Consider the following 72089-nt stretch of genomic DNA (forward strand, 5'->3'; position numbering starts at 1 on the left):
ACATAGGTAATCATTTAGTCATGAAACCAGAGACAAAGAACAACCTAAAAGGGGAGGGAGGTAAACACACAAGAGCCCTCAAATGACATTGATTTGAATGGATGGGACCAAGAAGGCAACTAAATAAACAAAATTCAAACAAAGAACACATGTCCAATAACAAAGGATAGACCATTCCATTGATTACCTGTAAGGTATGTGCTTATGAGTTTGCATATCCTTGTACATCTTAGCTAACTCATAATCAATAATCTACACCTACATGAGGATAAACATGGCAGCATGTCATCTCCTTGTTCTTATAAAAAGTCATGTAAATTCTATAAAGAAGTTGCCATTCTCTCAGCTCGCAGTTCAAACAACCAAAAGCCTACTCAAATATAGGTCAGCGAGTTCTTTTATCCAATGTTCTTTTTCTCCCCTATATACTAAGTATATCATAAATTATCCGTTCGCTCATGTGACGGAAAAAGCTATTTTGAATCTCATTAGTCATGCATTATCTTCAAATGAGAAGCGTGTTAGTTGTTGCACAATCAACTTTCCTTTCCTCCGAAATTAGTCCCCCTGAGCATCACATATTTGCACGAAAAAAACATAATCTAACAAAACTCAAATCTGCGAAAATCAAATTTAACAACATACAACGGTAGATTTAACAACTTATGGTCAAATTCAAAAGCATCTATAATTGTAGCTTGTTAGAAAAATATTTAACGAAAAAGTTCAACAAAATTAGTAAATCTTACAAAAATTCATATAAACCTACGCAATAATCTCTTTTAGAGCTAGAAAAAGCTTCACATGATTTCGAATTAGAGATTAACACAGATTAGAAGAATCAAAACTTGTAAATAACGATAAATTAAACCTAAAACATAGTCTCGACATCAAAAAAAATAATGTATAGCGAAAGATTACAAAGATTCAGCTGAAATTATCCAATTAAATCACAAACAAATATGAACACATACAATTTTTCAAACAACTAGAGAAAAATTAAGCTAAAGTTAGCAATTCGCAAGTTTAAGAATGAGTAATTGAACTTTGAAATTAATATTAACAAAAAAAAAAGCAATCGATCTTACCAAAATTTCGAATCGAAGGAGAAACGGATATCGATTTGAAAGTGAGTGGAGTTGTAACGCCCCGACTCCTAAGCATCGTTAATTCATTAATTAGCTCTTATTTAGCAGCGGAAGACTTAACTTAGTCGGTGCGTTACTGCCGTAATTTCCTTTTAGAAAAATACAAGGCAACATAAGTTCGTTAAAGAACGTAACTTTATAAATATTAAACTTTATAACTAACTTAGAAATGCGTAAATAACTAGGTGAAACATAATTAAGTTTCATAAACTAATGTTCTCAAGCTTAGAATACATATTAATAAGGTCTGCATAATTTAAGTAGTAATTATTCCTCACTGCTACGCCATTTCGTCATCCCCGTCATTACCTAAAACAGAAAACAAAACGTCATGAGCCGAAGCCCAGTAACATACTACTCTAACATCGTAAATTCATTTCAATTCATTTTAGTTGCAAACAGGGAGGAGAGAGAATAGAGTAAAAACATTTCATAAACATTTATGTAAACATAAATTCATTGTTATCTTCATATCATAATCATCATCATAATTATCTTATTGGTATCTTGGCGAGTATAACATACAGGGACGTCTCCCATCATCATCATCGTCATAATCATAGGGCATTAGCCACCAGGGACAACGTCCCTAACCAGAAGGTGGCTTAAAGCCATGCATAGTGCGGTGCCACCAGGGACAATTGCCCCTAACCAGAAGGTGGCGTTTCCGCCATAGAATAGAACGGTACGTGCACGACCAACATAACATCGTACTGCCAAGAACATCTTTCACTTTTGTTTATCATGTTCCATTTCTTTTTTTTTTTTTTTTTATATATACATTATACTTCACAATCATCATGAAATCATATTCTTTAATCTTTCGAAAGTCATCATTACGTAACGTCATAAAATATCATGTTCATAAAAAGTATTTCATATCCCGCAATCCATAAAAGCATACATTTAACATAAACATTATAAATATCAACATAAAATAGATATTTAGAAAGGGAATGCGGGTGTTAGCAGTAGACGTTACCTCAAATCCTGCTTAGTAACTTTGATAGTTGGGGGAGGCTTGTAATATCCCTTTTTCCTTAATCTAACCAATAATTGATAACGAGACGATTAATATCGTAACATTCCTCATATGTTATTATTATAGTTATAAGGTTGACTCGTTAACCATAATAATTGCGAAAATATGTTTATTCACTTATTTACTAAACTTTATAAGTACTGTCTTATTACTTAAATAATTATTACTATTATTATTACATTGCATTAGCTTTTATAAAAACTTGTCATATTTAAATATTAATAAATTAAGGTTAATAATAGGGACTTAACAAATTAAAGGATAAGACTACTTAGTATTATATTTGCTAAACTTGTTTCACCCAACTTGCCATTAATTAGGCTAAGTCATATTACTTAGATTTTACCTTTAACATTGTAGTAACTAGTAACTAGTTGTAATTTTACGTACTACTTCCAATAATATTAACATTTCATAAACTGACGTGAATTGTTTTTAGTAAAATATGGTTAGGTACATTAGGCCCAAAATCACTAATCAAGTTCAATTATTAAACAATATTAATAATTATCTTAATCCTTAAGACTTATCTCCTATATATTTTTTTATATGTTTGCCTACATTACTTATTGAGAAATTACATGAAGTCATATTATATCATAACCCTTCATTTAAAATAATCGCTTTATTTCGTACATCTAACTCACATTAGAACTTATTTTGATTATCAGTAAAGTATGCTTACCCATGATTTAGTGGATATGTATGAGTTACGAGTTTTCGTATGTATGTAAATTAAGTCAAATTTTATAGTAATTAATTTATCTTGTTCACATGACAATAATTTAGATCAAGTTTTATGACTAACGTTAGAGTTGAAGAATTAGAATAGTAATATATATATAGGTTGATTACTTTTAACAAGTTTGTACATGGATTTATGATATAATAGATTAGACCTTAGGATGTATTAGTTTATCTAGATTACATCTTAATATGTTTGTCATATTTTAGGCCCATATATCAGTAATCAGGCTCATATATTAAATGAGCCCACAAATCATCATTAAACTAGTAAGCAGAATTATATCAAGAGAAATGAAAGGAAACGAACCTTGCGGCAGAGGACGTGCGACAGCAGGGCTTCGCCGGAAATTGAGAATGCAGCGGCGAGTTTGAAGGTGTCAGGGTGGTTCGCCGGATTTCGTCGGAGTGACGAAGGTGGGCCGTTTCCGATGGAGGTTCGTGCAGGTGGGTCGCGGAGACGGAGAGAGAAATGGTGCTGCGAGAGAAAAAAGGTGCTGGTGGGTGGCGAGGGGTTGTTGCGGTGTGGTTACACCGTGGCTGCTTCGCCGGAATGTGCTGGCGGTGGCAGCAACGACAAGAAAGGGAAGGTACAGCGTGAGGTGAGCGAGAGTGGGTCGGTGGTGCTGCGCAGGTGAGGATTGGTGGTGTCGTCGTGGCGGTGGTTCAGTGGTGTTCGGTGGTTTGGCTGGGTAGTGGCGGCAGACGTGGGTGGCGAAGTGGTGGTGCGGTGGTGGTTGCCCAAAAACAGAGGAGGAAGCAAGCAGTGGGTTAATTTTTTTTTTTTTTTGTATTAGTTTTGGCTTAATATTAACTCCAAAATTTCTGATTTTCGGTTTTGTTTTGTGTTAGCAAAACTTGGGAATCAATCGGTATTTATAGAACTTGTTGGAGGTTGCCATTGCCTTGCTGTTCAGTTTATAATTCAAAGCTTATGAACTTTGGTCAAGTTACATTAATGGAGGAAGATTGAGAATTCAAACTTTGAGGCTTCTTCCAAATTTTGTGAGATATTGTAGAAAATTTTATTGACTAATGAAGAAGATTTCTGACATGGGTGTTGAAATGTAATGGTGAATATTTGATTTCATGTGTGAACATGAAGATATGTCGAGAAAGAAGGAAATTGGAGGAGGAAGAAGATAGGCTAGAGTGTTAGACTCATAGGGACATTTTTGTAATTTCTATTTTTACTTAAGTATAAGTACTTGTTTTATTGTCCACAAGTTAGATTAAATAAAGGAAACTTAAAATAGCTTATTGTATATTTTAATATTTATAATTCTTGTTTTTGTTAGTTTGAAAATATTTAATTCATAATTAATCCGACAATTAATATTACTTAGGTACGGGATATTACATCCTCACCCCCTTAGAAAAAGTTTCGTCCTCGAAACTTAGTAAAAATAAGGTCATGCAGTGCATATCAAAAATCATTATGAAAGTAAAACATATTCATACTGTAGATAACATATGCAGATCAGACATGATAAACATACATAATAATCTAAGCAAATAGATGAGGGTATTTCGCTTTTATTTGGTCTTCAACTTCCCAAGTTGCTTCAGTCGACGAATGGTTGGCCCATAAAACTTTTACCATGGGAATTACTTTGTTTCTGAGCTGCTTTTCCTTACGGTCAAGAATTTCAATCGGTTTTTCTTCGTAAGTCAAGTCGTTCCTCAGTTGTAAAGGCTCATGCCTAATCACATGGCTTGGATCAGGTATGTACTTTCTTAACATCGATATATGGAAGACATTATGCACCTTATCTAGGTCTGTCGGTAGTGCCAGTCGATAAGCCACGTCATTCACTCGCTCGAGAATCTCATATGGACCGATATATTGGACTAAGCTTACCAGATTGACCAAATCGCATGACACCTTTAGTGGGTGAGACTTTCAGAAAAACATGATCACCTACTATGAACTCTAGTGGTCTCCTTCGTCGGTCTGCATAACTCTTTTGTCGATTCTGCGCAGTCTTGATCCTGGTCTGAATTAATCGTACTTTTTCTGTCGTTTCTTGTATCAAGTCGGGTCCGTCATTCGAGCTTCGCAATATCACTCCAACAAAGGGGTGTTCTACATCTTCTTCCATAGAGTGCTTCATAAGGGGCCATTTTGATGCTAGCTTGGTAGCTGTTATTGTAAGAAAATTCTACCAGTGGCAAGTACTTCTCCCAACTTCCTTGAAAATCTAACATGCATGCTCTTAACATATCTTCAGGGTCTGTATCGTCCGTTCCGTCTGACCATCAGTTGCTGGGTGGAAGGCTGTACTGAAGTCGAGTCTAGTGCCAAGAGCTTTTTGCAATTCTTTCCAAAACTTTGCCTGGAATCTTGAGTCTCGATCAGATACGATTGAACTCGGAACTCCATGTAGCCTGACAATCGTATTCATATACAGTTCAGCTAGCTTGTCTAAGCTCCAATTATTTCTTATAGCCAAGAAATGCGCAGATTTCGTCAATCTATCCACAATCACCCAGATAGAGTTCATGCCTCGAGTTGACGGTGGTAGTCCCATTATGAAATCCATCGAGATCGAATCCCACTTCCAAGTAGGGATACTCAAAGGTTGTAGGAGCCCTGCAGGTCTCTGGTGCTCTATCTTAACCTTTTGACAAGTCAAGCATCTTGCCACAAATTCAGCAACTTCTTGCTTCATGTTGCTCCACCAGAATGTCTGTTTCAAATCTTTGTATAACTTGTTTCCTCCGGGTGGATTGAGAAAGGACTATTATGAGCTTCTTCTAAAATCCTCTTCTTTAATGTCTCCTTATTGGGGACACATAACCTTCCTTGAAATCTCAAAGTACCATCCTCTTGGATCACAAATCCTGGCGACTTCCTCTTTTCACATCATTCTTTATTTTCTCTAACTCTGGGTCTCATTGTGCCTCCTTTATGTCTCCAACAAGTTGGCCTCAACTCCAATGCATTCAAGTATGCACCTTCTTTTCTCTGAATGATCTCTACTTTCATTTTCCAAAGATCATCTTTATAGCTTTTGGTAGGGTCAGGTTGTGTTTAGGTGAGCTTTTCGACTTAGGGCATCAGCTACAACATTTGCTTTTCCAGGATGATATTGAATGTCAAGGTCGTAGTCTTTTAGGAGTTCTAGCCACCTACGTTGTCTTAAGTTCAACTCTTTTTGGGTAAAGATGTATTTGAGGCTTTTATGGTCGGTAAAGATTTTGCACGGAACACCATACAAATAGTGTCGCCAGATTTTCAGGGCAAATACGACAGCGGCTAGTTCAAGATCATGGGTTGGGTAATTTTGTTCATGCGGTTTGAGTTGTCGAGAAGCATATGCTATAACCTTCTCGTTTTGCATCAGCACGCATCCTAATCCATGCTTGGAGGCATCACTATACACTACAAAGCCATCTGTACCAGAAGGAAGGGTTAGAATTGGGGCAGAGGTAAGGCGTTTCTTTAACTCCTGAAAAGCTTCTTCACATTCATCGCTCCATTCAAACTTGACCGACTTCTTCACCAATCGCGTTATAGGCATAGCTATCTTTGAGAAGTCTTGGACGAATCTTCGGTAGTATCCAGCTAAACCCATAAAACTTCGAATTTCGGGGACATTGGTGGGTCTAGGCCACTCCATTATGGCTTTTATTTTCTGGGATCAACGGAGACTCCATTCTCGAAATGATGTGCCCTAGAAAGGCAACTTCTTTCAACCAAAATCACATTTCTTCAGCTTCGCATACAACTTTCTTTCTCTTAGTATTTCCAACACCTTTCTCAAGTGTTCTTCGTGCTCACTTGAGTTTCTTGAAAATACCAAGATATCATCGATGAATACAACAACGAATTTATCAAGGTAGGGCTTGAAAACTCGGTTCATCAGTCCATGAAAACGGCTGGGGCATTGGTTAACCCAAAGGGCATCACCGTGAATTCATAATGGCCGTATCGAGTTCTGAAGGCGGTTTTTGAGATATCTTCTGGCTTAATGCGAAGTTGATGATATCCAGACCTCAAATCTATCTTGGAGAAAATGGTTGCACCTCGCAGCTGATCGAAAAGATCGTCGATGCGGGGTAAGGGATATCTATTTTTGATGGTAATCTTATTTAACTCTCGATAATCGATGCACAACCTCATACTTCCATCTTTCTTCTTTACAAACAAGACTGGTGCACCCCAGGGTGAAACACTGGGTCGGATGTACCCTTTCTCGAGCAATTCATCTAGTTGCTTCTTCAATTCTTGCAATTCAGCTGGTGCCATTCTATATGGTGCCTTCGAGATAGGGGCAGCTCCCGGAATAAGGTCGATGCTAAAGTCTATTTCTCTTTGCGGAGGCATACCAGGTATGTCTTCTGGAAATACGTCAGGGTACTTTTTACTATAGGGATGTCGGACAAAGAGATTCAGGTTTTGTAGGTCTATTACATTGCAAAGGTATCCGTAACAACCCTTCGCAAGTAGTTTGAATACTTTTGAGGTTGAGATAATACGGGTTTGCTTTTCTTCTTCGATAAGACACCTTGCACCATCAGGTCTTCTAAGGGTTATCTCATGGTTAAGGCAATTAATGTCGGCTTGGTACTTGGATAACCAATCCATTCCCAATATCACATCAAAGTCGGTTAATTCAAATTGAACTAGGTCAACTAGGAACTCATAGCCTCCTATAAGGATAGGGCAGTTTCTATACATGACATCACATGAGATAGATTCACCATTTGGGATGGAAACTGACATGGCAGAGAATTTAGGGCATGGTTTTGCATTCAAAGTTCTAGAAAATGCAGTAGATATAAATGAATGTGAAGCTCCAGAATCAAAAAGAACACAACCGGGTATAGAGTGGACAGGAAAAGTACCAGTGATGACGGTATCATCAGCTTCAGCTTCTTCTCTTTGCATCATGAACACTCTCCCAGCTTGTGGAGGTCCTCTCGGAGGATTACGATTGTTGTTCGCATTGCCGCTATAAGTGGAGTTCTGTCCATTCCCTTGATTCCTTGTGAAGCCATGGTTGTTCACGTTGTGGCCTCGTTGTTCTTGAACAGGACAATCTTTCACTATATGGCCTTGTTTACCACATCGATAACATTGGTCGTGCCTTTACGACAGTCCCTTGCCCAATGGCCTTGCTTGTTACACTTGTTGCACCGAGGAACTTGTCTTTGATTACGATTTCCTCCAGTACCAGTATTCAACTTCTTGTGAAAATGTTGCTTGATTGGCCTTCTTGAGGTTTTCCTTTCCTCTTACCATTCTCAAACACCTCCTTTCTAAGTTTCGTCTTGCGTTCGACATTGATGGCCCTATCATACAATTCCTGATAGGATTTGCTCATATGTGCTGCTAGTTTCTCCTGAAGGTCAACGTTTAGACCTCCTTCGAAACGATTCATTCGTTGGCGATCAGTGGAAACCAAGTCTGGAGCGAATCGAGCAAGTTCATTGAATTTCACCGCGTATTCCAAGACTGTCATATTCCTCTGTTTCAAATGAATAAACTCCGACTCCATTTGGAGTTGCAATGACTGAGGATAAAACTGGTTGCGCATGGCCTCCTTTAGATGTTCCCATCCGAATCCAGGTGCTGTTGCATTTCCTTGGCAGTTTTCCACCAAAGATCGCTTGTCCTTTCAGATAAAAGACTGCAAAGTTAACTTTCCACTTATCGGGGCACTGGGTGATCGAACAATTTTTCCATGCCGTTGAGCCATTCTTCAAACTCAGTGGGGTCTGGCTTTCCATCATAAGTTGGGGGTTATGAGCCGAGAACCTCTTGAACATGTTTGAGCACTCTTCTTGTTCAGTCCTAGGCCTTTGTCGATTTCCTTGTAAAAGCTCCATCATCATCAGCCTCATTAAATCCATTCGGTTATCACTAGCATCTCCGGTGGCATCTCCAAAAACAGGGTCGCTACGCAATGCGTCAATCCTTGCCCTCATTTCTTCGAGCGTGACCTCGGATTCGTGGTTTGCATTTCCCCCATTAATAGGGTCACTTTCACTTGAGGCCATTTCTAACACATAAAAATTTTACGTTTATAAATACTCATACTCGTTCAATAGCGTTAAAGTATGTAAAAGTTTCCCATTCCCGTCCTATACTCACACTCATATTCATTTGATTTCCTTATTTATCTACAACCATTTTATTTTTATTTATTTATTTATTATTCTTATGTTAGCTAAAGTAATTATCCTAAACCATTTTAGTTCTTATTGAAATACGTAAACCTATGAGGTTTTACTTAAGGTTTCGGAACCGTTGGCTCTGATACCATTCTGTAACGCCCCGACTTCTAAGCATCGTTAATTCATTAATTAACTCTTACTTAGCAGCGGAAGACTTAACTTAGTCGGTGCGTTACTGCCGTACTTTCCTTTTGGAAAATACAAGGCAACATAAGTTCGTTAAAGAACGTAACTTTATAAATATTAAACTTCATAACTAACTTGAAATGCTAAATAACTAGGTGAACATAATTAAGGTTCATAAACTAATGTTCTCAAGCTTAGAATACATATTAATAAGAGTCTGCATAATTTAAGTAGTAATTATTCCTCACTGCTACGCCATTCCGTCATCCCCGTCATTACCTAAAACGAAAAACAAAACGTCATGAGCCGAGGCCCAGTAACATACTACTCTAACATCGTAAATTCATTTCAATTCATTTTAGTTGCAAACAGGGAGGAGAGAGAATAGAGTAAAAACATTTCATAAACATTTTATGTAAACATAAATTCATTATTATCTTCATATCATAATCATCATCATAATTATCTTATTGGTAATTGGCGAGTATAACATACAGGGACGTCTCCCATCATTCATCATCATCATAATCATAGGGCAATAGCCACCAGGGACAAGTCCCTAACCAGAAGGTGGCATAAAGCCATGCATAGTGCGGTGCCACCAGGGACAATTGCCCTAACCAGAAGGTGGCGTTTCCGCCATAGAATAGAACGGTACGTGCACGACCAACATAACATCGTACTGCCAAGAACCATCTTTCACTTTTGTTTATCATGTTCCATTTCTTTTTTTATAACATTATACTTCACAATCATCATGAAATCATATTCTTTAATCTTTCGAAATCATCATAATGTAACGTCATGAAATATCATGTTCATAAAAAGTATTTCATATCCCGCAATCCATAAAAGCATACATTTAACATAAACATTATAAATATCAACATAAAACGATATTTAGAAAGGGAATGCGGGTGTTAGCAGTAGACGTTACCTCAAATCCTGCTTAGTAACTTTGATAGTCGGGGGAGGCTTGTAATATCCCTTTTTCCTTAATCTAACCAATAATTGATAACGAGACGATTAATATCGTAACATTCCTCATATGTTATTATTATAGTTATAAGGTTGACTCGTTAACCATAATAATTGCGAATATGTATATTCACTTATTTCTAAACTTTATAAGTACTGTCTTATTACTTAAATAATTATTATATTATTATTACTATTGCATTAGCTTTTATAAAAACTTGTCATATTTAAATATTAATAAATTAAGGTTAATAATAGACTTAAAATAAAGGATAAGACTACTTAGTATTATATTTGCTAAACTTGTTTCACCCAACTTGCCATTAATTAAGCTAAGTCATATTACTTAGATTTTACCTTTAACATTGTAGTAAACTAGTAACTAGTTGTAATTTTACGTACTACTTCCAATAATATTAACATTTCATAAACTACGTGAATTGTTTTTAGTAAAATATGGTTAGGTACATTAGGCCCAAAATCACTAATCAAGTTAATTATTAAACAATATTAATAATTATCTTAATCCTTAAGACTTATCTCCTATATATTTTTTTATATGTCTTTGCCTACATTACTTATTGAGAAATTACATGAAGTCATATTATTATCATAACCTCCTTCATTTAAAATAATCGTTTTATTTTCGTACATCTAACTCACATTAGAACTTATTTTGATTATCAGTAAAGTATGCTTACCCATGATTTAGTGGATATGTATGAGTTACGAGTTTCCGTATGTATGTAAATTAAGTCAAATTTTATAGTAATTAATTTATCTTGTTCACATGACAATAATTTAGATCAAGTTTTTATGGACTAACGTTAGAGTTGAAGAATTAGAATAGTAATATATATATAGGTTGATTACTTTTAACAAGTTTGTACATGGATTTATGATATAATAGTTAGACCTTAGGATGCATTAGTTTATCTAGATTACATCTTAATATGTTTGTCATATTTTAGGCCCATATATCAGTAATCAGGCTCATATATTAAATGAGCCCACAAATCATCATTAAACTAGTAAAGCAGAATTATATCAAGAGAGAAATGAAAGGAAACAGAACCTTGCGGCAGAGGACGTGCGACAGCAGGGCTTCGCCGGAAATTGAGAATGCAGCGGCGAGTTTGAAGGTGTCAGGGTGGTTCGCCGGATTTCGTCGGAGTGACGAAGGTGGGCCGTTTCCGATGGAGGTTCGTGCAGGTGGGTCGCGGAGACGGAGAGAGAAAATGGTGCTGCGAGAGAAAAAAGGTGGCTGGGTGGCGGAGGGGTTGTTGCGGTGTGGTTACACCGTGGCTGCTTCGCCGGAAATGTGCTGCGGTGGCAGCAACGACAGAGAAAGGGAAGGTACAGCGTGAGGTGAGCGAGAGTGGGTCGTGGTGGTGCTGCGCAGGTGAGGATTGGTGGTGTCGTCGTGGCGGTGGTTCAGTGGTGTTCGGTGGTTTGGCTGGGTAGTGGCGGCAGACGTGGGTGGCGAAGTGGTGGTGCGGTGGTGGTTGCCCAAAAACAGAGGAGGAAGCAAGCAGTGGGTTAATTTTTTTTTTTTTTGTATTAGTTTTGGCTTAATATTAACTCCAAAATTTCTGATTTTCGGTTTTGTTTTGTGTTAGCAAAACTTGGGAATCAATCGGTATTTATAGAACTTGTTGGAGGTTGCCATTGCCTTGCTGTTCAGTTTATAATTCAAAGCTTATGAACTTTGGTCAAGTTACATTAATGGAGGAAGATTGAGAATTCAAACTTTGAGGCTTCTTCCAAATTTTGTGAGATATTGTAGAAAATTTTATTGACTAATGAAGAAGATTTTCTGACATGGGTGTTGAAATGTAATGGTGAATATTTGATTTCATGTGAACATGAAGATATGTCGAGAAAGAAGGAAATTGGAGGGAGGAAGAAGATAGGCTAGAGTGTTAGACTCATAGGGACATTTTTGTAATTTCTATTTTTACTTAAGTATAAGTACTTGTTTTATTGTCCACAAGTTAGATTAAATAAAGGAAACTTAAAATAGCTTATTGTATATTTTAATATTTATAATTCTTGTTTTTGTTAGTTTGAAAATATTTAATTCATAATTAATCCGACAATTAATATTACTTAGGTACGGGATATTACAGGAGTAGCTGCGAAGAATTGATTGAATGATGGTCACAAAGTTGCGTTTGACAGGGAGGAGAGAGAGAGAAAGTAGCGTTTAACAGAGGAGGAGTAATCGCGCTTGAGAAAAGAAAGTTCTGGAGCACGCCTCGTGGTTAAATCATAGCCCTTTAGTATTTTCTTTTAAAAGCATGCGAGTTTTAACGGTATAGATCCTCTGTTTTCAGTTTTCAGCTTAAGGATGGTTTTCACAAGATCTTATTCATATATATATATATATAGAAATGAGATCTTGTGAAAACATCCATAAAGCTGAAAACTGAAAACAGAAGATCTAGGCCATTGAATAACTTAATTAGATGATCCTGCAGTTGGGAATTATTGTGTGTAGCTACTGTCATGCACAAGACCACAACCCAACTTTTGCAATTTCCTTTCTCTCTTCGGACCACAAATTCATCATACAACAATGGAGAATCTCCATTTTCTCTCTTCTCTCACTATTTGATTTTTAGGAACTTAAGCAAATTCATGGTAGGTATGCATAATTCAAAGGCAAAATCTGCCATTAGTTTCACTGTTTTCTGCCATTTTTCTTGTGAGAATTCTTGAGGATGGAATTTGAGAAATTCAAATCAAGAATTTGAAATTGAACAAATAAAGATTCTGAGAAACGAATTTATTCAACTTAATTTGTTGGAATCAATTAAGATAAGATCGAACTACAAGAATCAACTAAGATGCGAAAAATCTGAGAGAAATTTCGAGAAAAAATGTGAGAAAATTCGAGAAAAAGGTGCGAGAAATTTCGAGTAATTTTGAGAAAGAAGAAATTCAATTGAAACGAATTGATTTAATGGAAAGACGAAGATGAATCGAGAAATAAGAATTCCGAGAAAGTAGAGAAATTTCAAGCAGAGTTCTGAGAAAAAATGATCCAAGAAATTTCAGGAAAAAAAATCAAGAAAAATGAGAACTTCAATTTGAAGCGAAGAAGATCCAGGATTGAACTTGGTTGCTCTGTACCATGTGATTTTTTAGAGAAACAGAAAGATTGAAGAAGTTAATTACTCAACAGCTTTTTAATGCAATCTTCACCCATGTTCATGTTGCTTGTATCATGTTCATGGAAGATACCTAGACTTAACCAAAGATGAATCAACTGATTTTTCATCGTTGAACTACCCTTAGGAAGGATTGCACAGTACTCGAAACATTGTTTCACAATGTAAGAAGGTAAATTATTGAAGCTTTAAAACGAAGACTCAATATGATAACCTTGTGGTAATTCTTGTATTGCTTTTGAGTTTTTGAGTTTTCGTATCTTGATTATGGTTTTGTGAGGTAAATATGGGTACTTTGTGTTGATATGGAACTTCAAATTAGGGTTTTCGTGATTTCCTTCTATGTCGCCATTGGAGCTTCAACGCTCAACTTCGAAGTAGATTTCTGTTTGTTTGATGAACTTTTTTTCAATTTTGATAATTGGTAAAAGTTACCCTTAAAATATATAATAGTTATCCTAAAAATCTTAAAAGTTACCCTAAAAATGATAATAGTTACTCTTAATATATTAATAAATAAAGTTACCTTTAAAGTGGTAAAAGTTATCCTAAAAATGGTAAAAGTTACCCTAAAAGTGGTAATAGTTACTCTTATAATAAATAAAGTTGTCCTTGAAATATATAGAACTACCCTTGTCCCTTAATATAATAAAGTTACCCCAAAACTGGAAAAAGTTACCCTAAAAGTGTTAAAAGTTACTCTAAAGGGGTTAAAAGTTACCCTTGTTTTCAGTTTTCAGATTAAAAGGTGTTTTCAGCGGATCCTACCCTTATATATATATATATATATATATATATATATATAATTTCTCATTTACAAATTAAATTATATCCATACCTATTAAAAAGTGAGAAATATTGTTACTGTAGTAATAGCAAAATGACCATTTTGCCCCGTCAACTTAATAAAATTACTTGGCTGCCATAATTGTTGTTTTGCCCACAGGCCACACCTTTCTCTTTCCCCGGTTTTCCTGTCAACCTTCGATCTTCATTCTTCATTCTTCACCCTCCTCCATAACCTTTATAGTTATTTCCACCCCTTTTTTCCTCATCGTTCATTACCTTCCTCCCTCCTATCAGAAAATTTGAGGAGAGAGAATTCTTGACTTCGCATGGTTGTTCACACAAATTCAATTCGAGGTTCATTAAAGCAGAACGAAGCTCAAGATTTCTATCTGTAATTCGCTCGTCGATCTGTGCGTTAGGGTTTCCAATTCGCCTAAAATTCTTAATTGTTTGTTGTTTAAAATTTTCAATTTCATGGATTTAGGGTTTTGCTTTTGTATTAGATTTTCGCTGATTTTTAGCTCAATTTATGCTTTGATTTTGTTGTAGTAGTAGTTTGTTTGATTATTCGATTGATTGTATCTTGTATCCCTATACTACACATTAACAGATTTTCGCTCTTCTTCTTTATTTCGTAGTTCTCCCCTCCCCCCTCTAACTACTTTTATTCAATTAATAGATGTCCCTTCAATCTCTCTCTACTCTCCTCTTCATTTTCGCCATCATGTGTTGATTATCTGGCTGCTGTTCGTACTAGATAAATTTGCGATTTACGATGCTATAAATTTGCTATTTCTAGAATATGTAGCTTGCTTTGCTGAGTTGCAGTCTATAATTTTTTTGACAATTGGTCTCCAATTTTGCTACATTCGTTATTATCACTTTACTGATGGATTACAATTGGGTCGTATTTATGATTACGTTTATAGTTGTAATGATTCATGATATGAGGTTGTTGTTTAGAGGTCCTGCTTTATGATTTGATACTTGAAAAGGAGTAATAAATAGGAACAATTTAAATCTATAGTGTAAAATATTATCAATATATGTTCTACTTCTGTTTCTTTTCATTAATTTTAGATGCTATTGTTGATTTATAATCTGTTTGATTAATCTAACTGCATTGTGAGGATCTAATCTGTTTGAATTTATTTATTTTTCGGTGAGAAGGAAATTTATTTGTTGACTAAATAGACTGATCTATACTTCTTATTTTTTTTCTTTAAAAATGTTGTGTTTTTGTTAGATTTTACTTATGTTTAAATTGTTTTGAATCAAAGTAGGAATGTAGTTTAACCCAATTTATCACAAAATCACCCAATAAGAAACAAAAACAAGCAATGAAAGATTGAAAATGTGCTTCAAAGTGATCTCGAGGCTCAATGATGGATAAGAATGCACTGCAGGTACAAAAGTTCCTCAATTGTGAATTGATATGACTCCATATTCGAATATTGCTTATAATCAAACCTCTAGGATGAGAATTTTCATATTTCATGGTTTTGGTTGAATGTCTCTAATAGGAATAAACCCTGATCCATTTTCATTTAGATCTTGAACTCCTCTGTTGGATTTCCCTTCATTTTCTCTTATAGGAATAGACCCCAATCTTCTTTCATTTAGATCTTAAACTTCGCTGTTGGATTTTCCTATTTTCTTGTATGTTTGGAACTTCAGTGTTGCACTTCTCTGTTGGAATTTGGTCATTTAGGCTTTCAACGGGAGGTTAATATTCTTGAACTTTTGGTTGTTTCTTGTTAAATGGTTGCACTTCTTCTTCTGGATGTAGTCTTACTATTCCAATATCAAAATCTTCTTATTCCTCCAAATCATCATTTACATTCTCTAAAAAATTGCCAGTTTCGTCAAAAATCATATGTACGGTTTTCTCGACATGCATTGTTTTCTTGTTGTAGACTTTATAAGCTTTACTATCTAAAGCACAACAAAGGAATATAGTTGCATCACTTCTTTCATCAAACTTGCCTTAGTTCCTTTTACCATTATTATGCATAAGCTAAGTTCGCTAAACATTTACAACCATATGCTCTAAAAATAATATATATTTGGTTTTTCTTCCTTTAAGCTGTTCATAGGGAGTTTTATTAGTGATAGGTCTAATCAATGATCGGATTGATGATGTAACAAGTTTTATTGACAGCTTCTGCCCAAAAGTTCTTTGGGAGTTTTCTTATTATAAGTAGGGTTGTTTAGAGGGCGGTCTAGATTGCATCAAATCGTAACCCAAATTGTTTTTTCGCAGTCCAGGTTGGTTTGCGATTTTAAAATAATGAGTTCGTTTGTGATTTCAAGCAAACGACGGTTTGTGGTTTTGGTTGGGTATAAATTTTCGTAAATCAAAATAGCATTGTAAATCGCAAATTTATATGATTTTATTTTTACAAAAATGTTTATCTATTACGGTTCAGGGTGCCGTGAGGCCTGCATGCCTCTTTTTTTTTCCTGCTCTCCTTTGTTTATTTTTTTTTTTAACAAAATCCAATAGGAGCTTATGAATTCTGAAGTCTTTTATATTTGGACTCTTTGTATTAATTATCTAGTTTTACAGAATTAAGTTTTGGTTTATCAACAACTTTATACCAAATTTTCTTTTTACTCTTAGATTACAAAACTCATGTCGCGTAGGAAAATATGGTTAAACCACACTGCACCAAACCGTTTTGCGTGGTCCCGTTTGGATTGGTTTAGGAAAAAGTGCAGTGTGGTTTTGGTCGGAAAAATAACAAGCCATATATTTATGATTTGCTTTGGTTTACATCCCAAATCGCACCATCCCAACTGACCAACAGTCCTAGCTATAAGCATTGTTCTTGTGATCTCTTCAAGTGTCCTATTTTTCCTCTCCACAACACCATTATGTGTTGTTCTAGAGCAAATATATGATTCATACCATGTTCCCTATAAAACTCATCAAACTTGGAATTCTTAAATTCCTTTCTATGGTTAAATCTTAAATGAACAAGTTGATAACCCATGTACATCTACAGTAATCGTCAACTATGACCAAGCGTAAGCGTATTTTTATTTCGTCGATGTGGGATAAGCGTCTATTTTACTACCTCATTGTAAATTTTTAAAAACGTTTTTGAAGTCGCCAACAAGTCTTTCAAATAAGACTCATAAACCTAATTGGATATTGGGAAATTATAGGGACAAATTAGGAACTTATCCAATGTAGATTTTTCCGTCCTAACTCGATGGCCAATGAACTAAAAATTTCCGAGGTGAGGGTACGAACACGGTCAGGAACCATGTCACCCATTAATTGGCCTCTAATTAATATTGATTCATGTCAATCTTTTTGCAATAGAATAACCAAATATATTTTTATTCACCGTAAAAATATTTAGTCTAGGTTGGTTCAGGAAACACAGAAAGACTATTTTTTAGTGATATGTTGTTTAGCAATCAAGTTAAGTTATAGAGAACCTAAGAGGTTGTCCAAATAATCTGATTAGAATAGTTTTTTAGGTCTTTAATTAGCAAAAATAACATGTAGAGTGATGAAAACATTAAATCATATAAGCATGCATATGTGAAAAATAAATAAAAAAGAAATGAAAGGGTTAGAATGTACAAATGAATGATTTTTATATTAAAGATCTACATTAGGAAAGAAATAGTTAGTACTATCAATATAAAAATAAAGGATTTATTTAAGGACTCTCAGAATTATACTGTAGCTTGGGTTTAAGTGATTGACAACATTATGGACGAGCAATCGTGAAGCCATAAGATCAATATGAATGGCTAAGTGTATATATATATATGTGTTTTTATATTTGAAAAGCAGGGAAGTATGAGTTTTGTAAGTGTTCATAAAGTGTATATCGTAATGTAGAGACCGTGTGGAAAAAAGCCATGGGAAATCAAAACCTATTTATAGGAAAATAGATTATGCGTGTCACATAGAGAGTGCGCCAAGCACTTGTCACTATGTGACAAACAATTACACGTGTCAGGTGCACATTGCTACGAATCAGCTACGTAAACATGGTACACACTTTTAAAATGATATAAAAGAAAAATGTGTGTCACGCAGGGGAGATGAGTGTGCCAAGCGCATGACTCTGTGTGACGCACAGTGCCATGTGTCAAGTGCAAATTGATACACCTGAGCTAGTTGGACGATGGTGCGCCAGGTACACTGCCTTGTTTTTTCACACGTTTTGACGGGTTTTTTTTTTATAAAACGCGTTTTAATGATTGTTTAAAAATTTTAAGTCTCGCAATCCTACTTTATATATAAAAATACCTCTGAAAATATTTATTTATTGAAATAAATAATTAATTTATCATGAATAATTAATTTTTGGACTTTTCGAAAGGATTGGGCTTAAAATTATATTTTTAGGCTCAATATAAAATCAATTATCAGGAATACTTATTTAGGCTTTAAAACAGGACTTTAACACTTTAAATATAGTACTCTGTTGGCTTTTCGGATTGCTCTCCCCTTGAGTCGGACGAATTAAGACCGTGATATGTTTCATTATTGGATCCTTAAATAGGGAGATATGATTATGTGTCTACACCAATACATTAGAGTATCATTCATACTTTGGACTCTCATGGGGCCACACAAATCCATATGGATGAGTTCCAATTGCTTTGTGGTGCTCCCAAACTTTTATACTTCTAAAGGAAGCTTTAACATGGTTATCTCTTACACATGCATTATACACTTTATCACAATGAAACTTGTTTGAAGGGAGACCTAGTACAAGTTCCTTAGATCTAAGTTTATTAAGCAAAAGTGAAGCTAGCATGACCAAAACATTTATGCCAAAGTAAAGGACCATCTTCAATAACACTAACACAAGTAAGGTTGTTCCTAGTAACTGCATTGAATTCGCAATGTACATGTTCCCTTTACGTTTCCCTTCACGAATAACCTTACCCAGGTTGTTGTTATTGATGTGACAATGCTCATTATAATTAGTAAAACATATAGGGTTTTTCTTATCACGAAATTGGGAAATACTAATCAAGTTGTGCTTTGAGCCATCAGCAAGAAGAACATTATCAATTGAATAGGAACTTATCTTACCAACCTTATCAATGCCAGTTATATCACCTTTCTTACTATAACCAAAAGTCACAATCCCTCCTGAATAGGCTGCTAGTGAGAGGAATTTTGATCTATCTCCTTTCATGTGGTTGGAACAACCACTTCGAGGTATCATGCATTATTCCCTATTACTAACACATGCAAATGCAACCTATTGTTAGCTGCAAGAACCCAGGTTTCCTTGGGTTCCCATTCAAGTGCACTATGTCCCCATAGAGAGAACACAATGCTACTTGGAAGATTTGCATATGTTTTCTGTTTGCCACTTTTCTTTTTATATTTAAAGCCTAGACCTTCAATTTGTTCTGTCTAGCATCTATAGTCCACTTAGGAACTTCCCATTGTCCAAAATTTCTACCCTTTTTAGCTTGAGCAAGTTCTATTGTCCATTTTTTGTTTTCAACCCTAAGTTTATCTTTGTGAGATTTAAGTTTATCATACTTAGATAACTTGAGAAAACCTTCTTTGGAATTGCTAGAATTCATATCAAGATTGATCAACTTAGAAAGGCTAAGTTCCATATTGATTTAGTTGATCTCATTTTTCAATATTTCAATAATTTCTTTTAAAGACATATTTTTATCAAAAATCCCAAAGAAACAATTTTGAACATCAGTTCTTATAGTGTTCAACCCATAAACATGTTCCTTACAGATTTTGGGGACTCTTTCGCATTCAAATTTCTCGTTACTCAAAAAGCCCTTTTTTCATGTAAATTTACAACTAGGTCATCAATTTCTATGTTGAAAGAGAGTTTAGGTTTCTATGAATTATACATACCTCATCATCGAGTTCCTTAGGGAATTTTTCCTGATCATTTTAGTTATCATGCTTGCATATCCATCATTTGAGTCTCCAACAATTACATATCCGATTTGAATAAAGTTCAGACATGATTAGAACTGGACTCCAATTTAACCTCTTTAATTCAGTTGGCTACTATTTAAGATTCTTACTTAGACACAAACTTAGTGCACTTGAAACTCCTAAGTTCCACTTGAAACTCGACTTCTAATATAGTTAGACTCCAAATTCCAATATACTTACAAAAACCTTAGAAAATTAAACTCTAATATTCTAGACTTTTGTACTCTTTACGATGCTCCTTCTCTGGAACTTTTGATTTGTCCCTTTGGAACTTGGCATTGCTAAGCTCTAGTTCTGCTCTAGAACTCTGCTTAGATCATCTGTTGTTCTATCAAGTAATTCTTGCTGTAGAACTCCTAAATATTCTATGATTCCTTGTTTAGATAGTCCTTGACCATTCTTCACTTGGAACTCCATTTATTTGTGCTTGGAAAGCTTATTACTACAAATATTCCTTCCAGCAGCAACTGAGACTTTAAGAACCTATAAAACATCATAGAGAGTCAAAGTTTTATTTGACAAGTTTGTTTATGCGCAAGTCATCATCATAACTTATAGATCAATAATTTAATTGTCTACATAGTAATAAATTCCCTTTACAAACAAGATTTTCGTCATGTCTCACAAAAGACAAGAAGAAAATAGGCTCGCAGTGAGAAACAAGGAAAAAACAAATTTTTAAGGAAAATTGTGTCATTCTAGTTTGAAAACAACCCTTTTATTAATTATTTATAACGAAAAATAGTTATTAATACTACATTTTCAAGCATAACTATACACATGGTGTTAACGACAAGAATTAAATTATGTTTGGCTTCCAAAGAGAAGAAACCAAAATTTAGAATTACTATTGACAATTTCCAAAAATATCATAAGCTTCACTAAAGAAAGTATTTTTTTCATATATTATTTTACAAAGCTAATGGAAGTCTCTCACGCTATATAATTATAATACATTGGTTCTCTTAATAAAAATTAGGCCGTTCGAATTATCACACTTTATGGTGCTCATGAAGCTTTTTGTTTTAAAATTACCATTAAAATTCTCTATGTAACAACCTCATTAAGTACTCCATCCCTAATAAATGCTCTTTTTGTCCATCGTGCCTCCATATTCGGCTTTCCCATTATGATTTTAACTTGCAAATTCCTTATGTCTTCTCATGAATACTACCACTATTGTAGTGAGATCTAGAAGATTGATAGAATTAATGATTTGACACTCAACCAAGATAAAAGCCTTTGAAGCGTTGTATTTCAAAATTACCATTAAAATTTCTCTCTGGAACAAGCTCATTAATAACTCCATCCCCATTAAATTTCTTTTTGTCCATCACACTTCTATATTTGGCATTTCCTTTACGATTTTTAACTTGTTAACTCCTTTTGTCTTATCATGAATACTACCATTAATAATGTAGTGAGATCTAGAAGATTGATAGCATTAATGACTTAACACTTAACCAACATAAAAAACTTTTGTGTGTTTTGTGATAATCAATCTACTGGAGATCAAGATTCAAAGCTTCAAAAGTCCTTTTTGTTTTTTTTACAAAGCTCAAGAAAATCTCTCACGCTATACTACATTAATTATGTTTAGGCATATTTAGGGCGTTTGAATAATTGCACTTTCTAACGACCATGAAGCGTTGTATCTTAAAATTACCATTATTAAAAAGTTCTCTATATAACAACCTCATTAAAAACTCAATCCTTGTTAAATTTTCTTTTTGTCCATCGCACCTCTATATTCGGCTTTTCCTTCATGATTTTAACTTGTTAACTCCATTTTGTTTTCTTATGAATAATAACATTTTGTAGTGAGATCTAGAAGATCGATATGACTACCAATTTGATACATAACTCACACAAAAAATTTATATTCCGTGATACTTAATCTAATAGAGATTGAGATTAAAAGCACTAAATAAAATATTTCTTATTATTTTTAGAGCTAAAGAAAGTCATGCTATAATACATTGATTTTTTCAGACATAAGTAGGGTATTTGAATAAGCGCATTTCTAACGGCCACAAAGCGTTGTTTTTTAATTACAAAATTTCCATTAAAATTTCTTTATACAACAACCTTAAAAAGAGTTTCATCTATATTAAATTCTATTTTTGTCTATCGCGCCTCTACATTCAACTTTTCCTTTATAATTTTAACTTGTTAACTACTTTTGTCTTATCATGAGTATTACCATTAATGTACTAAGAAAGCCTCTCACCCTATAATACATTCATTATGTTCAGACAAAATTAGGGCGTTCAAATAATCGCACTTTCTATCGGCCATGAAGCATTTTATTTCAAAATTGCCTTTAAGAGTTCTCTATGTAGCCTCATTAAGAAATCCAACCCTATTAAATTTTCTTTTTCTCCATGGCGCATCTATATCCGGCTTTTCTTTATTATTATAAATTGTTAACTCCTTTTGTCCTCGTCAAAAAAAAAAAAAACAAATCCTTTTGTCTTCGCATCAATAAAATCATTAATGTAGTGAGATCTACAAAATTGATATATAGTATTAATGATTTGACTCTAAAAATGATTTGACACTTAACCAACACAAAAAATTTTGTATCTTAGTGATAATCTATCTACTAGAGATCAAGATTAATAGTAACGAAGTCTAACTAATTGTCTTTTTTTACTTGATAATCTATCTTCAGGACAAATATTCTAATTTTAGAAATGAAGTATCAATATTATCTTATCGTACATGTCTCCTCTATTTTTTGGGTTGAGATCCTCTAGAGTTTCAAAATAACTCTACACGGTAGAGTTCGTTAAATATCAGTCGTTGATTAAGAAATCAAAGGCTTGTATTTTCTTTCCCAAAAATCACCCCTATTTTCCCCCGGAATATCCTGCCCATATCTTTTCCTTTCCCACTAATCATGAGCCCTTGATTTTATAATATATGGTCAAGATTCAATTCTACTTTGTAGAGTTTTCATAAAACTCTAGAGGATCCGTTACCCCTATTTTTTATGTGATGTATTGCATGTCCATTTTGTAACTACATCAGCCTCGTACCTGAATTCTTGGCAGTTACAATCCACCTCTTTTAGTTTATTTGTTCACTTTCAAAAACTTGTTTAAAAACTTTTCATAATCAGTACTATACAATAAAAGCCTCAACATTTTGTAACTACATCAGCCCCTGTACCCGAATTCTTGGTAGTTACAATCCACATCTTTTTCTTATTTGTTCACTTTGAAAAACTTGTTTAAAAACTGTTCATGGTCATTGACTCATTGTAGTGGATGGATGGAGACTTGTTTAAAAACTGTTCTTATTTGTTCACTTTGAAAAACATGTTTAAAATTACGCCGATCTGATCCGAAATTTCAAATATCCGAAAAAAAATTGGGATTTCGGATCGAATACGGATCGAAATTTTTTAAAAATGTCAACGGCCCGACACGAAAATCGGGTCAGCCGATCCGAAAACCCGGTATCCGATCCGAAAATCCGGTCACCCGCTCCGAAATGTTCGGATCACAATTCCTCCAATCCGAAATTTTCGGATATCCGACATTGAACAAGTATAGATGGAGAGTACTATATAATAAACGCCTCAACCATCCAAACCATATTAAGCATTTATCACTACTTCTTTTGAACCCTTGACCCAAATTTCTACAATGTCTTATATTTGTTCACTTATTCATCTTGCACTCTTTCTCTCCTTGTCATACAACACAATAGGGGAATACCACCTTGACACTAACCAAAAACCACAAACTTATATAATTAGCATCCAAAACAACCTCAAACCCTCCACTTTTTCCAATGTTGAGGAATGGTACAAGTCCATCGTTAGAAAAACTAATTCCAATCCCGATGATTCCTTGCTTCATGTCTACAAAACTGTCTTTCATGGCTTCTCAGCCCGACTTAGGCCCGACCAAGCCGACTCAGTGAAAGCCCAACCCGAAGTCACTCATATCTTTTTAGACGAAATCTACCAACTCCACACCACAAGAACACCCCACTTCCTAGGCCTTGACACTTACCACAGGCCAATGGGTCTTCTAAAGGACTCCGACTTGGGCTCTAACGTGGTGGTTGGAGTCATCGATACCGGTATATGGCCCGAAAATCCTAGCTTTAGTGATGAAGAACTAGGCCCGGTGCCATCCCACTTTAGAGGAGAATGCAAAGGAGGAGAAAATTTCCCGCCACATCTTTGCAACAAAAAGATAGTAGGTGTAAGATACTTCTCTTCTGCATTAACAAATAACGAGTCCAAATCAGCTAGGGATGATTACGGGCACGGAACTCACACTGCCTCCACCATTGCGGGTCGAACTAAACCCGAAAATGTCTCCTTTTTCGGGTACGCTAACGGACAAATTACAGGCCTTGCACCTAAGGCAAGGCTTGCTATTTACAAGGTGTGTTGGAAGTTCGGGTGCATAGGCGCGGATGTACTCGCCGCCCTCGACAAATCAGTCGAGGACGGTGTGGACATTATTTCCATCTCCTTGGGCGGCCCTACACGACGGTACACTATGGACCCAATAGCCATAGGTGCATTCGGAGCATTACAAAGAGGGGTGTTTGTTTCAGCCTCGGCGGGTAATTCTGGGCATAGTGAAGGATCACTGTCAAATAGTGCACCATGGATCACTACCATTGGTGCAAGCACTATCGATAGAACATTTCCTGCTGATGTTATCCTTGACAATGACATCGTTCTAACTGGAAGTTCGCTTTATACCGGTGATCCATTACCAGAAAACAAAACTTTCCCACTTACTCATTTTTCATCAAATATGTCCAAGCAACTTTGCTTACAAGACTCACTAGATGAGAAAGAAGTCAAGGGGAAAATTGTAATTTGCTCGCCGGGGATGAGTGACAGAGTACAGAAAGGTGTGGTTGTGAAGAAAGCAAGTGGTGTTGGTGTTATTATTGCAATGAATGATCCTTCAATTAGCAACAATGATACATTAAAAAGTGACCCGTTTATGATACCCGGGTTAACCATACCTTTCGCCGCAACTACAAAACTTATGGACTACATTGGTAAGCAACAAGTAAAAAAAGCCACCCTTGTGTTTCGAGGGACTCAAATAGGCAGAGTATCTGCCCCTGTTGTTGCAGCATTCTCGTCTCGGGGCCCCAACACACTGTCCATATACGTACTTAAGCCTGATATGATCGCGCCAGGGGTCGACATCCTAGCTGCTTGGCCTAATAACATATCACCAACTAAATTGTCCGAGGATCCTAGGAGGTCCGACTATAATGTCTTATCAGGGACCTCTATGTCATGCCCTCATGTATCGGGTATAGCCGCATTGCTTAAGGGTGCGCATCCGGATTGGACCCCGGCTACAATCCGGTCCGCGTTAATGACTACAGCTTATAACGGATATCATGAAACCACTCCAAGACAGAACCCCAAACAGTTGACATTCTGGGACACGGGTGCAGGACATGTTGATCCTACAAAGGCGAATGATCCAGGGTTAGTATATGATTTAAGTGAAGATGATTACATTGATTTTCTTTGTGCCTCAAAATATAATGATAAGGAGATAAAAATGATTGTGAAGAGACCAGTTAGTTGTGACAAGAAGAATGTTCAATTATGGGATTTAAATTATCCAGCCATAATTGTGACATCTGATTTGGAAGATAAGATGATTTTTAGGAGTTTAACAAGCGTAGACTCTGTAACATCGAATTATACAGCTAAAATAGTGAGTCCTAAAGGAACAAATGTGATTGTTAGCCCACTTGAATTGAAGTTTAGGTCAAAAGGTGAGAAGTTAAGTTATTCTGTTAAAGTGTCGGCATTAGATGAAGGTTCTTTGCAAAGTGGAGGCTTAGGTTCACTCACTTGGACTGATGGAAAACGTAATGTCACTATACCTTTGATGGTAGCATAGATACTAAGTGTTATATTGGTAAGGTTCGTATTAAATATGCATACAATAATCTTAATAATAAGCTTTCAATTCCTGTGCACTTTGGCATATGATTATGAGATATATTGTTGTATGCCTAGTAAACAAATGGATCTGATAACTCAAAATGGAAGATGTTTTGGTCAAATTTCATCCATATGTGCCATTAAAAATATCAATTAATCTCATCAGTCTTTTAAAGTTTATTTTTTAGAATGTTTCTCACCAGGTCTGTTAAAAAAAATTATCAATATCATTATCTAAAGCAAAATGATAAATCCTACATATCAAACTCACAATCACCGAGCAATTCTAGAGCATTTGGGGAGTAAAACGCTCATCTAGGCTATCCACGTAGGATTGCCTACGTGACATCCGAGATTTTTAAAATTTTCGGGAATTTTAAAATCTTAATTAGGGTTGATTTGAGATAATTAGTGATGATTGGCGTAAGTTGTGGAATAAAAAAGGCAAGGTCGGATTTTAAAATCTCTCTTTATGTTACTAATTGTCCAAAATTTATTCTTTCCAATGTTATGTACATCCGATTTTGCCTATCTAATTCATATATGGTAATGAAATCAAAATATCAATCAAGGATGATTTATATTAATTGTCAATCAACATTAATTTCGGCCAATCAACTATTCAAATTTAAAAAGAATGCCGAAATTAATTACATTTTAGAAAGCTCCCTTTTAGTATAAATAGCACCGAATTTTCATTTTTCAACACTACTCATTTCCGTGTTTTCAATTTGCACTGTCATGCCAACTTCCTCCTCCACCTCAAAACCAATACCATGTCCTCCACAAAATATTATACAATCCCATATTCGAAAGGAAAAATGGCCCACTAAAATTGACTATTCGAATTTTTTGGATGTGGAATCTATGGTTTTAACACTATTTCGTGCAGGGCATCTATGTTTCCACGATGTGTCGGGTATGTTCACGTTTCATATCAATAGAAGCAATGAAGTTTGGGCTTATGTTGAAGATGTCAATACAACAATAGATGGTTATCATCCATATTTTGATTTTTGGAATATGATGTTGTATGATCTACAATGCCATCCTCCTAGAGCTTACAAAGTTGATGATGACTATTTTGAAGACATTGATTTAAACAATACGGATGGTTGTCTTATTAGTAATAAAGTTTTGCTCAATTATATTTGTAATGAAACGAATAATGTAGATTTGAACAATACTAATTTTTAATGTTCTTTGTTATTGTTTTTCTTTTTATGCTATTAAAGCTCCCAATAATGTCCAATGATGGAATGATATTGAAGTAATGGTCTCTACCATTAACCATTTTATTTTGAGAAATAACATGTTCACCAACAATTATATTCATCACTTTCGAAGCAATTATAATTCCATGTATTGATACTTTGTCCACCTTTGACTATATTATTGTTTCGTCCAAATTCAATACCTACCAATGTACCTACCATACTTAATTGCATTGCCTTACCTAATTGCAATAAATATAACCTAGCAAAACCGATTATATTTGGTCTATATAAAGATCTATTTGGTCTTTATATGTTCATTCCATCACCTCCCAAAAACGAATTTCTTCATTCTTAAAAAAACTTCTTATTTCATTTAACATTTCATTTTTTAGAAGTTTAATATATACAAAGTATCATCTTCTAATGGATCTAAAATGTATCAATGATGTGAAAGAAGTTAACAATGTTATGTTCGAATTCTTGGACCAATGGTCCATGGTTGATGATAAACTAACTACATGTCTTCAAAATTTAAAAAAATAGAAGAAGAAGAAGAAAAGAAGAAGAAGAAGAAGAAGAAGAAAAGAAGAAGAAAAGAAGAAGAAAAGAAGAAAAGAAGAAGAAAAGAAGAAGAAGAAGAAGAAGAAGAAGAAGAAGAAGAAGAAGAAGAAGAAGAAGGTGAGGAAGCTATGGTTACATTGCTATGATAATCTCATTTCGTAATGCTATTGAACTTGCTACCAAAGAAGCAAAGTGTACCGTTGAGTATTTGGATTCTCTTATTAAGAAGTAAAGTATGAAGAACTATTTGTTAGGTAATACTAAATTATCTAGCAAAAAATATTAACTTTTGTTTGTAATATTCGTAGTTGTTTACAATGTTAGTTTCTTATTTTCAATGTACTAATCTATTAAGTTCAATTAGTTATTATGATATATGTATTGTTCGGTTATCGTAAAATGTTTGTATTATTCGTAGTAGTTTACATTGTTAGTTTTTTATTTCCAATCTACTAACCTATTAAGTTCAATGAGTTAGTTTGATATATGTATTCTTCGGTTATGGTAAAATGTTTGTATTATTCGTAGTAGTTTACATTGTTAGTTTCTTATTTCCAATCTACTAATTTATTAAGTTCAATGAGTTAGTATGATATATGTATTTTTCAGTTATGGTAAAATATTATTCTGTTTTTCCACCAAGTACCCCCGAGTTTTCAAAAAATTCACCTGGTACCCTCCATGTTTTCAAAATTCACCAGGTACCCCTAAGTTTCAAACTAATACACGGGGTACCCTTAAATGCCCTTAATGACTAACGGCGTTAACCGCTATTAGTCATTAACCCTAATTTTCTACTTTAACCATAATTAATCCTCTAATCTTAACCCTAATCCTAACCCCTATCCCTAACCCTAAACCCTAACACTTACACTAACCCTAACCCTAAACCCTACCCACCACCCACCCACCCCCCACCCTCCCACCACCCCTGCCCCTCCCCTACCCTCGCACCGCCCTCCTACCCTACCCTCGCGCCGCCCTCCTCCCCCACCCCCCGCATCCCCTTCCTCACCCTCGCGCCGCCCTCCTCCCCTACCCAGTTCAGTTCAGCACTCCCCACCCCTCCCTTCTCATCGCGCGCCCCCAACCCTCTCCCCCACCCCGCGCCAACCACAGCACCACCACCTTCCATTTTCGCACCCCACCGCCCGCGCCGCCTGCAACTCCTTCTTCTTCCCTCTGTTTTTTCGCTGTGGGGGACTTTTTGTTTCGCGGAAATTGGAGGAGGCTGGTTGAACGGGGGTGGGGGAGGGTGCGAAAATGGAAGCGAGGTGGTGTTGTGGTGGCGCGGGGGTGGGGTGTGCTGTGGGGGTGCGAGTGTGGGGAGGGGTGAGATTTCAGGGGCTGTGGTTGTTGCGTGGAGTGCGGAGGGAGGGTGGGAGGCTGCGGTGGGGGTGGGGTTGCGGGGTGGGGGGTGGGGGTTTGCTAGGGTGAGGACAGGGGGCTGCGGGGGTGGGGTGGGTGGGGTGGGGTGGGGTGGGGGTGGGGTGGGGGTGGGGGTGGGGTGGGGTGGGGTGGGGGTGGGGCAGGGGGCAGGGGTGGTGGGAAGGTGAGGAAGGGTGGTTAGGTTTAGGTTTAGGGTTTAGGGTTAGGGTTAGGTTTAGAGGTTAATTAGAATTGAAAACAGAAAATTAGGGTTAATGACTAGCGGCGGTTAATGTCGTTAGTCATTAAGGGCATTTAAGGGTACCTCGTGTATTAGTTTGAAACTTAGGGGTACCTGGTGAATTTTGAAAACATGGAGGGTACCAGGTGAATTTTTTGGAAACTCGGGGGTACTTGGTGAAAAAACCGAATATTATTTATATTTTGTTGTTTATTTTATTGTATATCTGACAAATCAGATTGTTAAATTGTTTTTTTTTTCATGAAAAAACGGTCATAGAATGTTTGAATGACATAATAGTAGTTTATTTTGTTTATAATATGCATATATTAACTTGACACAATATAAGTAGTGATAATAGCATGTTTTCATAATAATATATATGTAGTCTTTTTTTCCGTAATTATCTTTGATTATTAACTTATGGTGGAAACAATAAGTTCTTTTAATATGGAAAACATCAATCAATCTTAATTGATTTAAGATTTTTTTATTAATCGAGTTCAATTTCATAACATATATCAGAATCATTCTTAATTTATATAACGTGATTTTGGGGATTGGCTCAATCTATATTTAATACATAAATTATTTTTTACTCTCATATTCGTTTAATATGGACAATGTCAATTAATCTTATTTAAACTTTCAATTAGTTTAATTAATTAATCATGTTCAATTTCATAACATATATCAAAATCATTCCTAATTTAAATAACGTGATTTTGGGGATTGACTCAATAGAGATTTAGTACGAAATTATTTTTTACTCTCGTATTCGTTTAATATGGAAAATATCAATTAATCTTCTTTAAAATTTGAATTAATTTAATTATTTAATCATGTTCAATTTCATAACATATATCAAAATCACTCCTAATTTAGATAAAGTGATTTTGGGCAATAATTTAATCTATATTTCATACGAAAATTAATTATTACTCTCATATTCGTTTAATATGGAAAATATCAAAAAATCCTATTTGTTTTGATTATTTTAATTAAATAATCATGTTCCATTTTATCACATATATAAAAATCATTCCTAATTTAGATAACATGATTTTGGGGATTGACTCAATCTATATTTTATACGGAAATTATGTATTACTTACATTAAGTTTACTTTATCGTTTTTTTTCAACCTTTGAAAACCATATTAATTAAATTAGGGTTACCTATAAATAAGGTTATTATGTTTATCTCTCCCTACACCATATACAAGTTAGATTCTTAAAAAAACGTGTACATTAATGTTGTATTTGTATGAGGAATGACTATTTTTCATTTTACTCACCTACTTCACCAAAAGATTTAAAGAGTTGGCATCCAAAAGGGGAACATTCTAATTTTTTTAATCATCAAGGTATGGTACTAACAATGTTTCGTTCTAGTCATATTATGTTTTATAAAGTTCTCAACAATGTTGCAAATCCTGAAGATTCTTATTCGGATGATTGGTATATGACGGAGTATGTGTTCTCTACAATCAAAGATCAAAAATATTTTAGGATTTTTATTGACTGAGAATATATGGTACTACATTTTCTTCATTGCAATCCTGCACGAGCTCATTATGTATGTCGATATCCAATTGAATAAATCAACATGAAGGATGGAGGTGTAATACCAACTACAAAAAGCATTTTGTTGGATTATTTATCAAATGAAAGTGATTAGTTGAATTGTGTTTTTTACATTGTATTAGTTTTAATTAAGAAATAATGCTCCTCTAAATGTCAATGCAATAAAAACAAAATTTATGTTTTCATTTATGTTGTACTACCAAATATATATTAGTTGTCATTTTGAACTTTGAATCTAATTGGTCAATCATGATAAATGCCATACCAACTTCTAGCAAAAATTCATACATTTTCCCTAAATAAATTCGGCTATGATATATACAAATGAACATTTTTTTAAAAGAAAATAAAATAAATATCAACATCGCAACAAAGTTACTTAATATTTCCTTAGTAAGTAATGTGTCTTCCAACTTATTCAATGCAAAAAAAAAGGTTTTAGAAAAATCTACCTAATGTGTACTTCATGCAACAATGTCATTTTCAATTTTGACCACACTTGGTCAATCCTTTTGAATGTTATATCTACTTCCACCAACATGTATTAAATTTTCCCTAAGCCATGAAAATTCGGCCATGTCCTCTATAAATAAGGCAAGTTTTCTCTTTGTGTTACCTAAAAATCTTCTATAAATAACCACTTCATCTATTATTCTCAAATTTTTCCACTTTAAGCACATCATCTTAATGGATCCTAAAATAGCTAAACATATAGTAGAAGTTAACGAGACTACTTTCGAATTTTTAGAGTTTTGGTCAACAATTGATCATAAACTTTCTAATAATGCATGTTACAGATTACGTAAATTAGAAGAAGATGAAGGAATGGTAACTATGGGTTACATTGGTCAAATTATCTATTTTCACAACTAAATTGAACTTGCTTCTCAAGAAGCAAGGAATATTGTTGAATATTATCGTGATGAATTGGAGAGAGGTGATGATTGAAGATGGTGTTTCACAATATATATTCATTTGTAGTTGGTCTTTATTTTAGTTGTGTCTTATGTTTTATTTGATTATGTATTTTGTTATTAGTTGTATTATGAACTACCTTATTGTATCTTTCTTATCATCAATCTAAAATATGTTTCGAAGTTTTAATTTATTGTTCTTATACTACTTTACAATTACGTTTTACTACAATATACAAATTACTATTTATTAACAAATATATTGTTATTTATTGAATGATAATTTAAATCATTTTATGATATGAAATTTTAAACTATTACATAATAAACGACTTTATTTATAAATATGTATTTCACGATTTTATGAATAAATAATAATTATTTTACCATTGTATACATTTAAAAATTATTTCGTATAAAAATTTTATCTCGGTTTGAAAAGGATATTAACAAAATCTTCAAGAATATTAGTTATCTTCGAAAAATGATAGGTGATTTAGAACGTATTCATCATATGCTTTAAAGGAAAAGTTCTACAAATATTTTTGAATTCCATTTGTATAATAATGTGATCTATTATTTTATTCCTTGGATCATGCTAAAGCTATCAAGTAATATATTTTAAAAGGGATTCAAATTCACATACTACGTAATTGCTATAAAGGCAAAAAATCGAGTTCAAACACAAGTCATTCAACTTGGAATCATTTTGTAATTTTTTCGTATTTTATATTCTTATTTATGAGGTTTTTCATTACAATTAAAAATGATTCTTCATCGAAGACCAATATATCGCAGTTAGCCTCGATATATATCGCAGTTAGCCTCGATATATGATAATTCACAACACGAGAACAATAAAATAATAGGTAATGTATATGCATTTATGTTGGTTCAATTCATAGTAGTAGTCAATATTCTCAACTATTGTATAAATCAATGTAATTAAATCATTTTTCTATATTATTTCAGATGTATTTGGAATTATCGTTTCAATTCGGAGTAGAGAGTTAATAATTATAGATGAAAGGTATTATCTACATAATACATATTGAAATAATCAATTTTAAACATTGCTGATATATTTTCGGATATTAATTGTATGTCATGTTATTTTTATAAAAAAAAGTTGTATAGCTATGAAGATCAAGCTCATTAGCCAATTAATTGCATTCATAAAGGAATCTATGAGTGAACCAATTTGTATTCTAGCATATGGATTATGCGTATGAACTGATGGAGGTATTGTATTTTCATATTGTTATTTTATTCATTGTTAATTTAACAATAACGATTGTTATTCGAAATTTTATTTAATTTTTCCTATGTTATTTTAGGTGCTTACTTGCAAAGTACAAAGAAATCAAATATTTATATACAATCTCGGACTAAAATATCATCTATTTTGATAAACTAGTAATGTTAAACCTATTTAATTTGAAGTTAATAATTCATCATTATCATAATTGTGCTTATTTTGCTTTAATATGTGTTAACTTTGATAAGTATGTTGTCAGGTTTAAGAACGACCATAATGTTCGAGAGAAAGCAAAGTTCATAACCTGTTGCCAACAACCAATTACACGCACTCTAAGGATAACTAATGCGAAACGTTCAACTATAGTAAATTTTGTGAAAATTAACAATGTGAGTTTAGTAATTTTGTTTATATTATCTTTTGTATCGTTACATATCAATATTTCATTAAATTATAAATCATTACAATTGATGACATTATCTTATTTATATTTTTAATGTAATGCGTGTAGAATCAACTTATTAGGCTTATTGGGAAGGTAGTTGATATTGATCTAGGAAGTTTCAAGTTGTTTAATTCATTCAGCTTATCAGTCGTCGTTACGATTGAGGATACAACTGGTACTATAAGCATTTTGGTACGTGATAAACAAATCGAGTTTTTGTTTCGGACAACTCAGTCTAAAATAATGAATCATTATGCCCAGGTATGTGTATATTTGTTGATATTGATGGTTCCGAAATATTAAAATATGTTTCAAGTTGTTTATAATGTATATTATTATGATTTTTACAGGTTAAGTAGATGAGATTACTTCGTTCTTATTTATTATCCCGTACAACAATAAGATACATCTTCATTCTTGGAAAAAATATTGCTCACACTGAGATTAGTTTAAAAGTGCACTGTGTCCAAGAGATGACCTATGTTCCATGGTCGGAGGAATGTGCCTATTTGTTTACGTAATATTTCTGTTGGATGTACACATACCGTTATTTTCATTTGATTATCTTTTTATTGTTTAAATTTAATATAATTAATAGTCTTTCATTATTATTAATATTTTTCAATTTTATTTTCATATATTGCTTTAATGTTTCTAAATGAAATATCAAACAGATATATCCTTTGTGTGTTGATAAGGACCCCCATATAGGACCTATTAAATGTATGTGTCAATTAATTAAGAAAATCGTAATGGAATGTATTATAAGTAGCCGAATTTTTTTTCCATTTTAAGTTGTAAAACTTTGATTCTTCAATAAATATGTCTTTTTAGTAAAGTTTCATTATAATGCTTTTATTTAATGAATCATCACTATTCTTTACAAAGTTACCATATTATTTGTGTACTATAATAAAACATATATTTCAGTTTTGATAATAAGGAATGTTTTCCTATTAATTGATACATTTAAAATGGCAAGTTTCATGGGGTTTTGTATATATAGGTGTATAATTTCGGAAAAAATACTTTGAGAAATCTCTTAAATTTTTTGGCAATGGAGAGAAAATCCCAAAGAAAGAAAAACATTTATGCCATGAAAAAAAGGTCAACAAATAGGCTCAATATTTTTGAAAGTATGCCTATTGAGATAACAATTAACATCCTTGGACGCGTTGCTTCATAACAGCCATTCAGTCTGTTTTGTTGCAAATTAAGGTATTTTTAAATAATAACATCTTTTTTAAAGAGGTTGTTCATGATAAAATCTTACTTAATGGCTATTTATTGTTTCTCAGTTGTAAGATTCTGAATACACTATCAAACGATGAACATGTCATGAAGAAAATTTACATTGAAGGTTTAATTAATCGTGTATCGTTGGTGAATAGTAATGCAAAGTTATTTTTCGGGAAATGCCTTGAATGCAAAAATCCTTCTGCACTGCTTCGTTATAGATTAGTAAGTCACTTTATTGTATATCTTTATTTATTTATTTTCATAGTAATTTTATATGATGATTTATCGTTTATAATATTAATAGACACAATATGAATATTTAATTAAAGCTTTTTTTAAAAAAGTTTCTACTAATTATGTTTCGAATTACAACTAAATGAAATAAAATTTTAAAAAAACAGCCATATAAACTGATGCCATAAGTTAAAGATAATTCGTATGATTTGAAGACAATTTTTCTAATATTGTTAAACTTAAAGGCTTATTATATTTTTTTAATAATGTTAATCTAAAAGCTTTCTTATATGTTTTTATGCAGATCCAAATTTTTACCCATAATAACTACAACACTGGAGTTGATAGTTTGCTCGATGCCAGAAAAGTTGGACACACTATGTCAAGTTACTTGCTAGGACTAATTTGGCTATCTTCAACCTCCGCGAATAATATAGAGATTGGTCATGATTTGCTTGAAAAAACACTTAAACGACTAAATATGGAAACTATTATTAGATGTAGAGAGATCTTACAAGAATGCTACAGACGATATGGATAAGAAACACGGAGAATTTTGCAAAGGAGCCACCATTTGTTTGTCAGAGAAAAAAAAAAGATCATATGAAGGACGACATGTGGGACATACACGATTACTATTCCGTCGCTAATGGTTATAATAGATCGAATAGTTATGATTGCAAGTGTGGATAGAGAAGTTAGATTTTTCTTCACTATGATGAAGTCTTGAAGAACATTTAATTGTTATTAGTTAATATTTTCATTTATAATAATTATAAATAAAAATTTAGAGCCAATATTGTGTATTTTTATATTATCTATATAATGTCTTATTATTGTATATGTTATTTGTATTTGATTGTATATTAACTAATTACATTTTTTAGAATTAATCTTTCATGTTTCGAATAATATATTGTAAAAGATCTGATATAAGTAATTTCTATATATGTTCGAAATTTTTAAGTTAAACCAGTAACTCTTATCAAATTATTAATTTTTGTAACTAAATTTTTTTTTAATATATAAATTCAATAACACATCCAACCACCATGTATTTATTGTAAATTGCCTTCCATAAATCTATTGAATATCCGAAATTTTACTTTATTGACATAAATAGTATCCTTATTTCAACCACCAATTCTTACCTATACTATATGATTTAAATGAACCTAATAAATTTAGTCAAACATACTCAACCATATATTTAATGTCATCAACCAACTTATTAGGTTTTTCTTTGTATGGCCGAAATTTTTGTCTCCTATAAATATGCTTATGTCTTCATTTTCTCTACTCACTTACAACTATTTCCCTATATTTTCTAAAAGCATACTATAGATACAATTTCCTTTAAGCATCAAAATATTCGTCCTCTATGGATAGTAGAATTGAAAGACAATTGAAGAATTATGTGGATGTAACTAATCAGCTTATTGAAGCGTTTTCAAATCACAAGGAGAAGATTAGTGAGATTACAGCCGAGTTGGATAGTTTAGATCGAAATGGACACCAAACTGTTGGTTACATAGCTCAAATCATGCATGCACATAATCAATTTGAGCTTGCACGTGAAGTTTCAACTGAAGTTCTTAGTGGAATTAATTGAATTATCAAGGATTAGCGTGGTTATTTATAATATGTTTTAAAATATTTTATTAATCTATTTGTGTAATTGAATGTATTAGGCTACTTATCCTATTTTACTCATTGTTGAATAATTAGGATTTTCATATCGGCTATGTATGTTTAAATTTTATTAGTGTCATCTGATTATTAATTATGCTTTGCGAAACATAAATTCTCATACGAAATACTTTTACCAAGCAATTTTGTAGTTAGAAAAAACTATTAAAAACACATATATGTTGATTAACAAAAAATCATGCAGTTGGAAATCATATTCATATAAAACTATCATTATCTAAAAATGTGAATTTATATATTGATTCGGCCATATCTCATATCATCTATTGTTTAAATCTTTTCTATAAATGAACAAATCATTTCCAGTTTATGTAATAGTATTTTTGTAAACTTTATCTATATCAATTAAAGATATTCGTTAAGATTTACACCAAAATTGGTAGAGTGTTTGTTTTTGGAAATATTAATATGTAATCACCCTTAATTAAATCCGAAAATCAGTTTCCTACACTCAAAATCTGTTCATCTATCAATCAATAGTCAAGGAATAATAATCAACCGAAATTCACTTCACTAAATTGAAGGGTGATTTGCTACCAATTTATATTCTTACCATATTATGTTGATTTTATCAACTCATACTTCCGTAATTTAAATTTAGTGACTTACTCACAAATTCATAGATAATTGAATTTAAGAAATATTGCCATATTTAATATTATTATTGATTATTGTGTTACATTATGTGATTGCCTATATAAACACAACTTTCTCACAAAAATATTGTTTATAATTAGCACAATTAAGCAATCAATTTATTTCAACACTCTTTCGAATTTTTTATAATGGCTTTTGAAAATCAAAATGAGAAGAAAATAGTTTCTATTAGTGAAATTGTTAAAGGGATGAAATTATGCACTATTAAGGTCCGAATTATTAGGATTTGGGAAAGACCTAATTTTAAAAATCAGCTTGAAATAGAAAGCATTGAAATGGTTTTATAATGGACGTTGAGGTAAATATGTTGTTACTATTATGTTTTACTAATGTTTTAAACTTCTCTTTTCAGGATAGTAAGATTCAAGCCAGCTGTCGGAGAGGACTAATTATGCAATTCACGCCAAGTATTAAAGAGGGTGAATTTAAACAAATTTCGAATTTTTGGGTTTGTGATAATGGTGCTCTGGAAAAGTCAACAAACCATAATTGTGTAATATCACTAAATTATGGATAAAAATTTGAGGAATGTCAAGTTCTTGACATTCCAAAGTTTGGATTCACTTTTGCTAAATTTGATAATATTATAACAAAGCAGTTACCGGATATGTATTACTACCTCCGTTTCCTAAATATTTTCCTTGTTACTGTTCCTACAGATACTAAGGAGGATCCATTGTGTGGGGTGTGGGGGTGGGTAAAGTAGGAGAGAGAAAGGGGTTAAGATAAATAAACAAATAAAAAAAGGTTGAAGTAGGAGAGAGAAAAGGAGTAAAATTGAATTAATAATGTAATGGTGGACCATATGATAGAGACATGAGAGGGTAAAAAGGGAAAAAAGAATTCCAAATAAGGAATAAAGTAAAAGAGGAAAGATCTTTTGGAAACGCACTTAAACGGAAAGAGGGAAGATTTTTAGGAAACGAAGGGAGTATATTGGTAAGATTTATATTATTATTAATTTGATAATTTAATTGTCGATACATAAATGTAACTCATATCTTATATTATATATTAGTAGTCATTAGATAACTCACTGGATATAGTGGTATTACTAAGACGGCTAAATCTAGAATGATGACTATTGAGTTGGTTGATACATAGTAAGTTATATTTTATCGAGTGATCTTTATTTTGTTAATTAATATTTTAAAATCCAATTTGTCATATACATATATTTATCAATATTATAATTAACTTTGATGCATAATGTCTTTAGTAATACAAGTTTGAATTGCGTGCTATGGACAACCCATGCTCACGAAATGACCCATTATCTCAACACGCAAGGAAATGATGGTTTTATAGTTATCATTATTCAATTTGGAAAGATAGCTAATTTTCACGGTTGGTATGAAAAGCACTTATATTTTATATACTATATATTAAAAGTATTAGTATAATATTATTTATATTATTCATAATATTGATGCTTCTCACTCGAACATTGCATTTTATAGGAGAGATCCGAGTGTCCACTTCGGGATATGCGTCGCGATTGTTCATTAATCAATATATTCCTGAAATTATCACCTTCAAGGATAGGTTGTATTTCCTTTTACATTTATTTTTCGTACTATTAAATTAGTATTATAATATTTGTTATATGACTTGATTATTATGATTTAATTAATATTTTTTCTTTTGGAAATGTGTAGCTTCCCAGACAGTAATCAACAAAAGAGTGGACAGTTGACCCAATTGTCTAATGACACGAACGACTTTTTAAAGGAGGAATCGATCAAGGATGTATCCAATTTGCTTGAGATAAATAAGGTTAATGACTTTATTATTTTGTTAAACTAATTGTATAAGAATAACAATTAAGTGATATATTATTTTACTAAATGAAAATATTATTATTTAAATTTAAGGCTGGAATATGTGTTTGCTTGGCAACTATAGAAGATATTGATATTCAATACAATTGGTACTATGATGCTTGCAAAAGATGTAATAATGGATTGGTTAAAGAAGGTGATGTAACTCGATGTAGGAAGGAAAATCATGTTGTGAAATCTACCATCCCGAGGTATTATACAATTTAATAATACGTTACATATTTTATGTTAGTTTTAAAGTAATGAATAATAAGCATATAACGTGCATTTTTTAGTTTGTTTTTGTTTCACATAATACTAATATAATAGGTTCAAGATCAAATTCATCGTATCGGACAAGACTGCAGATGCTTCTTTCTTAATGTTTGATAAAGAAGTATCTAAATTGGTTCGTAAGACAGCCAAAGAAATACTTGACTTGCAAGGTAAGGTTGTTACACTTAGTTTTTTTTTTGTTTAACTTCACGGTTTTTATATTATTGAGAAGTAATTATTTTTTTTATACTAAGGTCTTACATATTTGCTTTCTTATTCTTTATAAGGATGCTATTGAAACTACATTTCCAGAAGAATCCAAGTTTTTCCTTGGCAAAAGATATTTGTTCAGAGTGAAGGTTCCAAATAACAATGCAGTAGATGAAAATTCGACATACACTGTTGTAAGCACAACTGAGACAAATGGATGGGACTGTATATAAAGATTGAGGTAATTACAACTTCATTTTTTACTTGGAATTAGTTCAAGTCTTATGTTTACATTTCAAATATATATTTAATTTAGAAATTCATATGTTTGTTTTCATAGCATGACTTATATATCAAGAAGATAAATGAAGCTTAAAGTGTGAAGGATGGTGGAGGTGATAAGGTATGCTTAAAAGTTGTATGAAATATATTGTTTGACATTTGTTTTTCTATATTGTAAATAAATTAATTTAAATCTCTTAATTATTTTATGTATATTGTTTTTTTATGATTACTTCGTACTAACCTGTTTTTATTTTTTTTACCTATATGACATGTTAAATTCTGAAAATGAATCATCAGCATCTCAAATTACTCCTCAAAAGCGACTTATTAAGTTGGAAAAAAATGGAGATTTAGAGATTGATAAGTCTCCAATTGATATGCAACAATCAACTATCAAAAAGCTAAAGGATATAATGGAGGAGTATATGACACTTATGGGGGTGCTATATGAACTTTTTTAGGATATAAAGAATAAAGTGCCTCATTTTGTTTGAGGACGTTTATTTTACAATTAAAAGAATATTTTATATATTTAGTTGGACCATGTCATCGAATGTTCGAATAATTTTACTTTATAATAGTTTTTTATATTTTTTGTTATATATTTATTTTTAGAGTTTTGCATATTGATCTTATATTCTTATATATATATTTATTTCAAATACAAACATAGTAATACCACACCCAAAATTTGATATAAAAGTAATTTTTTATAAGAATAAATGAAGGTAGTTGTGAATATTTGTAGTGTAATATAGTAAGATACACGCATACAAGTTTTTATTTAAATGACGTGCAAGTAGGAAAATTAATCGCTTAAAGAAATAGTTTATTGTAATAAATGTTATTTTACATTTTAAAAGTTATATACATATGGACGTAATAAATAATTCGAAATTGTAGGTGTCATGTATGGCAATTATATATAATTATATCTCACTACTCTTTATTTATAGAAACTATATATAAGTGTATAAGTTAATCATGGATTTTATTTAATCATGGTATAATATATCTTGCAAATATATTACATATATTTTGATTTCCTTCCCCAAGTATATTTTAGGTCAAATGCCAATAAAAATTGCTTTTATAATATTCCATAATTTGTGGTTAAAATATAATAAACCACAAATAACGGAATATTTACAAAATACAATTCCATTGATTTCGGCCAATAATATGAATCAGTTATTTGTGGTTAAAACATATAAAGTAAAGTTGGTTATACAATATACTATATTGTGATCGTATAAATTAAGAAAATTATATATTACCAGAATAAAATCTTATGAAGATCGAATGATGTACATTAAATCATATCACTTGATTTCGACTGAAGTTCTTTTATATAAATTCGACATAAATAACATGTATTATTTAGGCATAAATTTTGTGTACTTATAAATGAGTTATTTATACACCTTAAATCACTTGAAATTTTACAAAGGAGAACATTTAAAGATAATTGTTATTATGGAGCCTGGAACTCGAAAAATATGTCTACTTGAACACCTTTCTAAAGAAATTGTTATTGACATTATTTCACGTGTTGGGGCTTTATCTATTGCCGATTTGTTTAGGTGCAAAATAAGGTACGATACATGTTCAACTCAATATTCATATGTTTTATAGTTTTTTGTATATCACCTCTATATTTAATATGTTATTTCTTCGATTGGACTTTAAATATCATTTAATTAAACGATTTAAATCTTTATAAGAAATTACATATATTAAATTTGGTGAAACTTAACATGTTAATTTAATGTTTTTTTTAGGTACGATTTTTTGCTCAATCGAAGATAGAAGATGGTATTGCATGTTTTGAGAAAGCATCAAATGATAGATATTTAGTGGCAAGTTATTTATTAGGCCTAATAGATTTATGTAGTAAAGGTCGAGTTACAAGAAGCTTGGATTCGAAATTATACCGAAGACACTAAGGAAGATGGATTTAAAAGGGATTGTAGAATGTCGAAAAAAAGTTCGTTCTAATTTCTCTACAATATGGGTAGATATAAGCTTTTTATTGAATCAGGATTTTTAGTATGCGAAAATAAGCAATCATATAATGTTAATAGGAATAGTTGGGAAGGTGATAATTCCTACTATGAAGTTTCGGATGAACCAAGAAGAGTGTGTGATGCTTGCAATTGTAATCGAGAACTTATGTTTTTCCTAAAAGTTATGTGTTAATTAAATTTACTTTGATGTTCATATTCTTATTTAGTTCGTTAATAAAGGATTTATTTCCTGTCTTAGAAAATTCTAATACTCGAATTTTTTTTTAAGAGAGACGTTCTATTACTTATAAATTGACTATTTGTGTATATTACTACTCTAAATAACGATTTTTATGCTATTTTTAAAAGTAATCAAATTATATATATATATAAAAAAAAATTTACGGCATGTCTATATTATAATTTTTTTTTTTTTGGCAATTCAAAGTTGTTATTGACTACCAAAAAAATATGGTAAATGTACAACCAAACACAAGAAGCAACTCAGTAGAACATGCTCTACCTCAGAAACAAACCAAGCACACACACTACAACTCCAGTACAAAATAGAAGATATAGACTACAAATGTCTATCTTCCTCTTTACATAAGCAAGCTACCCTGAAAATAATTTCTTTAACCACCTGACTACAATCTAAGCACTTGCCATTGAAAATTTTTTTTTTTTGACCCCACACAGCATAGATGGTTTCACTGAAGCACATTGTGTAAATCTTTGCCTTTCTTGTACTTCCCCTAGCTTTAGCAATAGCTATGACACACTCCTGATCAAAGGTACTGCCTGAGCTTGAAGCACCAATGATCTGACACACCCTTCTCCAAATACTAGCAAAGTAATCACACACAAAGAACAAGTGTTGCACACTTTCCTCTTCTCTATCACAAAGACAACAAATAGCTCTGCAAGGAACATTCCACTTGATAAGCCTATCTGTGGTAACCAGTTTATTTTGAATAGCTAACCAGACAATAAACTTGCTCTTTGGTGAAGCATGATTGTTGCAAATAAGTCTTTTCCAAGGAACATGCTGTTGTATACCTTGAAGGAGCTTATAGGCTTGCTTAATACTGAATTTGCCAGCTTTACACACCTCATTCCATCCTCCCAACAACTGCAAAGTCTCTCTGGTATCAATAATTTTTCGAAGTAACCAGGAAGTATTAGCAGTAATACTCACTGTATTGTAGGTAAGCCTTTTAATATAATATTCATGTACCCATTTCACCCACAATCTATCAGACTTATAAGCAATAGCCTACAGTAGCTTAAGCATTGCAGCCTTATTCCAAAGAGTCATGTTAACCAGGTTCCAACCACCACAGGTTTTAGGATCATAGAATTTTCTCCAGGCTATAGGAGCTTTCTTAGAATCCATGGTCGCCAGTCCATAAAAACTTCTGCAAATCCTTCCACCTCCTTGATTACTTTCTTTGGTAAAGGAAATATATGCCCCCAATAGTTCTGCACTACTTAGGATACTCCTTACCAATTGAAGGCGCCCAGCATAGGACGGAGGTTAGCAATCCACCCTTGAGCTCTATTTGTGATTCTTTCAACCAGTGGCTTGCATTGAGAATAAGTGAGCTTTTTTGTACTCAATGTGATCCCCAGGTACTTTAAAGGTAAAGTACCTGCTTGCATATTGCTCACTTCAATTAAATTAGCAGCTTCCTCATTGTTGACCCCAGCTAGATAGATGTTACTTTTTTCAGAACTGATGTGCAATCCAGAAGCAGCAGAATTTAGCAATTGCACTACAAATCTTTGACACTGAGCTATGATCTGCTCTACAAAAGAGTAGAAGATCATCAGCAAACATCAAGTGTGTTAATGAACTCTTTCACACTGGGTGGTAATTAAAATCAGGATTATAGCTTAGCTCTCTACACCTGCTCAAGTATTCCATGCTAAGAGCAAACAAATAAGGGGACAGGGGTCCCCTTGCCTCACCCCTTCTTAGCACTGAAAGGATGAGAAGGTTTCCATTAATCAAAATTGAATAGCTCACAGTATTCACACATGCCATGATCCAATTACAAAAGTACTAGGGAACCCCAATTCAGCCAACATGCTATATAAAAGGACCATTCAACTGAGTCATAGGCCTTTTTAATATCACTTTCAGGCAGCACCTAGGTGAGACACTTCTTCTATTATAGCCTCTTATAAGTTCTGTGGCTAATGATATATTTTAGAAATGTGTCTGTCTGGCATGAAGCCAGATTGAGATGTGTCAACAACTTCACCAATAACTTCTTGCAATCTCTTTGTAATAATCTTAGAGATTATTTTGTACATTACAGTACAACAGGCTATAGGCCTGAATTCCTTAGCCTTTGTAGCATTTTCTGTTTTGGGGATCAAAGTGATAATTGTAGCATTGATAGGCTTATGCATCCTTTCCTTCTCAAAAAATTCAGTAACTGCTCTGTATATATCATCCTTGATAATACTCCAACTTTTCTTATAGAAGAAAGAGTTGAAGCCATCAATTCCAGGGGCCTTGGAATCATTGATGTTATTCAAGGCATCATCAATCTCTTGTTTAGTAATAGGAACCAGTGACCTACTCCTTGCTTCTAAGCTTAAACTTGCTCCAGCTCTCACAGTTTGCAAATCAATGGCTTGAATTATAGGAGCAGCAGTTCTAAGAAGACTTCTATAAAATCCAACTATCTCTTCTTGAATTTCCTCAGGCTTAGTTAACAGCACCCCCTGATCATTATAAAGGATACTAATATTGTTTCTTGTTTCCTTACTTTTGTAGCAGTAAGAAAAGCTTTGAATTAGTATCACCATGAGTCATCCAGTCAATTCTTGATTTTTGCTTCATTATGCTTCATCCACCTTACTCCAGTGCCTATATTGATTGTACAGCTCCCTTTCCTCCACTGGAGTTGAACATTTTGCTGCGAGTCACTTGAGCTTGAATGCACTTAAGTCTTTGCCTAAATCTTCAACTTTTTGTCTAGCATTTGAGTAAGCTCGATTATGAAGCCCTTCATTGCCTCCTTAACTGCTTTCAATCTCTTCCAAGTTGTCTGAAGATGTAGTTCCAGAGATAGACTGCCAAGCCTCTTTGACAACATCCAAAAACTCTCATGCTCTGCTAATATTTATGAAATTTAAAAGGTCTACCACCTTCCCTTCCACTGTTTCTCCACAAGCATAGCATCAAAGGTGAATGATCAGATATCCCACTGGGAGATATTGAACTTGGACATCAGGATACTTACAGATCAACTCTTCATTCACAAAAGCCTTATCAATTCTGCTTGACACTCTATCAGCACCAATACTATTGTTTGTCCAAGAATAGAATAACCCATTACTTGGAGCCTCCATCACTTGCCCTCTCATGATAAAATCATTAAAATCATGTGTCTCATGATTAGTAATTTGAGCTCCATTTAATCTATCTCTAGTATGAGTGACAGCATTGTAATCTCCTATAAGAATAAGAGGGTCATGACATCAACAGTTTGATTTAACAACTCTCTCCAAAGCTCCTTCTATCTTGGACAGTATGTAGTCCATACACAGCTGCAATATGAAATTTCACACTTCCTATCAAATTCTCAACATCATAACTATGACTTGTTCAGATTTAGAGAGAACCTGAACTTTAACTTCACCTGGTCTCCATCCAAACCAATTCTACCTCTAGGAGAAAAATCATTGTTATCCTCCCACTGCCAATCAATCCCAAATCTTTTCCTAATCTTAGCAACATTAGTTCTCCTCACTCTTGTTTCAAACAGAGCTATACAGCTAATGTTATACTTATTTAAGAAGTTTTTAACTTCTTTTTGTTTTAGAGGGTCATTGAGCCCTCTCACATTCCATGTTGTGAAATCATCAAGACAGATAAGGGCTAGGTCCCTTAGCACCCCAGTAGCACCTGAGTTATGACCTCCATGAGAGAATAACAGCCTTACTGGAGTGAAAAGCTCTTGCTTCCCCTTATCTTTAGTTTTCCTTATTACAACCTTCCAAGCTCCTTCTTCTTCCTGTGATTCATCTATAGTCTGATGAATAGGAGTAGCAACAGGTGTTATCTCACTACTTAGATCTACTACAATACTAGGATCACCAGCATTCTCTTGGGGAACACTAGGATCTACTAGTACTGTAGGATCACCAATAGGAGCTTTTTGTTCTGCAGCTATCCTTTCTCAACCACATTTGTACTTGGCACCCATTTTGACAAGCTTAGGAGTAATTTTAGGCTTGCTTCCTCCAGCTTCACAGTTATGTCCAACCTTTAGACATTTCTTACAGTATGGTGGTAACCAGTCATAACTTACTTTCTGAGTGAAAGTAGCTCCATTTGGCTCTTCTATTTGTATCTCAGTTGGTAGCTTTTGAGTGACATCCATTTCAATGAGGATCCTAGCAAAGATACTCTTAGGGCTTTAGATGTACATTCATCAGCATACACAGGTTTCCAAGCAACTTCCTATCCTACTGAGAGAATCTCCACTCCAGTAATGAAGAGGAGATTAGGAAGTTTAACCCATAAGGGAATAATTCTCAACACTTCATTATGGAAATTAAAACCAGGATCCCACTGTTTCACTATGATTGGTTTCCATGAAAAGATGTGGACCAGCACACAAATTGCATCTCTTTCACCCTAGATCTAGCTTCACCACAAAATAGTCCTTCCTCATGTTTGAAAATTTTGGGATCAATAGCACATTCCAATGAGACCTAATATACGCTGTCATAGCTGTAATAGTAGGTGATTGACCAATAACATACACAATTATGGAGTTAATCCATATTTCACTCAGCTTAGACACCTCATCTTATCAAGTTTTGCTACTGAAACTCCATTCATGACCACCGGAGCAATAAATTTAAGACCCATACCTTTATCAGAGATTCTACTCTGAGCCGTGAAAGTTTTCCATTTGAGCATAGCTTCACTCTCTACCGCTTCGTTCTCACCATTGGTTCTTCTCTTCAATGGCGTTTTTCCAGGGTTTCCACTAGTTACTGTTCCATCAATTTCTGTCACCTCCAACTCTTGGTTATCCACTTTTGATGTACTAGGGTGCTTCTCAAGAGATTCCGGTTCCGGCGTACTCGGAATCGGCGTCGCCACCTTCTTCTTCCTCCCCATAGCTTCAGGGAGATGCACGTTAGCGTATCACCTTAACGTGCGCCTAATTATAATTATTATATATATCGTTAATTTTAAACTGATGTTATTTCCATATTACAATAAAAACTGTAATAGGTAAGCTACACAAGGTATCTATATATATATATATATATATATATATATATATATATATAAACCTAGAAAAATTTGCCTACGTGTCATGTACATATCTCTTCCGTCCACGTGTCAAGTGCAAATGAATTTTCTGCCACATCAGCACAACCTATTTCTTCGACAAGTGGCAACATGGTTGCTATGGGCATTGAACTCACCATATAATTGCCGTGCAAATCTCACCAAATCATGCCTAATTAGTTCCATGATCATTGCCATGTTTGTTAAATTTTTAATGCTATTTTTAGTTGCCGCTTTAATCTAGATATTTTTTAAATGCTATTTTTAAATGCATTAATTAAAATCTCCTAAATTCGATAAATTAAAATTACTTGATCTATGCAAATATAATCATTACTACATAGTCTATAATAAGATCCTAATTTTGTAAGGAGAGTGTCAAACATAAAATCCTAATTATTTTTAAAGAGAGTATCAAACATAAAATTCTAATTATTTTATAGGACTAATCGATGCATGATTTACATTTATGAAGATTTCACCCACCTCCTATAAAATTGATCATAACCATTAGATAAATTCAAACATCTGCCAATAATTTACATTTTGTACTTTCTTTCAAACCTCTAAAACTCGCAAAAATTGAAGTAAGAGAGAGAAATCAATAAGTTTTGTTGTTAACAAAAATTGAAAGCAAACTCTTCTCCATGTCATATACTCATAATGAGTAAAGAGAAAGCAACCAGCAAGATTGAAACCAAACACGAAATTTTAAAAAATGAACTCACAAAATTGAGATGATGCAATAGGTTTTGTCGTTTAAATCTTTTGAGCTAAAATCAAGTAAAAAGTTGAGCTGATTCGAGAGAACTGAAGAGAGAAGGTTAGATATAGTTGGGTTCATAAGAGAAATTAGAACGAAAGAAGTGAAGAGAGAAACTGGGATTTTGAAGTGAGAGGGAAGAATAAGTTTAAAGCGAGAGATTGGCGATCTGGAATTTTGCAACAATAATCATACCCATGAGCCATGAAGGCAAAAGACAGAGGGCGACTAGGGGATAGATAATTGATAGCCCTTGACATATGGTCTTCAATCTTCATACTATATTTTAATTTCCCCATTTTCTTTTGGCAGCTCTTCATTGTCTTTATTTTCAACTTTTAGAGTACTTTTAGTTGCATCAAATATTATTCCTCAGAAAAAAAAAACAGTTGCATCAATATTAAAATTGAAGGCTTTTGACATCGATATTAATTGAGGCTTAGGCATGTTCTTCCCAACTTAATTCCAGTTTAGTTAAGTTCAATTCAATTCCAATCAGTTTAGTTCAGTTATAATCAATTCAATTTAGTTCAGTTCAGTTCCTAATTTATTTATTATCATTACTATTAGTCAAGGTAATTTAATTCAGTTCAGTTTAATTTAGTTGCAGTCAGTTCAGTGAATTCAGTTCTGTTTAGATGCAATCAATTCAGTTCAATTCATTTTAGTTCAATGTAGTTGTTTTATACGGAAGATAAAACACCCTTAGTCTTAGGTTTTAATTTATAATGTAGACAATTTATTTTGGAGTTGTAGGATAGATAATTTTCACAACCATTTATATTGCTTAATTATTACTCCAGTAGAGTATATTATTATTAGATATTATAGTAGTATATAATAATTATCTTTACGTGTTATTTGTCTACATTAATAATGTAGGGGTAGCAATCAGTTCGAGTTGGGTTAATTTCAAGTTCACCTTATTTTTATTTTGGGTCGGTTACCCCTAACTCAAACCTGACTTGATTATGATTTCAGGTTGAAAATCAGAATTTGAACCCGACCTTTTCGGTTTCATGTTGACCCGAAACCAACCCAAAATAACATGACTTTAAATTTAATCATTGCAATAAATTAACACATTGATTGAGTCTTAAATTCAAATGTCAACTTAATCAATTTAGAAGATTCAAGAAACGGGTTTGGTCTAATACAAGTTAGATAATTAAACATAAAATAGGTTATAAAAATTACAAAAGTAAGGTTTATTTCAGGTTGACTTGAATTTGACCCCACTTTTAAATCAGATTATTCGGGTTGTTTTGAGGTTCAAAAATTCAACCTGAACCTAACCCATTATTTTTTCTGGTCATATTGGGTTGACCCATTTTTTATTGGAATATTTGCTTCTAATAATGCAATCTTTTGGCCATTTGCAAATAATAATGCAACCTTTTGATTATTCCTGAATAATGCAACGTTTATACACCATTCTCTGTGAGTAGGATAAAGTCAGATCAAACCTATAAAAGAGGTAAATTTGAACACTTGATGGTGAACAATTGGTGAAAAGGTGGCCTATAAAGGTTGCTTAGAACCTATAAAAAGAAAAAAGAAACTACCAATTTTGTAAGTAAAATTTCATATTGTCCTACTCAAAGAAAATTTGGTATAAAAGTTACATTATTCAGGAATAATCAAAAGGTTGTATTATTATTTGCGAATGGTCAAAAGGTTGCATTATTAGAAGCAATTATTCCTTTTTTATTTCAGGTCGAAAATTTTAACCCAAACCCGAAATTTTCAGGTTAGATGGAAGTCGGGTTATCATATTAGGTCAGCTTTAATTTTGACAGCCCTAATGAAAAGATTATATCATGAAATATAAAATTTACAATTTATAATCTTCCAATTTTAAATGTAGTTATTTCAATAATTTTGGAATAAAAAAAACTATTTAAGAACTAAAAAGAATTCATGTGCATTATGCACGGGTCCAGATAATCTTAATGTAAATTATTTCTCAAATAGTGAAGATATAAATTATTTCGCAAGTCAATAATATTTTATTTCTCATTTATATTTTTCTTAAATTATTTCAATAGTCAGTTGTGTATGATCACTTCATGATTCTAATTTAAATATCACAAAATATTAAATTTTTAAATTGAAATATTTTGGGTTTTCATTTTTTTCTTAGATATATGTTATTATTATTAATTATCATTATATATTTTGCTAATCCGCAAATGAAAACCATGCTATCTAGGGGGGGATAGACATTTTTTTTCATATGTAACGATATTGATATAAACAATTGGATTCATTTGAAGAAAATTGACGTGAGCTTAAAGCGAGTTTGAGATAAGTTTGACCACCAAATGTTACTTAAAGTTGATTAAATTAAACTAAGCAATTATGTGCTTTTAACTTAGTACCATTTGATCATTTATATGGAATAATAACAATAATACTGATTATTATAGATAATTTATATTTCATTATAGTGCATCGCACGGGTTGTAAGCTAATTTTAGACTATTCTCATTACAATATCATATCATTTTAGATAACAAGCCCATTTAGTTCTTTTGTTTAAGGTTAAACCCATTTTAGACTATTGACATTACAAGATCATAATATCGTGCAATATATTTCTATATTCAATTCTTAGATATATATTAGAAGAAAAATTTATACATTACAGTATATATTTCAATTATACTACTATATTACAATATAAATGAAATTTATTGTCCATTTGATAAGATGAGTTGCAGATTATTTTTCTAATAAACAAAAATGAAAAATGTATTTTTCTCTTTAATTTTTTTTGTTAATTTGCATTTACTATATAGGGTAAATTATAATGTCACTACTTTATGTAGGCTTTGCAAAAGCTAACTCAATACGAAATACGACCCGAACCTAACCCAAAATAAGCGGGTTAGGGTTGGAACTTTGAACTATTTCTAACCCATTGATTAAACAGTTTAGGTTGAGGTTGACATTTTCGACTCGAAATTGACATGCTTTGACTTTATTAACTTACGAATATGTAGAAAATTCTCGAAAAATATAATGGTAAATCTAAAATTTGGTTTAAAAAGTAAATATTGCTAAACTAGGTCATAATTATTATAAAAAATAATAAACATGCATACTTTCAACAGTGAACTCTCTCATATATACTTTTATGTAAGTAATTAATTTTTTTGTATAATAACATTATGATTAAATGGGTTAAACGGGTAATTCGTTTATTAAATAGGTCGGGTCATGACTGAGTATTTCAACCTGTTTATTAAATGTTTAGGAAACCCGAACGCGAATCCAACCCAACCTGAACTGATTGCCAGCCCAACTTGGTTGCCTGCTCTACTTTTATATTTATACTATTTCATTACATATTTACAAATATATACACCATGATTTCAAGGGACGTATTATATAATTTTAATATATCTTGGTGTATCAAGAGTTAATAGCAAAAAGGGTTTGAAAAACATTAATAGTTGATAAAGAACGTGAAAACTCAAATGTTACCACAAATATATAGTACAAAGAAGTGGTTCAAAATGTTTTTACAATACTCTTATTATTACTGTTATTTAATAATTCATTTGTGTTGTTCATCCACTTCGTTGAGATACAGGGTTTTTTCGTGTTTCCTCTTCAACAAATGCTACATGCAGACTTGCAATGTTTTACCATATACTATAACATAATATATACATATATCATATTTGATATACAAAATCAAACTTCCCGTGCATTTTTGCACAGGTGGAAAACTAGTTATGCAATATATGTCTTTCCATATTATGGATTCAGTTTATGATTTGATAAACTTTTTTTAAAGAAGTTTTATAAAGGCATAAATCACAATTTACCCCAATTGTTGCTATATAATACGTGACAACTTAAATTAAGCCTAAAATCAGGTTTTCGATATTTTCTATTAAAAAATAGATATATTGTCCAATGATATAAATACTATCTATTGCTATCAACACCAAATAGTTGCTAATATTCTGTTAAAAACATATGAATATACTTAAGAGTATTTTTTTTTGTCTAAATAATTTGAAGTACTTGAAAAAGAGATGGCTAAGGAAAATGAGAATCCAAACGTAGAAAAAATGAAATATACGAAAAGCGCAGGAGATTATTCAAATCAAAGTGGAGAGCATATAGGTATGTTGTCCTCAAATCGTTTTATAAACTTTCTACATATTCAAATTTGATATTCCACCTAATTTCGAATAAATACAATGAATAAAATTATTACATTCCAACTAATATAAAACAAATTACAATTTTACAATAAAAATATAAGCTTTAGGTGGAATATCAAATTTGAACAATTAAAGTTTATTTGCAGCGATTTAGATGGACATTTTCTAAATCAATAAAGCATTCTAATAAATGAGTATAATATATAAGAATGTAGATCCTCACCTCAAATATCGGCAAAATATTTTAATGTCTTAATACCTTCAGAGTTTGTTGATTTGTAATCCTTAGTGCAGTTTGACATGTAAAATGTATAATATAAAGGTCTTATTAATAAAATTCAAAATATTGTAAAACCATAAGAAATTCATTAAATAATACATTGCACATATAATAAATATTATACGCATGTTAATTATGTTATACTAATCTATATCATACATTATATGGAATTGTATATATGCTACCATTAGTTTTAAAAATTCAATTTCTTAACAGGTTCAAGTAAAACACAATGCACCACTTTGTTGACAAGGAGTCGAGATCAATTAAAAATTAAAGGCATCCTATGAGTGATATTTCAAATGGTAATATAATTTAATTACTTTTCTAATAATACTTTGGAATTATATAACTAATTAATTTTACAGTTGTTTGAAGATTTGGAAAACAAGTGGAAAATAATCAAAATGTAGATATATAAATCATAAAGAACGGGAGAACTACTGAAAAGGACAATTACAAATTAGCTAGAGCAAACAGGAAGCACATATTACATCAAAAGCGTAAAAAATGAAAGAATTGTACATGGTAAGTCTATTTTGTTTTTTCTTATTATACTTCGGAGTTGCATATTTTTTAAACTTTTATGTAGATGACAATAGTTTACATCTAACATGATATTATTTTTCTTTTGTTTAGGTAATGTCCAAACTCAACAAGAACAACATATTCATTCTCAAACATTCTTAAGTGGTATTTCTCAAATAAGTGCTTTAGTCGACAAATCTAATGGTATTTCATTTCATACACATTTTACCTCATAGTTTGTTTTTTTGTGGATAACGTAATAACAAAAATTTTCTTATTATATTTGTATAGCAATGTATGATATACAAGATGTATTTTGGGAATATGATTAGCCATTTACAGTTAATATAAAATATAGATGAGTTTTAAGTTATCCTAAGCATCAGTTATATTGACAAAAAAAAAGGAACACAACTTATCATGTTTTATTAGTTGCTTCATTTTACACACTACATATTATATATGTCTATTTAAATATCATTAACCAAAACATAAAGTTCATATCATGTACAACAATTTACATACATTCTATTACATATCAGATATAATATAAAGATCAACAAAATAGAATAAAATTTATCATAATTTTATGTAAGTTTTACAAATTCAATAGAAAATATTTAACAATAAAAAAAGAATAAATAACGTACCTTAACTCGAATGGCATTGAATTAAGGAAGGAAAAGTTTTATTTGTTAGCTTAACTTTTTTTAACGCAATCGAAAATTGTGTAAATCTGTTCAATTATTTATATAAAAACACAAACAAAACAAAAGAATTAGTCATGTTTATGATAGTAGAATTTGATAGTTTTTTTGTTATAACAAATGTAATACAAGGAAAAACAGCTAATTATAAATCGTATGATACCGAAATCAACTATATTTTTTATTGCATTGAAATAGTTTGATTTTATAATTTATAAGAAAAAAATAGTTTGATTTTATCTATATACATGAAAATTTCCATTATATTATTGTAAATCCTTTTTCAAATTATGTAAAATAATTAATAATTCATAAAATAAAATTTTTATTTATTGACTTATTACATGGTAAGTGAATTGTCGAAACTTTATAATATTATCATTTATAAGGAAAAAAAAAGATAAAAACTTAAAAAAAAGTAACTTAATCGTTAAAAATCAAACCAATCCTTTAAATTTATGTTGTTACTTTTTTCATGCAACTAACAAAAGGTGATATTTTTATCATATTTTTAACATACAAATAAATTGTCATTGAGTATATCATATATTTCGGACAATTATAAATTAATATATTTGAATATGAAATTGCAAAAAAAAAAAAAAAAATCAGTGACATTTTATAATGGACAATTTCATTATTATAAGCAACAAAAGTAGATTAATTTCAATATGTTAACAATCGTTACAAATCAAACAAAGCCTTTTAATTTACGTTGTTAGTTTTTTCATGCAACTAACAAAAGGTGAGATTTTTATCATATTCTTAACATGCAAATAATTTTTTTTAAAGTATATCATGTATTTGTATATACAAATATTTTATTTGTTATTTATTACATGCAATTGAAGAAATGACAATGTTTATTATATATATAAATTTCAAACATATTTATTTATTGTAAATATAATAGTTGTATAAATTATAATAATTTAATAAATATGCAGGAATTTCCAAAGGAAATTATAAAAAAAGTTATACAGATTTTTTATTTGTTATTTATTACATGCAAATGAAGAGATGGACATGTTAATTATATATATAAATTTCGAACAAATTTATTTATAGTAAATATAGCATTCATTCGGATTATAACATATATAACATTTATTGTAAATATAAAACTTAGTATGCATGAATTTATAAAAAGGAAAATATAACAAATTTTACCATGTATACTTCGGATGGTTTTCAAGTGATGAAAGGTTTTTTTTTTGGGCTTAATTGTTTGCATGCAAGCCAAAAAATGTGTAGATCTGTTCACAAAGTAAATGGAAATATTAAAAAAAAAAAAATCAGACAATGTGAAAACGTAGAAAAATCGCATAATTTACAAAAAAAAAGAGAGTTGATGCTTATACTATTTTTCATTTTTCCTTCTTAATTATGAAAGACACAACAATAATTAGAGGAACTTACATTTTTCAAGCCCATATCATGTATTGTATATAACATCAAATACTTTTTTAAAGCCCAAATTGAATAAAATGAAAAGTTGTATAATTTCCACTAATACAAATTGTATCTTAGCAACCGAATATATATATATATATATATATATATATATATATATATATATATATATATATATATATATATATATATATATATATATATATATATATATATATATATATATATATATATATATATATATATATATATATCTCAATATTTTTTCTCCTTATTCACATATATTTTTGTAAGTAAATTTTGTTTCTTTGAATTGAATTTTTGAGTGAGAGATTCATAGATAAATGAGAAGTTGATGAAGAATACGAAGATAGAGATTTAGGAATTAAGTGCATATGATTTTGTTGGAGGAAAGATAATGTTAGTGAGGAGATGAGAAATGAAAGAGATAATGGGAGGAAATGAAGAGAGAGAAGTATTCATGCAAATGAATCAATTGAAGCAAGTATAATGTAAAGAAAGTTGGACGAAATTTCCAACTTATATCCTATGGTTAAGTATTTGGCCTTCTTTAATTGGGATCAAATAGTGACAATTGTAATATAAGTAGGTTATCTTAATGGACTTTCATTTTAGGCCGAAAAAAAAAAACAAAAGTTTATTATGAAGTTGATAATTGAATATTATAATATATAGTGAGCTATAGGAAACGGTAAGATTATATGTATTCTAACATAAATTATATATAGCTCTATATAATATTGTCTATTAAAGTGGAGCATTGTGTAATTTTAAAGTCAAATAACCTATATTTATCAAATGTAATGTAAATTACAGTGATATGTACATTTAATAACTCATGTTTCTGTTCAATTTTGCAGAGTCTTCGCTATCTCTACATGAATGCGTGTCTAAAGGAATTGAACAACACGATGCAATGCACAGAAGGAAAACAATATTATCACAGAAACGTGAAACGTGTCGGCGTAATATAGGAACTAAACAACCTATATTTAGCCAAAACATTATATGTCACTCAACTAATGGTATACTTTTGTAGTATACGGTTTTGTCTTTACTTATATTACCTCTAATATTATTGTTAACCTCATATAGACTTTGTTTTAATTATTTATATTATCTTCAGAGCAATCCATTTGTAATTCACCTTTAATAAGCAGTATAAGTAATGATTCAAGTACTGTGTGTACTACTCCAACGATGGATAGAGGTAAAAAAATAATAATACGTATATTTGGTAAAATGAATAACGTTTTCACACTAACATTAAGTACTTTCTAAATTGTTTTTATAGCTTTGCATTCACCATCGTCTTCATCGTCTGTTAAAGCAACACGCAATACAAATAGTTCAAATGATACCCCTACAAGTGTTGTTATTAACTGTATAAATTTTTAATATATATTTTACCTTTGATTGTGGTTTGTTTCAAAGAACGTTTAGCATTGAATATTTTAAGCTACGTGATTTAATCTTTTTGTCATATAAAGTTTTATTATTTGATGCTAACATTTTTTACAAATTTTGTCTTAGAAAAAACAAAATGCATCACAAATTGCTAGAAATAAAAGAAAGCTCATATTGCTTGACAAAAGAACTCGAGGTATATATATATATTAATATAATTAAAAGATATGTTTGTATGTTATATTTAAGTTCAAAATTATGGCTACAAAAAAAATTTCAATTATATCTTCAGGAGATATTTTGGATTTGGCGCAATCACAAAGTCAAGTTAGATCTAAGAGACATGTGGTTCGAAGTTCAACAATTCTCAGATCAGTTACATGGAGAATTATTAATGGTATTATGTTAATATTAAAGTATTCGTATTTTGATGTAGGGATTTTTATATTCATTTTCTATCATATCTAACACTTATTATTGAATATGACGTTCATAAAGATGAAAATATTGCATCATCTAATTATGCTCAATCAGATGCTACTATTCAAGATGAGTGTGTTACACATGACAATAATGACAACATCGTAGTTGATATGGAGATCGTTACAGATGCGTATATGCACGTGTTATCAAATTTGAAATTCAAATGTGCAGCTTGAAGCTGTATAATGTGATGAAAATTTACTAATTCATTAGTTTTTTTTTTTTTTTTGTTAAATAGATAGTTATTCGGATACAGGAGACCCTACATATGTATGTGAGTTTTGTGGGGCTGAAATGTGGTTTGATGAGAGGGTAAATAAACAAAACAAGACAAAGAAGCCAACTTTCTCATTATGTTGCATGCAAGGGAAGGTTCAACTACCTCTACTAAAAGATCCATCAAAACTTATTGACGACCTATTAAAGAAGAAACATAACAGAAGCAATCACTTTCTTGAAAACATACGAGGATATAATATGATGTATTCGTTTACATCCATGGGTGAAAGAATTATTGCCCCTACAACTCGAGGACGAGGTCCGTATAATTACAAAATTGGAGGATAAAATCATCACTTGATAGGTAGTTTGTTGCCTCCTAATGGTGCACGACCTAAGTTTTCTCAACTGTACATATACGATACGGAGGATGAAGTTAGGAATAGAAAAACTGCTGCAAGGTACAACATTATTGTTGGTTTTACATAGCAAATTGTGATTATTTGTTATAATTGAATATTTTTGTTTTTCATATTAACAATTTCGCTTATAAATGTCTTCACAGTACCAATACATCTGACAAGTTCGAGGATCGCTTAGTCGCACAATTACAAGATATGATAGATCAAAATAACCCTTTAGCTAAAACTTTCTGAATGGCTAGGGATAGGTTTGTACTATCTGATGATATTTTGTACAAGCAGCGCGGTATTCAGAGAAATAAAGGTACACAACTACGAATATATCCTGATAATAGTTACTATATATATTCTTAACAAATGTGCATATTTAGTATAAGTTACTGCTGTGTAATTTTAATTTATGTTTTCGCAGAACTACAGTTAACAGACGATCAAATTGAAGCGTTTGCATTGGCGGAGATTGAAACCATGCTCCAAAGTAATGGCAGCAGCTTGCGTAGATTTAGTGAGATGCCGTTTCCGGATGAAGTAATCATGTTTGAAGGACAAAACAAGCTTATTGCAAATGAGCTTTCTTACGACATAGAGGAAATGACGTTGGAACACGATAAATTGTATAAGGGTCTAACTGATGAGCAGTCCATCATTTATTGGAGAGTAATGGATGTTGTGTCGAGTCAAGAAGGAGGTGTGTTTTTCGTCTACGGCTACGGAGGGACCGGAAAAACATATGTCTGGAAGACATTATGTGCTGCAGTAAGGAAGATGGGCGAAATTCTATTGCCTGTAGCTTCGAGTGGATATGCTTCTCTCCTCCTTCCACGGGGAAGAACGACGCATTCGAGATTTGGTATCCCTTTGAATGTAACTGAGAATTCTACATGTGCCGGAATTCGTCCTAGGTCGGATTTAGCTGATCTTCTCATCAAGACAAAACTTATTATATGGGATGAAGCGCCCATGATGCATAAGTACTGTTACGAAGCACTTGATAGAAGTTTGAGGGACATAATGAGGTTAGTTGATAGAAGAAACCTGCATCGACCGTTTGGGGGTAAAGTTAGGGTGTTTGGTGGTGATCTACGTCAAATATTACTAGTTGCATCAAAGGGAACGAGGCAAGATATCGTGTTTGCTACCGTTAATTTGTCTTACTTGTGGGATTCGTGTAAGGTCCTAACACTTACTCGCAATATGAGACATCAATCAGGCTCTTCTAAATCTTCTGCTGATGAACTGCGATAATTTTCGGAGTGGATACTAAGCGTAGGAGACGGTAAGGCTGGAGGTCCTAATGATGGCGAAGCCGTAATTGAGGTTGTAAAAGATATTATTATAGATCTAGGCCTCGATCCAATTTCAGCAATTGTTGAGAGCACTTATCCAAACCTACATGACCATATTTGGGAAGCTAAATATTTCCAAGAAAGAGCAATTTTGGCGCCTACGAATGAGATAGTGGAGAAAGTGTATTTGAGTTTTGACGCTATAAGCAAAGAAGAGGGAAACTTCGGAGTACATGAAATGTACTCCACTGAATTCCTCAATACGATAAGATGCTCTGGTCTCCCGAATCATAGCATACGATTAAAGGTTGGTGCGCCAGTTATGCTGCTAAGGAATATTGATCAAACATCTGGGTTATGTAATGGCACGAGGTTAGTCGTTAAACATTTAGGCAATCGTGTTATTGAAGCAACTGTTATTTCTGGAAGTAATGTCGAAGAAAAGGTATTTATCCCAAGAATGACACTCACCCCGTCTGACTCGACTAAATTTCCTATCAGATTTTAGAGACGTCAATTTCCTTTAATGGTTTGTTTTGCTATGACTATAAATAAAATTCAAGAACAATCATTGTCCCATGTAGGTCTGTATCTCCCGGGACCTGTTTTCAGTAATGGTCAATTTTATGTTGCCGTGTCCAGAGTTACGAGTAAAAAGGTCTCAAGATCCTCCCCTTTGATAAAGAACACGGTGTGCCTGCAAGTACAACAAATGTAGTTTACAAGGAAGTATTTGCAAACATATAGTTTGAGTTAAACACTTTCACTAGGGGAAAAAATAGGAAGAACTGCGCAGGAAGGGCTGCGCTTTTTCAACAAGCGCAGCCCTACTAGTGAAGGGTTGCGCTTTTCTTCAAAAGTGCATCCCTACATAACAGAAGGGCTGCGCCCTTGAAGAAAAGCGCAACCCTTCACTTAGTAGGGATGCGCTTGTAGAAAAAGCGCAACCCTTCTGAATGTAAAAAAGGATGCACTTTTTTTACAAGCGCAACCCTACTAAGTGAAGGGCTGCGCTAAAAGCGCTGCCCTTCTTAAAAAAATTTGAAATAAAATATTTGCGGGCTTCAAATATTAAGCGGGCTTCAAATATATTATCCCTCCTTCTCTCTCCTCTCTCACGACCCTCCTCCCTTTTCCTCCTTCTCTCTCCTGTCCCTCCTCCCTTTCCTCCTTCTCTCTCATCCTCTCTTCTCTCTCAAAAAATCCCAGAAACGCGACAAAAAGCCTGAAATGATTTGCACTAATCATGCCAACGGAGTTCGATTGCCTATTGTGATACCTTTTCGGAAGCGGAACGGACCAACGAGTCAAAAACACGGCTATGCCATGATGTATAGGCTTTTTAAGCCATCCGAGTTCGTTTAAGGCTCGAAATAGGCATTTTAAGTATTTCCGAATTTTATAATTTCCTTAATTATGTATTAGGGTTTTGTTTTACGTATTTAAACATTATTAGGTCAATGTTTGGAGGCAGTTTTTGATTATTGTTCTTGTATTTTCAGATCTATAATTTCTTAATCTTTGTTTTGATTAATGTTCTTGTTTTCAGATCTATAATTTCTTCTCTTCTGTATATTAGTTTTTGTTCCTTTTTTTCATTTTTGTTTCGTTCTTTTTTTTTTTTTGTTTTGGGTTTAGTTGCATTGTAGAATTCTCTATGTGATAACATTTTTTTATTTCCTGACCATATTTCCTATTCCCCTTTTGGATTTGGATGGTTTACTATAAAGTTTAATGCATATGTTAAAATTCAAAAAATGTGAGATTAATATATGAGTAAAAAAATGTCAAAAAATTTTTTTTTTTTTGGTAGGAAGGGCTGTGCTTTTACCTAGTGTTTTTTTTTTATTTGTAGTTTGTGCTTATTACCACAATTACATGTAGAATTCATGAAATTTTATAATTCGTTTCGTCTTTATTATGTGACTTAATTTAATTATGTTATAAAGCGATAAATACACCCGTGCATTATGCACGGGTCCTAAAACTAGAATATATATATATATATATAGTTGGGTTCTAATGAGAACCCTCTTATGGTGAGAACCGTGAGAACCATTTAAAATGAGCAAAAACTTCCTAAAATGAGCAAAAAAAAGTAACAAATGAGCATAAACATAAAATGAGTAGTAAACATTAAATTATCAAAAACGTAAAATGAACAAAAATGTAAAAGAAGAAAAACGTAAAATGAGCATAAAAAAGTTCAATGAGAAAAAAAAGTAAAATGTGCAAAACGTAAAATGAGCAAAAACATTGATAAATGAGCATAAAATTGTTAAATGAGCAAAATCATAAAATAAGTGAAACAAAAAATGAGCAAAAATATTATGAAATGATCAAAATCTTCATAAAATGAGGAAAAATGAGTGGTTCTCAAGGTTCTCACCATAAGGGTGGTTCTTATATGAACTAAACCTATATATATATATATATATATATATATATATATATATATATATATATATATATATATATATATATATATATATATAGGGGCAAGTTCACATGATGCTCCTTGCATGAGAAATGAGAATAAATCTCAACCACACGATTGGATTAGAGTTACAATACTTGTTCATTAGAGTTATATCCGCCTAAAAAATTTTGAGCCCAAAAAAAAAATTGTATTTTTTCCCCTAATATTCTATTTTTGGAGTTACATCACTTTTTCATTAGAGTTATATCGCGTAAACTTCATTCTCATTTCTCATGTAAGTATGAGTTCTGATATGAACTCACTTCTATATATATGTGTGTGTGTGTGTGTGTGTAAGAAAACTTGACACATTTTTTTAAGCCACAATAATACTTTACACACGTATTATAACATCCCAATTATTCTCTCTTTACAAATAAAATAATAGAAAATTATTAAAATATTACCGCTACATGTGAAATATTTCTGATTTTTCAGAATTCTGTAGTGGAAGAATAAATAAAGTACTTCTATACATAATTCAAAGTCAACTATAAAGTCTTACATCTCAAAACTAACCATGGCCCAGCAAAATAAACCAATGTCAACAATTAAAATCAAATCCTAAAAGACAAACCCATATACATAAAAAGAATTTGAAAATCCATACACAATTTATATGAATAAATAATTTGAATGATAAAGATAATGTTGTATTTCATATTTTGATGATGTCGAATACTTGGGTAAACATATTCTGTTATTTTCGAAAAAAATAAAATACCAAAAATATTGTCATATTTATTTTATGTATCTTGAAGGGAAAAGATTTTATAAATCTAAATCAAGATATTACTTTTATTCACTTGGAATTATGGGGTATATTTAATGTTCTATTAACTTAGAATCCTTTACTAAAGATTCTTAGTTATTAGATATTATGGTTGTTTTTGCTAAAATGTAGTTAAAACATGCATGGGAGTATACCGGTCATCAATGACCTTGTTGACTGAAGTGGTGTGCAAGATTAGGAACTACTTTCTATTAGTTCTCCAATCTTCATAACTAACCGGCTAAGAACAAGGCAATTGCCGGTTAGATTTTCGCTCCACTATCGGATAGTGGGAGCTACCATGACCATTGCTACACTCGTGGATCATGCGTAGTCAATTTAGGGCCACAACTCATACGATCTTACAAGCACATATTTAGGAGATTGTGGAGGAATAAGATTCAATAAGAAAATAGTCGACGTCAACAACTATAAAAGAAGAAGAATTGTCGAAGAAAAAATATAACTTTCTCGCTCTTAAACTTGATTATTACTTAAAAAGTTTTTCTGTATTTTTCTTCTTCACTATTCCTTGTAATATTCTAGGTGTTTGGGTGAGAAAATTCAGAAAATATCCTTGAGATAAAAAGATAAAACGAACGAGAGAAAAGTGAGTGTCATCAGTTCTGTGGGAACTGAGTGACTGGGAACAAGTTCCTAGAGGAATAGAGAAGGTCCTTGTTAAGTTATAAAGAGAGATTCTTTTGGCCTAATTCATTAAAGAAAGTTGAGATTAAAATCCTTTGGTTTCAAGGTTTTTCTTATTTGGGCCTAGGAAGTTTTCCTTGTAAAATTTCGTGTGTCTTTTCTCTGAAGTGTTAATGTTATTTCTATTCCGCATTATAAATTCGAAAATTTTCCCTCAACTACAATTCACCCCCCTCTTGTAGTTGGCATAGTGTTCATACTTAGAACACAATTAGTATTAGAGCTCAGTACCTCCAAAATCAGTTAACCTTGAGGAGCTAGTACCTGGAACCATGAGCACTACCGGTGAAAAACTTGATGAAGGATATTCTACTCAACGCCCTCACATGTTCAATAGGAAGCACTATCCATATTGGAAAAACCGTATGGAGATTTTTATAAAATTATCAAGTATGGAGAGTAATTGAGATTGGTGACTTCTAAGTTACCAAGAAGAATGATAATAGGGAGCTGATGCCAAAACCCCTAGAAGAATTTGATAAAGAAGACTTCGACAAAATGGAGATGAACAACATAGCTAAAAGCTACTCCACTATTGCCTTGGTCCTCATGAACACAACATAATCATGGGATGCAAGACTATAAGGCAGATGTGGGAACTACTTCAAATTACGCATGAATGAACAAGTGAGGTGAAAAGATCAAAGATCGACGTGCTCATGCATAAGTATGAATTGTTTCAAGTGAAACAAAAGGAGCTTGTTCAAGAAATGTTAAATCGTTTCTCGAACTTCAGAAATGAATTTAAGTCTCATGGAAAAATCATTACTCCCGAGGAACAAGTTCGAAAGGTTAAGGAGTCTTCCCCCAAGATGCGAAGTGGATGGCTAAAGTAACAGCTTTGTTAGAAACCAAAGATATCACTACATTTAATGTAGAGCAATTGGCAGGTTCCTTGGTGTGACCCATGAATTACATCTAGGAACTCATGAAGCAGATATGATAAGACCAAATACTCTGGCTCTAAAAATAGATGATCAAGAAGAGTCAGAGACAAATGACGAATAAGTTGCTATGACAGTCCGAAGATTGAAGAAGCTCTTTAATAAGAACTATAAAGGGAAGGTCGCAAGGAAGCCTACCAGATTAAGCTATCACAAATGTGGGAGTACTTTATCAAAGAGTGTCCTCAATAGGATTCCGAGAAGGGTAAAGGAAAATCAAAGAAAGGAGCAAGGATCAGCCAAAACCTTTTTCAAAAACAGAAATGAAGAGAGCCATGGTTGCATCATGGGGAGAATCTGACTCTGAGGAGGAACCGGAACAAACAAAAGAAGAAACTGCTCACTTAAGTCTCATGGCCAAAACTGATGATGAAGGAGAGTAATCTAACACTAAGGTATGTCCAAACAATATTGAAGAAGAGCTTACAGAACTTAACAAAAGCCAACTTGTGAAATTACTTCTCGAAAGCTTTGATGATTTTAAGGCTATGTGTGTTAAAAAGGATCAACTAGAGAATGCCCTAAAAGTCACTAAGAAACATTCAAATTGGCTTTATTCTTTAAAAACCGATACTGAAAAAACGATCGTTTGACCTTTTTGATAAAAATTGAAGTATATAAGAAGCTTTCGAAAAGGTTAAAAATGAGAATTATTTTTTAAACATGGAACTGGTAGGGTTGAGACTCTTTGTTCCTGAAGGATCAGTTCCTTCAACAAGTATCAAGATAGATTTTGAAAAGTAAACTATGATTATGAAAATGCTTAGAGTGAAAATCTGGTACTAAAAAAGGAACTGGTTTTCTCTAGGAACAAACTGCTTGATCCTGTAAGTTGGATACAAAAGTATCAAAATAAAGGAAGGGATGGACTAGGCTTTAATCACAATAAGAAAAATAAAAATAAAAAATATGTTGATTTGCCTTGTAGCAAGATATATTCCAACTATGGGAATAGTGGACATATAAATTCTGACTGTTCCAATAGGGAGGAACATATAGAGAAAAATACATACTTAGTGAAATAGGTATGAAAAGCAAAGGATGATTTGAGTCCATAGGATGAACCCAAGCAAGACTGAATTCCTATCATTGACTAGTTTCTTTGGGTACAGGCTGAGGTGAAGGGGAACAACTTGTGGTTCCTCGATAGCGGGTGTTCCAAGCATATGACTGGTGATCATTGCAAATTTCTCTCACTTTTAGCATACCATGGAGAAACAATGACCTTCACAGACAACCTAGTTGGTAATATTGTAGTTGTTGGTAAGATTGGTAAGTCTCTGTCACACTCCATAGATAACGTATTTTTGATCGAGGGTTTAAAGCATAGTCTACTCAGTATTTCTCAGTTTTATGATAAAGGAAATATAGTGAAGTTTACTAATGAGTAATGCGTTGTTAGCAATAAAAGTACAGGAACCAATATACTAAAAGGAACAAGGAAAGGAAATACCTATATGGTCGATATCAACCTTGTTCCTAGGAACAATCTCACATTTTTAAGCGTGATTGAAGAAGACCTCCTATTGTGGCACAAGCGTTCCGATCATGCCGGCTTGTCCCTACTAAACAAACTTAATGAGAAAGACTTAGTAGTTGGATTACCAACAATTAAGTTCACAATCCATGGTGTATGTGATCCTTGTGCTAAAGGAAAGCAAGTGAGATCCTCATTCAAATCAAATAAAATTGTAAGCACACGAAGTCCACTGGAACTCATTCACCTGGACTTATGTGGCCCTATACGCATTCAAAAAGTGGATCAGGTAAGAGATATGTATTGGTGATCGTAGAAGATTACTCAAGATATACATGGGTTATCTTTCTTCATAGCAAAGACAAAATATTAAATGAATTTTTATCGTTTGCTAAAAAGATTCAACGAACTAGTGATTACAAATTAAAAAATCTAAGATCTGACCATGAAAAGGAGTTTGAAAACTCCAAATTTGATGAATTTTGCAGGAATGAGGGTCTAGATCACAACTTATCAGCCCCACGAACACCACAACAAAATGGTGTAGTAGAGAGGAAGAACCGAACCCTAGAGGATATGACAAGGACAATGTAAGTTGCAAGCAGTCTTCTGAAGAACTTTTGGGCGGAAGCAATAAATACAACATGCTACATCATCAATAGGGTCATGATGTGACCGATTTCATTGAAGACTCCTTATGAGCTGCTGAAAGGAAGAAAACCAAATATTTCTTACTTTCGAATTTTGGGATGTAAATGTTTTGTACATAATAATGGAAAGGATAATTTAGGAATGTTTGATGCTAGAAGTGATGAGGCTATATTTCTAGGATATGCCTTAAATAGTAAAGCTTATCGTGTTTACAATAAGCGTACAATATGTGTTGAGGAAAGTGTCCATATTATATTTGATGAAACTAACTCTCTGCAGGAACAGAGTCATGACAATGACTTTGAAATTAGATTAACTCGTCCAGAAGAAACTAATCATAATGATGAGGAACTAACCCCTGCAGGAAAAAAGAAGGAGCTAGTTCATGATCTAGTCAGATGCTAATCCTCCCAAGGAACAAGCAATAGGAGGAGAAACTTGAGTAACTCCTGAAACGGAAGAAACTCACATAAATCAACCACCTCAAGAAACTCAGGAAGCAACGAGAAGCTTTGATCCAAAACCTTGGAAGCACCTAAATTCTCATCCCTTAGAACTAATCATAAGCGATATTGAAAAGGGAACTCAAACTAGATCCCATATCTATGATAGAACCTAAGGATCATATGGAAGCACTCAAGCAAGCTGATTGGATCAACGCCATGCAAGAGGAATTGAATGAGTTCCAGAGGAACAAGGTTTGACACTTGGAGAACAAACCAAAGAACCAGCAAGTTATTGGACTTAAATGGGTCTTCAGGAACAAGCTTGATGAGCATGGAACAATGGTAAGGAACAAGGCCAGACTTGTATAGCCAAAGGGTACAACCAACAAGAAGGTATTGATTTCGATGAAACCTTTGTTCCTGTTGCTAGAATAGAAGCAATAAGAATCTTAATTGCATTTGCTGCAATTATGGGATTCAAGCTGTACGAAATGGACGTAATATGCGCATTTTAAAATGGTTTCCTACATGAAGACGTCTATGTGAAACAGCCTCCTGGGTTTGAAAATACATACCTTCCAAATTAGGTCTATTAGCTTGATAGACACCTGTATGGGTTAAAACAAGCTCCTAGATCTTGGTATGAAAGGTTATCCAATTTCTTACTTTCTCATGATTTCATTAGAGACAAGGTTGATAGAACATTGTTCCTTAGATCAAAAGGAACAGACATACTAGTAGTTCAAATTTATGTTGATGATATAATATTCGGTGCTACTAATGATCTTGTATGTAAGGAGTTTGTTGATCTTATGAGTAGTGAGCTCGAAATGAGTATGATGGGAGAATTAAACTTTTTTTAGGGATTGCAAATCAAGAAAACCGAAAGAGGAACAATGATCCATCAAAAAAAATATGTCAAGGAACTGCTGAAAAAATAGGGACTGGAATAATCAAAAACCAACCACACTCCCATAGGAACAGGAACAAGGTTGGACTAAGACACAAATGGTAAGTGTGTAAATGATAAGCAATACAGATGTATGATTGCTTCTTTACTCTACTTAACTGGAAGTAGACCTGATACTGCTTTTAGTGTTGGTTTATATGCAAGATTCCAATCAAAACCTAAAGAATCTCACTTAACGACAATTAAGCAATTTCTTAGATATTTGAAACGAAGTGATGACTTATGTTTATTCTATCCTCGAAGTCATGTTTTTTTATCTTATAAGTTATTTGAATGCGGATTATGTTGGAGACTAAGTAAACCGCAAAAGCACATCAAGCATTGTTCAGTATCTAGGAATAAGCTTGGTCTCGTGGAGCTCAAAGAAATAGAACACAATTGCCCTATCCACTGCAGAAGCAGAGTATGTGGCAGCTGCTGCATGTTGTTCTCAGGTCCTCTGGATCAAGCAAAAGGTACGAGACTTTGGTATTAAGTTTAAGTGTGTTCTTATCTACTGTGATAATACAAGTGCCATTTTTCATTTCCAAGGATCCAGTTCATCATTCAAGAGTCAAACACATACACATTAGGCATCACTTTCTTAAAGACAATGTTTTAAAAGGTCTAGTCAAAGTTTAATATTGTCCTACTGAAAATAAAATTGCTGACATCTTCCCAAACCACTTCCTAGAGATAAATTTGAGAAATTTCACATAGAACTAGGAATGATTAGAATTCATTGAGTGTGCTACACAAAATAGAACCCTTAGTCTAATTGATATTCAATAAGTGACTAGCATTATGTTATGAAGATATTTATGTATCACACTTCATGGTAAAGGACTCACAACTTGTCTTCATAATATTTCCCTTATTTTCTATGCAGATATTTGAGCATAAATTAGTTAGGATAACATACATATAGCTAGAACTGTAACATGCACGAGTTCACACCTTCTTCATTTTTTTTTCTCAATTTTCTTTTCAGTTTTTCTTTTCTTTTTCTCTTTTTCATCCACACTCTCAAAATTAATTATCTTTCTTCATTAATTCCCCACAAAAATTTACATAAGTTAAATCAAGCACACTTCACCAACGTGCATGTACAAACCCAAGAAATGATATAATCAACAGATTTAGAGATGGGAAAAAGAAAAGCAGAATTAATTTTCCCCAAAATCAACCCACATAAAACCCATCAAATCAATCCATTCTCACACGTCAAATTTCACTACTATTAATCCCAAAACCAATACCTCTGCAAAACCACCCTATTCTCTCTCCTAAAATATCTCAAACTCAAACTCATCTTCTTCACCTCACTCAAAAATGGCTTCCAAGAAAACCACATCTGAAAGTGCCTAAAATTTACCCACCGAAAATTCCTCTCCACTGGTCGATTATCGTGCAAGTGAAACTGAGTCTTCTAACTCAAATGCCAATTCCATGGGATCGCATCCACTTTCGGGAGAACCGAAAACAATTTCTCCGTAAAAGGAAGAATTCGTGGAGGAGGTTGAAACAGAGAAATAAGTGTTTGTTCCTACTAAGAGGGGTAAGAAATCTAAGTCGTCTAAATACATAATTGGGTTTTGTGTCGATTTTTCTTGGTGCAAGAAAATAAAATGGAGTCAATTTCTTGACTTAGTTAAGTTTCAAAAATAGGGTAAAATTCTTAGTTTTGATGAGGGTTTATATGAAGAGGAAATGGGTGAGTTTTTAATCTAGTTTTGAGAATAATGATGGTATGTGCATCGCAGTTGTGAATGAAAAATTGTGAAATTTTCTAAAAAGCTTTTAAGCGAATGGTTTGAGGTACCTCTTGAAGGGTACAAAGAGTATGTGAAGGGTAGGGCCAAGTTAAATGTCAATGGTGCATCAAATGCAACCATTTTAAAATATTTTGGGGGTAAAGAATCTGACATGTCCCATGATCAAAATGATCTCTCTCCTTACCATAAATTTCATTTTCAATTGGTTGATCTGGCGGTTCATATTAACGAGAACATCCAAAAGGACTCAGGCTAGTCTTATGGATCTCTCCCTTATGTTCTGCCTTGCTAAAAACATTAAGATCAATTTTCCTGCATTAATGATCTCCCATCTCTCCTACTGTATTTCTCACAATACTAACGTTGGATATGCCAATCTTATCTTTGTCATCCTCAAGAAAAAGCAAATCAAACTCCCCTCAAACACATCATTTGAACTTAAACTTGATAATTACTTGACCAAGGATACCATCTCTAGGTTGTCGCTGAAGGTACTGGGTGGGAAGTTAGGCTTTGAGGGAGCAGAGACAAAGGGGAAGGGAGAAGTTAGTTCTAAGAGGAAGTTGGAGGAGGAGGTCAGTGTAGAGGGTCCTAGGTCTATCTGAAAGAGTCAAAGGATTGCAGAGACCAAGACCGCTTGGGGTCAAGGACATGGTGCAGTTCACATTAATTTAGAGGAGGATCAAACTCCTTTAGGATCTCAGGCAATTAATCGTCCTCTACTATCCACCACTGGTCTCTTTGAGATTCTTCGCTCATTACAGGATTCGATGACTCTCTCGCATGCTAGAGTCCAGGGTGTGGAAGCTCGAGTTCTTACTGTTGTAAGGCATGATGAAGCTGCCGTGAGAGAGAAGATTGACCATGTAGTCGCTTCTTTCTCTGTTCCTCCCAAACCTTAATCCCCATTTCAATTTCCTATCTCTTAATCTTATCAAATAATTTTTTTTGGGTTGTATTAAATGTTTGTGACTTATTTTTATTTGCCTTATTCTATGGTTGTGCGGAGCACACCTTCTTTTGCTAATTATTTTCATTTGCCTCATTCTTTTCATCTTTTCATATTTCATTTTCTTCCTGAACTCATCTTGTGCATTTTTATTGTTATGTTGCTTTGCTCCTATCTTGCTATTCTCATTTAACTAATTGGATGGCTAGTATTATTAGATGTCATGTTTGAGCTACTAAGATATGATGTTGAATATATCATGTCTTCTATGCATATTGCTAATTCATTTATTGTTTTTTTATGATGACAAAAGGGGGGAAAAAGATTGTGGCACATCAAATAACGTTCTAATGATTTCTGATTTTAGGTGACTGATTCTTTAATAGTCTCGAGTCCTTTGTCACAAAAAATGGTCCTTGATGCTTTTTAGTTGTAGACTTGTTTGTCTTTAGTTAGTGTCAGTGTCGTTTTTTTTATGTCATGTTATTTTTTGTTTTGTTTTTGTTTTATTAAACCTCATAGCTTTTAATTCTTATGCTTTTTGCTATTGTTTTATTTTATTTTATTTTATTCTATTTTATTTTATGCCTTATATTTTACATCATAAAAAAGGGGGAATATTATTGTATTCCATGTTTTGATGATGCCAAATACTTAGGTAAACATAATATGTTATTTTCGGAAAAAATAAAATACCAAAAGTATTGTCATATTTATTTTATGTATCTTGAAGGGAAAAGATTTTATAAATCGAAGTTGATATGTTACTTTTGTTCACTTGGAATTATGAGGTACATTTAATGTTCTATTAACTTAGAATCTTTTATTAAAGATTCTTAGTTATTAGATATTGTTGTTGGTTTTGTTAAAATGTAGTTAAAACATGTGTGGGAGCATACCGGTCATCAATGACCTTGTTGGTTGAAGTGGCGCACAAGATTAGGAATGACTTCCTATTAGTTCTCCAAGCTTCATAACTAATCGGCTAAACACAAGGCAACAGTCGGCTAGGTTTTCGCTCCATTAACGGATAGTGAGAGCTGCCATGACCGTTGCTACACTCATGGATTATGCACATTCAATTTAGGGCTACAACTCACACAATCTTACAAGCAAGCATTTAGGAGATCATGGAGGAATAAGATTCGGGAAGAAAACAGTCGACTTCAACAACTATAAAAGAAAAAGAATTGTCGAAGAAAAAATATATCCTTCTTGCTCTTAAAGTTGATATTACTTAGAAAGTTTTTCTGTATTTTTCTTCTTCACTATTCCTTGTAATATTCTAATTGTTTGGGTGAGAGAAAATTCAGAGAATATCCTTGAGATAAAAAGAGAAAAAGAACGAGAGAAAAGAGAAGAATTCTAGAGAAGTCAAAGTGAGTGTCGTCAGTTCTGGGGGAACTGAGTGACAGGGAACAAGTTCCTAGAGGAACAGAGAAATTCCTTGTTAGGAAATTTTCCTTGTAAAAATCCGCGTGTCTTTTCTCTTAAGTGTTAAAGTTATGTCTATTTCGCATTATAAATTCGAAAATTTTCCCTCAACTACAATTCACCCCCTCTTGTAGTTGGCATAGTATTCATACTAGAACAACATATAATTTAAACTCATCACTCTCATGTGCTTCATGATATTCAACCTGAAAGCAGTTTTATAACCAATTGATAAAAGTGAATACTCACCAAACACTATAAAAATAGAGATTGATCGTCACAAGATTAATAAGACACAAGTGATGATCATAACATATAAGCACTTAATCAACACAACTAAATACACA

General features: G+C 32.7%; 3 protein-coding genes and 1 long non-coding RNA gene across 4 annotated transcripts; 2 read left to right on the plus strand and 2 right to left on the minus strand.

Moving 5' to 3' along the window:
* Positions 1–9409: 9409 nt before the first annotated feature.
* Positions 9410–11609, minus strand: LOC130592175 (uncharacterized). The gene is made up of 3 exons (XR_008970388.1): positions 11297–11609; positions 10181–10243; positions 9410–9522 (listed from the first exon to the last, which is right to left on the minus strand). It is a non-coding gene; the product is annotated as an uncharacterized LOC130592175 (long non-coding RNA).
* Positions 11610–23795: 12186 nt separating this feature from the next.
* Positions 23796–26075, plus strand: LOC104908986 (subtilisin-like protease SBT1.5). The gene has a single exon (XM_010698160.3). It carries the CDS (start codon positions 23796–23798, stop codon positions 26049–26051), a length of 2256 nt encoding a protein of 751 aa, XP_010696462.3. The 3' UTR covers positions 26052–26075.
* Positions 26076–39175: 13100 nt separating this feature from the next.
* Positions 39176–40064, plus strand: LOC104908987 (uncharacterized). Its single transcript, XM_010698161.1, has 4 exons — positions 39176–39301; positions 39400–39557; positions 39676–39796; positions 39909–40064. The coding sequence occupies exons 1-4, from the start codon at positions 39176–39178 to the stop codon at positions 40062–40064; spliced, it is 561 nt and encodes a 186-aa protein (XP_010696463.1).
* Positions 40065–42702: 2638 nt separating this feature from the next.
* On the minus strand, positions 42703–43518 carry LOC130589526 (uncharacterized). Its single transcript, XM_057390799.1, has 2 exons — positions 43403–43518; positions 42703–43267 (listed from the first exon to the last, which is right to left on the minus strand). The coding sequence occupies exons 1-2, from the start codon at positions 43516–43518 to the stop codon at positions 42703–42705; spliced, it is 681 nt and encodes a 226-aa protein (XP_057246782.1).
* Between the last annotated feature and the right edge of the window lie 28571 nt (positions 43519–72089).

Source organism: Beta vulgaris, chromosome 7, assembly GCF_026745355.1.
Source record: "Beta vulgaris subsp. vulgaris cultivar EL10 chromosome 7, EL10.2, whole genome shotgun sequence".
Classification (NCBI taxonomy): Eukaryota; Viridiplantae; Streptophyta; class Magnoliopsida; order Caryophyllales; family Amaranthaceae; genus Beta; species Beta vulgaris.

What these genes read in the sequence shown, in the direction of transcription:
- LOC104908986 (XM_010698160.3), top strand. Translation starts at nt 23,796, where the DNA reads ATGTCTTATATTTGTTCACTTATTCATCTTGCACTCTTTCTCTCCTTG.
- LOC104908987 (XM_010698161.1), top strand. Translation starts at nt 39,176, where the DNA reads ATGTGTAGCTTCCCAGACAGTAATCAACAAAAGAGTGGACAGTTGACC. An exon ending in ATTTGCTTGAGATAAATAAG is followed by an intron (nt 39,302 to 39,399) that starts GTTAATGACTTT and finishes TTTAAATTTAAG; the next exon opens with GCTGGAATATGTGTTTGCTT. An exon ending in GTGAAATCTACCATCCCGAG is followed by an intron (nt 39,558 to 39,675) that starts GTATTATACAAT and finishes CTAATATAATAG; the next exon opens with GTTCAAGATCAAATTCATCG.
- LOC130589526 (XM_057390799.1), bottom strand. Translation starts at nt 43,518, where the DNA reads ATGGATTCTAAGAAAGCTCCTATAGCCTGGAGAAAATTCTATGATCCT. An exon ending in GCTGCAATGCTTAAGCTACT is followed by an intron (nt 43,268 to 43,402) that starts GTAGGCTATTGC and finishes TATTGATACCAG; the next exon opens with AGAGACTTTGCAGTTGTTGG.